Raw genomic sequence first — 60,948 nt, forward strand, 5'->3', positions numbered from 1 at the left:
TTGTTACCACTGGGTGCTTTTCACTGCTCGAGGTCACAATGTGTGTGTTTCATACAAACCATCACACTTTACTGAAATCAGTTTCAACACTGGGTGGCTGTACTAACAGTTCCAAACAATGCTTCTGGCATTTTACCAGCAGTACAGCCACATCTGTAGGTGCCAATCAGTACGCACTTGCTCCTTGGAAATTCTACCCAATGGAGTGAAACTTTTCAAGGATTTGTTCTTCAGCCTCTGCTGAGAAAAGGAAGGATTGATTGTTTAGGGTGTGTAATGTTGCACAATGGTGCGCAGTACATGCTGAGTTGGGTAGTTGCCAATTCTCCTGCCAGGCTAGATTACAGGTCTGTTCCTAAACTAGATTTATTCCCATTTCACAAATAGGTCCTTGCTTTAATTTTCTTTTTAAAAAGGACACTGCCCATTTCCGTGTCAAAGAATCATAGAATCTCTACACTGCAGAAGGAGGTCATTTGACACATTGGGCACCGACTCTCCGGCAGGTCATCTTACCCAGGCCCTATCCCCGTAACCCCATGTATTTACCCCATTAATCCTCCTAACCTACACATCTTGGGACACTAAGGGGCAATGTTAGCATGGCCAATCCACCTAGGGCGGGATTTTCCGGCCGTGCTTGCCCCAAGACCAAAAAATCCCACCCGAGGTCAGCGGACCTTTGCATGGTCCGTGTCCCGCCCACTACAATTCCCATGACAGGCGGGACAGGAAAATTCCACCCCTAATCTTTAGACTGTGGGAGGAAACTGGAGCACCCGGAGGAAACCAACTCAGACACGGGGAGAACATGCAAACTCCACACAGACAGTGACCCAAGGCCAGAATTGAATTCAGGTCCCAGCCGCTGTGAATCAGCAGTGCTAACCACTGTGCCACCGTGCCTCCCTGTCATCTGCAGACTTTCAAATTATGTCCAATCCTAGGTTATTAAAGAGCAGTGATCTTAATACCAGCCCATGGGGAACACCTGAATTGAGAATGGTGGTACAGAGTGGTTATGTTACGGGACTCATAATCCAGAAGCTAGACTAATAATCCACTGACATGAGTTCAAATCCCGTCATAACATCTGGGAAATTTAAAGAATAAATCTGGAATTTAAAAAGCTATTCTCACCACTATCCTAGGGAAGGAAATCTGCCATCTTTACCTGGTTTGGCCTGCATGTGACTCCAGTCCCACAGCAATATTGATCCTTAACATTTATTATTCATGCAAGAGCTTCACTAGCTAGGTCAGCATTAATACCCATCCCTAATTACCCTTGAGAAAGTAGTGATGAACTACCTTCTTGAACTCCTGCAGTCCCTGTGATGTAGGTACACCCACAGTGTTGTTCGGGAGGGAGTTCCAGGATTTTGACCCAGCAACAGTGAAGTGCCAGGCAATACCATCTCCAACAAGAGAGAACCTAACCATCATCATTTTCAGTGGCATTACAATCACTGAATCCCCCACTATCATAATCCTGGGGATTACCATTGACCGTAAACTAAACTGGACCAGCCATATAAATACTGGGGCTACCAGAGTAGGTCAAAGGCTTAGAATCGTAGAAACCCTACAGTACAGAAAGAGGCCATTCGGCCCATCGAGTCTGCACCGACCACAATCCCACCCAGGCCCTACTCCCATATCCCTACATATTTTACCCGCTAATCCCTCTAATCTACACATCCCAGGACACAAAGGGGCAATTTTTTTAGTATGGCCAATCAACCTAACCCGCACATCTTTGGATTGTGGGAGGAAACCGGAGCACCCGGAGGAAACCCACGCAGACATGGGGAGAATGTGCAAACTCCACACAGACAGTGACCCAAGCCGGGAATCGAACCCAGGTCCCTGGAGCTGTGAAGCAGCAGTGCTAACCACTGTGCTACCGTGCCGCCTGAAGCTGGGAATCCTGCAGCGAGTAACTCGCCTTCTGACTCCCCTAAAACCTGTTCACTATTTACAAAGTGCAAGTCAGGAGTGCGATAGAATACTCCCCAGTTGCCTCGATGAGTGCAGCTCCAACACCACTCAAGAAGCTCAACACCATTCAGGACAAAGCAGCATGCTTGATTGCCATCCCTTCCACAAACGTTCAATCCCTTTTCCACCGATGCACAGTGGCAGCCCTGTGTACAATCTACAAGATGCATTGCAGGAACTCACCAAGACTCCTTAGACAGCACCTTCCAAACCCACGACTACTACCATCTAGAAGGACAAGTGCAGCACTCACCAAGAAACACCACCACATGGATGTTCCCCTCTACCACTCACTATCCTGACTTGGAAATATATTGCTGTTCCTTCACTGTCACTGGGTCAAAATCCTGGAACTCCCTTCCTAACAATAATGGGATGTACCTACAGCACATGGACTGCAGCGGTTAAAGATGGCAGCTCACCACTACACCCTCTGAAGGGCAAATAAGGATGGGCAATAAATGCTGGCCTAGCCAGCAACACCCACCTCCTGTAAATGAATGTTAAAAATTCAAAAATGTTTCAGAGTTACAACATTTCTTCTGTCTTGAGTTCCTTTCATGAATTAAATGAAAAGCATTTTGGAGAAGGTTCAGCATCAAGCATCTCTGCCTCAGAGACAGCAAGATGTACAGAGTAATTTTACCTCTACATTACCCCATCGAGTACTACATCCACCCCTCCCCACCGTCACCACTCTGCCCCAGGCCAGATACAGTCATGTGAGAATCCGTCTACTTTGGTCCAACAATGTGCCTCAACCACATCTTCAAACAGACCGTTGCTGAAGTTGAAAAAAGAAGCAAAGAAAAGATATGGTCAACGTTGGTGACCCCCTACTGACACAACGCCCATTTGTAGAATCATAGAATCCCTACAGTGCAGAAAGAGGCCATTCAGCCCATCAAGTCTGCACCAACCACAATCCCACCCAGGCCCTATTCCCGCAACCTCACATATTCACCTTGTTAATCCTCTGACACACATTTAGCATGGCCAATCAACCTAACCCGCACATCTTTGGAGTGTGGGAGGAAACTGGAGCACCCGGAGGAAACCCACGCAGGAAAAGTGCAGACTCCGCACAGACAGTCGCCTGAGGCTGGAATTGAACCCAGGTCTCTGGCGCTGTGAGGCAGCAGTGCTAACCACTGTGCCGCCAGTGTCTCTTGTATTGCACCCCAAGATAAGTCTCTGGCTTTGGAAGAGGAGTGAAAAGGATGTAGGGGTAGGCGGTTATAAGCGCATGCCCTGAACTCCACACCTTAACCTGTAGGAGCAAAGGAACAGGATTAGGCCATTCAGCATCAAGATCCTGCTCTACCATTTAATTAGATTGTGGAAAAACATGCATCTTAAATTCAATTACCCATCATGGATTAATACCCTTATATAATAAACATCTGTACATCTCAGATTTGACATTTTCAATTGATGCCCAGAATTTCGGGAGCTTTTTGCAAAGAGAGTTCCACGTCACAGTGGCACAGTGGTTAGCACGGCTGTCTCACAGCGCCAGGGACCCATTTCGATTCTGGCCTTGGGTGACTGTCTGCGTGGAGTCTGCACATTTTCCCACTGTCTGCGTGGGTTTCTTCCGAGTTCTCTGGTTTCCTCCCAGAGTCCAAAGATGTGTGGGCTAGGTGGATTGGCCAAGATAAATGTGTGGGGTTACTGTGAGAGGGTGGGGGAGTGCACCTAGGCAGAGCGCTCTTTCAGAGGGTTGGTGCAGACTCTATGGGCCAAATATTCTGCACTGTAGGCATTCTATGGATTTCCACCATCTGGCATGTGAAGAGTTTCTTCCTGACATTTTTCCTGAACGTCCTATCTTTAATTGTAAGGGTGTGATTCCTTTTTCTGGAATAATTTCCCTCTTTCAAATCCTATTAATCCTCTTAGAACACTTGAACTGGCAGAGTGGGTGATGCACATGTCACAACCATGTGAAAGGTATTTCCTTAAAGTGATTGATGAGATAAAAATTGTGTGCATATAGTTCCCTGAGTGGATCGATTTTAAAAAACCAAACAGATAAGCTTTATTCTTCAACAAGATCAAGGTTAATTTACTACAAAACTACTGCTGATAGTTGCTTAGGTAAAAGTGATAAACATATTAACTAAAATACAGATGCAAAGATAAAAAGCAGATAAAGATGAAAGGCTATTAAAAGGTGAGGCGACGGTTTGGTGGTCTAGTCACTGGACTAGTAATCCAGAGAGTCAGGGTAATGCTCTGGGGACCTGAGTTCGAATCCCACCATGGCAGATGGTGAAATTTGAATTTAATAAAAATCTGGAATTAAAAGTCTAATGACTTTTGGCATTCTGTTTCGGCAACCAATTCTCCACCTTCACTCACAAGAAGGTTTACTTCCACCTTGAGGTGGGGGATATGCCTCCATTGTTCCCCACCACTGAGATCAAGGATGCTCCTCTCACACAGGTTAGTGGATCTTGGCAAGCCTGAGGAAATCTAACTTCTCAACCTAGGCCTGACACAGGTTGTGGTTAAAAACCCACCTGGTTTCCTTTGGAGAAAGAAATTTAGCCCACATGTGACTCCTGATCCACATCAACATGACTCTTGACTGCCCTCTGAAATTACCTAGCAAGCCCCTCAGTCCAAGGGCAATTGGGAATAGGCAACAATTGCATGGCCCAACCAGTGACACCCACATCCCATGAATGAATATTTTTTTGAAAAAATCAGTCTCTGTCAGATATTGTTGTGGGCCCTTTCTTTCTCAAGTGTGAGGTTGAGATTCAGTATGGCACCTGCGATGATTTCTGTAGTTGAAGAATTTGGAGGTTGGCCTTTCCAGGTGGACCCAACAAGGAGAGCAAGTCCTGGGAGTGAGTGCAGGCTCCTATTTTCATTTTTATGGTACTGCAAGTCTTGGTAGCCTGATTCAGGACTGCAGTTCAACAACTATTCCCGAAACCTTCTTTGGCTTCCTTGTTGAGAAGCAGTTTCTGTTTCAAGATATCTCTGTCAAGATGATTAAGCTCTGTTTGTGAACAGAATTCCCACTCACCTGAAGAAGGGGCTTTGAGCTCCGAAAGCTTGTGTGGCTTTTGCTACCAAATAAACCTGTTGGACTTTAACCTGGTGTTGTTAAACTTCTTAAGATGATTTTGCGCACAGAATGGTTGTTTTCAACCAGACTTTGTACAGTTCCAAAACTTAAGATGGCAGCTATCCCAAATTATTGAATTATGCTTTGATGTTAAATATTGGGGAGGGGGTTGTGGGAGGAAATTTTTTTATTCATTCGTGGGACACAGGTGTCGCTGGCTGGGCCAGCATTTATTGCCCATCCCTAGTTGCCCTTGGAGGGCAGTTGAGAGTCAACCACATTGCTGTGGCTCTGGAGTCACATGTAGGCCAGACCAGGGAAGGACGGCAGATTGCCTTCCCTAAACGATATTAGTGAACTGGATAGGTTTTTCTGACAATCGACAATGGGTTCATACGCATCAGTAGATTCTTAATTCCATATTTTTAGAAATTTCACCATCTGCTATGACAGGATTCGAACCAGGTCCCGAGAACATTTGATGAGTTTCTGGATTAATGGTGCAGCGATAATACCACTAGGCCATCACCTCTCCTGAGGTTTTGGCGGCAGCGGGGTGGGGGTGGGGGGGGGGGGGGGGGGGGGGTACACACGGGGAAACAGTCCCATCCATTGATGTTTTAGCCGAGGTAATTAATCTTTTAAATGCTTCAGTCATTAACATCAATAGTTCTCATTCTCCCAGGTTTGCAAACCAGAAGAAGCAGGTTACAACTGCTACCCATCCCTCGAGATTGTTGGGCTGGAGTGGGAATTGAACCTGGTACTTTGTAACTCAGAGGCAAGGGAACTACTAGAACAGTTCATGCCCACTTTTGTTCTGAGTTGCCTTATGACATGAGTCGAGCCAGTGTTTCAAGTCTAGATGACCCTTCGTCAGAGCTGGCTCTGCTCTGACGAAGGGTCATCTAGACTCAAAATGTTGGCTCTATTCTCTCCCCACAGATGCTGTCAGACCTGCTGAGATTTTCCAGCGTTTTTCTGGTTTTGTTTCAGATTCCAGTATCCACAGTATTTTGCGTTTATCTTGTGACATGACTTGTTGCCAGATTGGTGTTCGGTTAGTTGGAAAAAATATCAATGTTTTTGCTCTCAACAGGTGATTGCAGGTGGTCACTACGATGTGGATTGTTTCATCGAAGATCCCACAAGGCGACAGATCTACAGAAAGCACAAGGTTCAGCACGACACCATCAGCGAGAAGGCGGAGATCTCTGGAATCTACAGCTTCTGTTTCGGCAACCAATTCTCCACCTTCACTCACAAGAAGGTTTACTTCCACCTTGAGGTGGGGGATATGCCTCCATTGTTCCCCAACACTGAGATCAAGGATGCTCCTCTCACACAGGTTAGTGAATCTTGGCAAGCCTGAGGAAATCTAACTTCTCAACCTAGGCCTGACACAGGTCAATGGGGGCGATGTTACCATCTCGTCAGGCCCCAGTCTGCCGGCTGTGAGGCTGGTTTTAATATTCATACACTTATTTAAATGTTATTTGTGAGCCTGGGACGTGATTGTCCAGGCTCGCTTGCCTTAATGTCCTCGCCGGCGGAGGTTCTCACTGGCGAGGATCACGTATGGGTCTCAGCAATGGGGACCAGACGCGATGGTCTCGCCAGTGGGACCAGAGGCCACTGAGGCACCTGGAGGGGATCGAAGGTGATTGGGGGCGGCTGTGGGAGGTGCACCATAGGCAGTGCTGGCCTGGCACTCCCAGTCTAGTACCCTGGCAATGCCAGCCTGACACTGGGCAGCACTAAGGGGGGGGGGGTGGGGGCCTAAGGGGGGAGAGAGGCAGGGCCTGAAGGGTTGGCAGTGCGTGGGGGCTGCGCACTCTGCATTATGGATCACCGTGGTAATCAATCGGGGAAAGGGGTGGGAACTGAATGGGGGCGGTCACTTGCCAGGGGTACCGCAATTGGGGGTGGTGATCGGTGGGGGAGACTGGGGATGATTGTGTTGGGATGGGGAAGTCAATGTCCAGGGGGATAGGGGAGTGACAATCTCCCAGTGTACTGTGTACTCTTGAAACAGTGCACTGGGAGATCAGGGTGCATGCGCAATAGCGCCCTCTAGCAGTCGGCAGCTGGCTTTCTGACGTGGATAGACTCCCCCTGCTGGCGAGAACCACGCTTTGCCTTTTGTCTTCTAAATGTCATAAGAATTGATTTAATCTCTTGCCGAAAAAACAGTTCTGAAACTCTTTCGTTTTCACGCTCATTCACCACTTAGAATGTTTTTTGGTAAGATCGCCCCCAATGGCTTTGACATGCATTTGCTTTAGTGGTGAGACCTAGCTAATGGCTCAAGACTGCAGTACACCAAGATTGAAAAATGTAAGAGAGCTGATTGGGTGAGGGGAGGCTCAGATTTGAAATGCTGCAGCTCATTGGAGAGTTGTGTGTGTAGGGCTGAGCAATGGAACATCCTTGCCTTCGCCAGAGGAGGTAATCGAATCTTACAGTAATATAAAAGCAAAACCACGGCTGCTGGAAGTCTGAAACAAAAACAGAAAATGCCGGAAAATCTCAGCAGGACTGGCAGCGTTTGTGGAGAAAGGTTCTGAAGAAGTCATATTGTACTCAAAACATTAATTCTGTATCTCGCTTCACAGATGCTGTCAGACTTGCTGAGACTTTCCAGAATTTTCTGTTTTAGAATATTACAGCACAGGAAGAGGCCATTTGGCCCATCACATTGGTGCTGGCTCTTTGACAGGGCTCTCCAATTGGGCTATGCCCCCTGAGTTTTGGCAAAACTGTTTCAGTTCAAATATTTATCCAATTTAGCTTTAGAAACTTCTCCCACTGCCCCCCATTCCATTAATTAACAACCTGCTACATTTTTAACAGCAGATTTCTCCGCATTTTCCAATGACCTCTTTTCCAGGTAAATCACACGGGGCAGTTTGACCATCCACCCGTTTGACTGGTTTCAGTTGAGCTGCTGAGAGATTAAATTCCATCAGATACTGGATGTGAGCGTAACAATTATAGCAAGCACCCCAAGTTCTACAAAGAGTATCTCAGAGAGTAAGAGTAACATAGGATCAGGAGTAGGCCATTCAGCCTCTCGCGCCTGCTCTGCCATCCAATAAGATCATGGCTGATCTGTGGCCTAACTTCCTGTATCTTTCCTAGGCCCATACTCCTTGATACCCCTGCTCAATAAAAAAATGTCTATCTCAGACTTAAACCTAACAATTGAATCAGCATCCACTGCCATTTGAGGAAGAGATTTCCAAATCTTCCCCCATTCTGTGTGTAGAAGCGTTTTCTAAATCTTTCCTGAATGGCTTGGTCCTAATTTTTAGATGATAGTCCCTGGTTCTGGAGCCTTCAACTAGTGAAAACAGTTTATCCTTATCCACCCTGTCCTTCCCTGTGAATATTTTGTAGACTTCTATCAGATAACCTTCATCCTTCTCAATTTGAGAGATTAAAGGCCTAATCTGTCTAATCTCTTCTCATAACTCAACCCCTGAAGTCCAGGAATCATTCTTATAAACCTGTATTGAACTTCCTCCAGGACCAAAACATCCTTCATAAGGTGTGGTGTCCATACAGTGGTTAGCACTGCTGCCTCACAGCACCAGGGATCCGGGTTCAATTCCAGCCTCAGGTGACTGTCTTTGTGGAGTTTGCACATTGCGTGTGCTCGTTTGCACATTCCGGGTGCTCTGGTTTCCTCCCACACTCCAAAGATGTGTGGGTTAGGTTGATTGGCCATATAAATTGCCCCTTAGTGTCAGGGGATTAGAACTGCAAATATGTGGGGTGATGGAGGTGGGACCTGGGTGGGATTGTTGTCAGTCCAGGCTTGATGGGCCAAATGGCCTCCTTCTGCACTGTAGATTCTATGATTCTATACCTGCCCACAGTATTTTAAGGGGGCCTAACTATGGTTTTGTACAACTGCAGCATAATATCTGCATCCCTATACTCCAGCCCTTTAGATATGAAGGCCAGCATTGCGTTGGCCTTCTTGACTACTTTCTGCACCTGTTTGTTGCTTTGTAAGAAGGTATGCACCTGAAGCCCCAAATCCGGTTGGACATCCACTCAATTTAACTTTGTGCCTTCTAATAAATACCCTGATCTGCCGTTTTTTGGTCCGAAATGGATAACCTCACACTTGCTTGTATTAAAATCCATTTCATAGAATCATAGAATCCCTTCAGTGCAGAAGGAGGCCATACAGCCCATGAACCTGCACTGACAACAATCCCACCCAGACCCTATCCCTTTAGCCCCATGTACTTAGTCCACCAATCTCCCTGACACTAAGGGGCCATTTAGCGTGGCCAATCTACCTACCTGCACATCTTTGGACTGTGGAAGGAAACCGGAGTACCCGGAGGAAACCCGCACAGACACAGGGCGAACGTGCAAACTCCACAGTCACCAAAAGGCCGGAAATTGAACCCGGGTCCCTGGCACTGTGAGGCAGTAGTGTTAACCATTGTGCCACCATGCCACCCCTTGCCACAGCTTAGCCCATTCACCCCAATCTATCAATAGCCTATGTTAGTTTTATGCTCTCCTCAACACTATCTACAATGCGGCTCAATTTTCTGCCATCTACAAATTTGGATATTTGACTTGTTATGCCATTATCTAAGTCGTTAATGAATATTGTAAATAATTGAGGGCCCAGGACAGATCCCTGTGGGACACCACTAGTCACATCCACCCAATTATCATTGGAGGCAGTGTAGAGGAGGTTTACAAGGATGATCCTGGGTAAGGAGGGATGGCAACTGAGGAAAGATTAAACAGGGTGGGTCTGTACTCCTTGGAGTTCTGAAGAATGAGAGGTGATATGATTGAAACATATTTGGGAGGATGTTTCCACTCATGGGAGAGTGTAGGACCAGAGGGCATAGTCACAGAATAAAAGGGTATTCATTGAAGACAGATTTGAGGAAGAATTTATTTTCTCGAAGATTTCTGAACCTTTGGATTTCTTTACCCAATGGGGATGAAGTAGAAATGATTGCGAGCTTCATGTTTTTAGATGACCAGGTCACCAACAACCTGTCCTGGTCCCCCCATGCCGATACTATAGTTAAGAAAGCCCACCAATGCCTCTACTTTCTCAGAAAACTAAAGAAATTTGGCATGTCAGCTACGAGTCTCACCAACTTCTACAGATGCACCCTAGAAATTATTCTTTCTGGTTGTATCACAGCTTGGTATGGCTCCTGCTCTGCTCAAGACCGCAAGAAATTATGAAAGGTCGTGAATGTAGCCCAATCCATCATGCAAACCAACCTCCCATCCATTGACTCTGTCTACACTTCCCGCTGCCTCAGAAAAGCAGCCAGCATAATTAAGGACCCCACGTAGCCCGGATATTCTCTCTTCCACCTTCTTTCATCGGGAAAAAGATATAAAAGTCTGAGGTCACGTACCAACCGACTTAAAAACAGCTTCTTTCCTGCTACCATCAGACTTTTGAATGGACCTACCTCACATTAAGTTGGTCTTTCTCTGCACCCTAGCTATGACTGTCACACTACATTCTGCACTCTCTCCTTTCCTTCTCTATGAACGGTATGCTTTGTCTGTATAGTGCGCAAGAAACAATACTTTTCACTGTATGCTAATACATGTGACAATAATAAATCAAATCAAAGCCCAGGAAGGGGTGAAGACCGAGTCCTTGAATATTTTCAAGGGGGAGAGCAATAGGTTTTTAATCAATTGGGAAATTAAAGGTTACGGAGATTAGGCAGGAAGGTGGGCTTAGTGAACGTTTGATTAATCAGAATCTTATTAAATGGTGGAGCAGGCTTGAAGGGCTGAATGGCCTCCTCCTGTTCCTATTTCTTATGGCCTGATAACTCATCATTATTATTTGTGTAAGTGCAGAAGCTGCCTCCATTTTGCGGTCCTTGACGGTTTGAGGCAGTTGGACTGTGTTGTGACCCTTTTTTTGGTTCTCTCTCCAGCTGGAGTCCTCCTGCATTTCCATCTACTACGCACTGAACATTGTGGTCAAGCTGCAGACACAACAACGTGTACAGGCGTCCATCGATCGTCTGCACGCAGAAGACATCAGCACCCACATTATCTACTGGGCGTCAAGCGAGACTCTCATCCTTTTCCTGGTGACTGTTGGCCAGGTCATCATCCTGAAGAGATTCTTCACCGACAAGAGGGCCAATGCGAGCGTGGCTACCACCTAATTTCTAACGTCTGTTGGCCGCTGTAAACTAGCCACTCAATATCGCCTGTGTGTGTGCAGCATTACTGTAGTGTGGTTATTATTCTGACAATCAACCTGCAGTGTGGTCAAAGAGCAGCTAAAAGATGTAAAGTCAGACCCCCACCTCCTCCCCACCCCCCGAATCCCCCGTTAATGAAAAGTTGCAGAGAGACGCCTGTACCTGTGTCTCGCAGTCACCCCTTCTTACTGTGAATTACCATGAATGGGCAGCACAGTGGCACAGTGGGTAGCACTGCTGCCTCACAGCGCCAGGGACCTAGGTTCGATTCCCAGCTCGGGTCACTGTCTGTGCAGACTTTACACGTTCTCTCCATGTCTGCGTGGGTTTCCTCCCACAGTCCGAAAGATGTGCTGGTTGGGTGCATTTGCCAGGCTAGATTCTCCCTCAGTGTACCCGAACAGGCACCGGAGTGTGTGGCGACTGGGGGGATTTTCATAGTAACTTCATGGCAGTGTTAACGTAAGTCTACCTGTGACTAATAAATAAACTTTTAAAGCCTCTCACTTCCTCAAGACAACCCCACAGCTAGTAAGAGAATGAAAGAATTTGCATTGATGTAGCGCCTCTCGTGACCTCAGGATGTCCCCAAAAAATTAATGTGTTGAAATGCTATCACACATGGCAAACTTCCATAAAATGACAAATGAAAGGTTTGACTAGTTAATGGGGTGTCATGTTGGTTTCGGAGGAATCATGATGTAAAGTTTAGGGTCTGAAGTATATTCTGCTTCCCCGCCTTAACCTTCTGAAGTTAGTTAAATGGATGCAGATGGACACAAGTGTAGGTACCCTCCCTCAGCAGAGATGAGGTCTACACACTTCCCCTTCCAAAGAATATTGTTGAATGGAGGAAGTTTGGATTCCACTAAACGGGATCTGCTGATGATATAACAAGTTTGTTGTGGACCAATGGGTTTATCTTCCTCTTTGTCACTAAAAGAATTAATTTTTCTCGGTGCTCCGATAGTAAGGACTGCAGCGTGTCTGTTAAGCTTCTCCCAAAGAAGGTAAAACTTGCATTTATATAGCACCTCAGGATATCCCAAAGCACTTCACAACCAATGAAGTACTTTTGAAATGTTATCACTGCTGGAATGCAGCCAACTTGCGCACAGCAAGCTCCCACAAGCAGCATAGAATCCCTACAGTACAGAAGGAGGCCATTCCGCCCATCAAGTCTGTACCGATCACAATCCGAGGACCTATTCCCATGACCCCACACATTTACCCTGCTAATCCCCCTGACACTAAGGTCAATTTAGCATGCCCGATCACCCTAAACCGCACATCTTTGGACTAATGACTAGATAGTCTGTTTTTAGGAATTGGTTGAAGAATAAATGTTGGCCAGGACACCAGAAAGAAACACCTGCTTTTCTTTGAATGATATCGTAGAATCCTTTACATCCACCCGAGGGACAGCAGACCGTACCCTCGGTTGGACACATCACCCAAAAGAGGGCACCTCAGCCAGTACAGCACTCCCTCAGTAATAGATCTCTGGAAAATGTGGAATCATACCACAATGCGAGTCAACCCATTCAGCAAAAATATTAGGTAGCGCTTTCTGGAGAGCGAGGCAGTTGGAGGGAGATGGCCACAAAGAGTTAATGATTACACTCCAAGCTGATGTGGTTGGAGCTTAATAATGGCTTCAACCCTCCGAGGCTCGGCTCCAACTGCTCCAAGGTCTAAGAGATCACGAGCCACCGGCTAATGACACTTTTGACCACAATGATTTAGCTGTAATGTCCTCGCTAGAAATCAAAACCCCTTCTTGTTAATTGTTTACATTTTCAATTCAATCCAAACAGGGTGATATGTTCTTTGGGTTATGATACTCACAAGGACACATGGGACTTTTGCATGGACACACAACAGCAAGGCTAGTACAGAAATCAGGACATTCTGTTCCAGTGCTGCGTACTAAACTGGATTGTGTTTAGGCAGTGAGGCAATGATTACTGTGGAGTCAGTGGTGGGTTTCTTGAAGCACTGATCCAAGACGCTGAAATCCATCCTAGAAATGGGACCCTCGTGAATCTCCATCAGAGCCACCTTGTCAATTCTATTGATATGAAAGTCTCCACTCAGCAATCTTTACACTATCTGTTAAATATTACCTGTGACACGATAGCTACAGATAAGAGTTAACTCTCCCAGTACTCAGTGCTGAGATAGAAGGTCACTGAGAGGCAGGAACCAGCCAACTGGCTACTTGAAGTTGCAGCAAAGCAGTCGGTGTTAAGTTTTCCCACAGACTTTTCTGTGCTCACTCCCTCCTGCAGTGTGGTTGGTGGCCCACTGCCCCCCTTCCCCCCCCCCCCCCCCCCCCCCACAAGTTGGTACAGTTATGGACTCACCATGAGGGCATTACTTTGCAATCAGAATCTCTCAACGATGAAGAGGATTTCCTCTAAGTGCTCCGGCTTCCTCCCACAGTCCAAAGATAGGTAGATTGGCCACGGTAAATTGCCCCTCAGTGTCCCAAGATGTGTAGGTTAGATGGATTGGCCAGGGTAAATTGCCCCTTAGTGTCCAAAGATGTGTAGGTTAGGAGGATTGGCCATTAAAAATTGCCCCTTAGTGTCCAAAAATGTGTAGGTTAGGGAGATTAGCGAGGTAAATAGGTGGAGTTGTGGGGATAGGAGCTGGGTAAGATGCTCTGTTGGAAAGTCGGTGCAAACTGAATGGGCCAAATGGCCTCCTTCTGCAGGGTAGCGATTCGATGATTCTAAGACATCAGAGAGCTGACGGCAGCTATATCACTATGAACACTGCACAACCTCTGCTCTTAGAAGCATCAACCAGTCGGTGAAACAAAAGCTCCTCCAGCATTTATCCTCCCACCAGCAACTTCAGTGGCAAAGAAGGCAAATGCAGTGCCCAGTGTATTGGAACCAGGGATTGTCGCTCCCGGCTTCATACAGCACCCACCCCTCCCTCTCGCAATCTCAGCTGAGAGAGCAGCAGCAAACCTACATTAACCACCCCCCCCTCCCCACTGCCTCCTGTTGGGAAGTAACTGAGTTTACAGGCATTAGGCGAGGATGGGGTTAGGGTCCACAAAGGTTCTGTACTTGGTCAAACTCTTTGCCAGTGCTAATTGGACAATAAATGATTGTGGGACCAGATTGGGGCCCAGCCCTATCCCCGTAAATCCACCTATTTATCCCACTAATCCCCCTAACCTACACATCTTGGGACCCTGAGGGGCAATTTACCATGGCCAATCCACCTAACCTACATTGGACAATAAGAGATTGTAGTACCAGATTGGGGCCTGGGTGGGGGAGGAAAGGTGTCCATGACCCATCAGGTGTCAGCACCTTCAGAAGTTTGTATAGGGGGCTAATCAGAGGTATCAGTTCTCCATATCAAGGAGACTCGGAGCTCTTTCCAATTGCAAGTGACGCACAATTTATTGAAGGGCTGTGCAGATCAGAAGGTTGCGCGATCACTATTGTCATTTTGATTCTGTCAATCACTGTACTTTTTTTTTCTCATGACCTCACCACACTGAATAAAAGTTAAATTTAGTGATTGATTGATTCTGGCTGAAGTTTAATTTCCATGTTGAATCTGGAGTGCTCCAGGGCTGACTCACAGGGCCACCTAGCTTTAAAAAAATAAATGGGGAAAGAGACAGAGCTTCTCTGTCAGAAAATGAGTTTAAATGTAGCACAAGCCTCCCTGGTGGTATCATTGGGTGAGCGGCTCAGGTCTGAAGTCCAACGCTGGTCTAGACCTTTGATCCCAGCTGTCCGCTGGGTTCGCTGAGGGAAGAACTAGCATATTCTGACTAAATTGTGATGTGCCCTCCACCCCACCACCCCCCCCCCCCCCCCCGCGCCAAGTTAAAAAATCTTGTCAACAGCATCTTATAGAAAGAATTTGCATTTATATAGAATCTTGTCATTAACAACCAAGCAACATTTTTCTTTGGAATGCAGTCACTATTTTATGCAGGCGAACACAGTGGCCAAGCAAGCAGCAATGGAGATAATCGTCCTTCTATTTTGATGGTGTTGGTTAAGTGGGGGGCAGGGATCTCTCCCACACTCAGGACGGGCCAAGGGGGCAGAGGGATGTGTCGCCCGGGCAGAGGGATGAGTCGCGCAGCCACAACTCCCCTGGGCGATGTGAGGAGGAAAAGTGGGAGCTTCATCCCCGCTTGTTAGCGTTCCACTCACTCCTCGGGAAAGAAGATGCACAATTTGCTTAAAAAAAAATTGCGGGATAAAAGACATTCCAGAAATGATGGGGAACCAAGAGTCTTAGATTGAGGAACTTGGAAAAATCTGTATACATAAAAAAAAAGTTATTAATGAGACAGATTGGCTGGGACCTGACAATGGAATCCTAAAGGGAGCTGCAAAGACTGTGGATGGATTGGCTTTCATTTTCCAGAATTCCTTAGACTCTAGAACTATTCCCCAAGGATTGGGGCATAGCAAATGTAACTCCCCCCCCCACTTAAGAAAGGAGGAAGAAAGCTGTGAACTCGAGGCTGGTTATTAACATTAGCAGTTGGCAAAGGCTTGTGAATCTTTGGCATTCTCTACCCAGAAAAACTGCCAATGCTCAATCATGCAGTATATTCCAGACAAAGGTTGATTTGATTTTTTTTTGCTACGAAGATAATTAAGGGATATGGTGAGGGAGGTATTGCGGAAAGGTGGAGTTGAGGTAGAAGGTCAGCCACGATCTTGTTGGAGATCACCTGATGAATGAGCAGAGCTCCAAAAGCTCGTAATTACAAATAAACCTGTTGGACTTTAACCTGGTGTTGTGAGACATCTTACGATCTTGTTGAGTGGCGGAGGTGGCTCGAGATGGCCAGATGACCAACTCCTGCTCCTCTTACCTTATAGCATCCCGATTCACTAATGTCCTTTAGGGAAGGAAATCTGCCGTCCTTACCCGGTCTGGCCTACATGTGATTCTAGAACCACAGCAGCGTGGTTGACTCTCAACTGCCCTCTGAAATGGCCTAGCAAACCATTCAGTTCAAGGGCAACCAGGGATGGGCAATAAATGCTGGCCCAGCCAGCGATGTCCATGTCCCATGAATGAATAAAATAAAACTGGCTAAAAGTCAAGAGTTGGGGATCAGTGGAGTACAGCTATTACGCAAACTTTGTTTAATCTGGACTGCAGCCACAATACAGTACAGACATGCAATAACACCCTGAAACACTTCATCAAAGCCACAGGTTTTTTTGGAAAGGAAGACAAAAGGTGAACAATGACCACTTCACCTCCTGGAAGTCTCCAATACCCTAACTCCCATCACAGTCTCTGATTCCACTTTGAACACGGGAGCTTCTGTCTTTGTTACTCGCCCTGGTAGGATTAATCCAAAACACTCTACTGTCTTTTTAAGACAGAGATGAGGAGAAATTTCTTCACCCAGAGAGTGGTGAGCCTGTGGAACTCACTACCACAGAAAATAGTTGAGGCCAAAACATTGAATGTTTTCAAGAAGCAGTTATAGTACTTGAGGCAAAGGCGATCAAAGGATATGGGGGAAGGCGGGATCAGGCTATTGAGTTGGATGATCAGCCATGATCATAATGAATAGCAGAGCAGGCTCAAAGGCTGAATGGCCTACTCCTGCTCCTATTTTCTATGTCTATGTCTTTTTTAAAAAGATTTCTTTTCTGATCAATTTTAGATTTGCTTTGCACTGATTTCAAATTGACATTGATTTCAATTTCTGCCCCGTCTGTACTGCTTCAATATGAACCTGGTCTCGGCTCCAAAGCTGCCCTTTCGCAGCTTCTTCCCCACCTGGTGAGAGACAAAGATTAAGCAGGTAACTTCATGAGCCTGCCCAAACTAGGGCAACGGTCCCCACTCGTCCAGACTGCTATAATTACCCTTTGAAGATACCAAGGGGGCACAGGTGCAATCCTTGTGCCTTCCAGCAGATGGAGCATTGCATTCAGTTAACAACAGGCACATGAACAGGCGGGGTATAGAGGGATACAGGCGGTTGGTTGGTCTAGATAGGACAATGTGATCGGCGCAGGCTTGGTGGACCGAAGGGCCTGTTCCTGTGCTGTACTGTTCTTTGCTCTTTGACTAACTTTCAGCCTGGATGCTTCCTCCAGTGGGACAGGTAGAGTTTAGGATGTAGAATAGAATAGTAGAATACTCATGTGAGTTTACATATCAGGATTGGCAGACTGCGTCCCTTTTCCTTTGAAAAATAGAAGGCCGAGGGGGGTCACCTAATAGAGGATTTTAAATTCTGAAAGGTTTTGAGAGAGTGGATACAGAGAGAATGTTTCCTCTTGTGGAGAAGGGCTTAACTAGAGATCATTGGTATAAGATAGACCCCCAAGAATTCCAATAGGGGATTCAGAAGAAACCTCTTCAGACAGGGAGCTGAGAGTGTGGAACCCACTGCACAAGGAGTGAGGGAATAGAGGTAGGTAGATTTAGACTAGGATGAGAGGAGGCTCGAATGGAACATAAACACCAGTCTGGACTGGTAGGAAAGAATTACCCGTTTCTGTGCTGTATATCTCATGTAGAATGGCCAGAGATTTTGACAGAATTAGTAAACGCATTGCTTCACACTGTGCATAGAGAGAATCCAGCATAGGAGAGTGCAAAGTGCTTCAAGTGGAAGAGGTTGAATTTAAATGGAGTTAATCTTGGTATGGGAGTTCCTGTCACTGACAGAAGGTGCCTGGTTAGGTGTGTTGGTTGCCAGTACTGACATTCTCCTCCCATATCCTGAGAAGCACAAAATACACACACACACACATATACACACGCACACACACATATACACACGCACACACACATATGCACACACACATATACACACGCACACACACATACTCTCTCACAAACGCACACCTACACACACTCTCACTTTCTCACACACATATATACACACTCTCACAAACGCACACACTTTCTTACATACATATACACAAACACACTCACACAAGCACACACATTCTCACATGCACTCACACAAGCATGCACACTCTCACACAAGTACACACACACACATATATACACAAAGACACACATACATAAACACACAAATATACACAGACACACAGATACACACACAAATACATATATACAAACACAAACATATATACAAACACAAACATATATACAAACACACACAAAGGTCTTTAAGAAAGGATCTAATAAGAGTTTTTGCAATCTATTCCGGATTAGTTAACACGGGTCAGACCAAAGGATGGCAGGTGCCCCCACCCTCCTCTGTCCCCATGATCCATGTTTAGCTAGCAGAAATCACCTAGGACAATAGCAGATTCACCACAATTGTCCCAAATGCCTGAGCTAAGGACAGATGTGGTGGGGGGGTGGATAAATAAGCAGGCAAAGTTCCTGCTGTTGATTGCCACCCAGGAGAAGACGTAGGATTGTAGAGGGGAGGCAAGGATAGCATCGACTGTGACACCCTCACAATCTTGGGTCACATGTCACAAATGGCCACGTGAATTTGAAGACCAGTGGAACTGAAATTCAGTAAAGAGCCAAGAGAAAACTGAGGCTGGGGAGAAAAATAAAATGATGCAGTGCAGTTTTGTGATACTCATAACAGCAGATATCACTCCTTGTTCATGTGACATATGAAAATCAGAGTTCCTCTTCCTAATCTGGCAATGCTGTTTTATTCACTAATGTCGATTCTCAAATCGATTCACTATCTCCACTTTGCGTCCCTGTTTGAGATGAAGTTCCCACGTTTTGTCCACGAGTTTAAAAAGTTCCATAGCCGCCTTTGCGTCTTCAACCGAGGAGTGTCCTCTGTAGCTGTCCTGTGAAAGAAAGGAAAAAGTGAAGCTGTCACTGGAGGCCAAAGAATGGAAAAATGTCACGTTAGTGCTGTCAAAGTTACCCTTGGCTGAGACAAGGGTTCAGACGCGTTGTCGAGGAAGTTCTACTCTGAGCCGGACTCAATGGCTGGAATTTTCCAGAAACCCCCTCCCCTCAGCAGAAGCTGTTCACCACTGGCCACCCCAAAGTCAAAGGCAATTTGCTTGGCTCGCCTGTCAGGGAACCTACAGCAGCGATCAACTTTGGCGGGACTGGAAGATCCCGCAGGTGGGAAGAGCTGGAAAATCCCACCCAATCTAGATCTGGCTTGGCTGAGATTGATAGAGTCATAGAATCATAGAGGTTTACAGCATGGAAACAGGCCCTTTGGCCCAACTTGTCCATACCGCCCTTTTTTTTTTAAACCACTAAGCTCCTCCCAATTGCCCACATTTGGCCCATATCCCTCTATACCTATCTTACCCACGTAACTGTCTAAATGCTTTCTAAAAGACAAAATCGTACAGATCTCTATTACTATCTCGAGCAGCTTGTTCCAGACACTCACCACCCTCTGTGTGAAAAAATTGCTCCTCTGGACACTTTTGTATCTCTCCCCTCTCACCTTAAACCTATGCCCTCTAGTTTTAGACTCCCCTACCTTTGGGAAAAGATGTTGATTATCTAACTGATTTATGCCCTCGTTATTTTATGGACCTCTATAGGCTCACCCCTAAGATGAGATGACGTAATACAGAGAGAGAGCCTTACTCTGTGTCTAATCTCCACTGGGGAGGTGGTAGTGTAGCGTAATGTCATTGGACGAGCAATCCCAAGGCTCAAGCTAATGCTCTGGGAGGATTGGTTAAAATCTGGAATTGAAAACTAGTCTCAGTAATGGTGACCACAAAACGTATCATCAATTGTTGTTAAAAACCCATTTGGTTCATTAATATCCTTGAGGGAAGGAAATCTGCCATCCTTACCTGGTCTGGCCTACATGCGACTCCAGGCCCACAGCAATGTGGTTGACCTTAACTGCCCTCTGAAATGGCCGAGCAAACCACTCAGTTCAAGGGCAATCAGGGATGGGTAATAAATGCTGGCCCAGCCAACAACACTTACATCGCATGAATGACTTTACAAAAGTGAAGATTAATGCTGTATATACTCTGATCAAAGTACTGTGACACAGTGGTTAGCACTGGTTAGGGTTCAAGGATATGACTGAGTTCTCACCCAAATACAACACGGTGGCACAGTGGTTAGCATTACTGCCTCACAGCGCCAGGGACCAGGGTTCGATTCCTGGCTTGGGTCACTGTCCATGCGGAGTCTACACGTTCACCAGGTTGATACCAGAGATGAGGGGTGTTGATTATGAGCAGATTGGGTTTGTATTCGTTGGAATTTAGAAGGCTGAGGGGGGATCTTATAGAGACCTATAAGATAATGAAGGGGCTGGATAGGGTAGAGATGGAGAGATTCTTTCCACTTAGAAAGGAAACTAGAACTAGAGGGCACAGCCTCAAAATAAAGGGGGGTCAGTTTAGGACAGAGTTGAGGAGGAACTTCTTCTCTCAGAGGGTGGTGAATCTCTGGAATTCACTGCCCACTGAAGTGGTGGAGGCTACCTCGTTGAATATGTTTAAATCACGGATAGATGGATTCCTGATCGGTAAGGGAATTAGGGGTTATAGGGATCAGGCGGGTAAGTGGAACTGATCCACTTCAGATCAGCCATGATCTTATTGAATGGCGGGGCAGGCTCGAGGGGCTAGATGGCCTACTCCTGCTCCTATTTGTTATGTTCTCTCCGTGTCTGTGTGGGTTTCCTCCGGGTGAATCACAGTCGGAAAGACGTGCTGGTTAGGTGCATTGGCCGTGCTAAATTCTCCCTCAGTGTACCCGAACAGGCGCCGGAGTGTGGAGACTAGGGGATTTTCACAGTAACTTCATTGCAGTGTTAATGTAAGCCTACTTGTGACACTAATAAATAAACTTCATACTGCAGTTCAGTAAAGTGTTTACAATAACTAAACTTCCTATAACAAAGGTTTACGATCTGTTCAGATGTGTTGTTACACATCTGAGGCGTTTTTACGGTAAGGGTTCCATACATCAACAATGACAGATTAAGGTAGCTTTTCTTGTAAGCAAATAAAGACTGAAACGGCCTCTAAAAGGAGCAAACCACTCAGTTCAAGGGCAACTAGGAATGAGCAACAAATGCTGGGTTTGCCAGCGACGCCCACATTTCATAAAATAATAATATTTTTAAAAACTGTACCTGACCTGGAAGTACTTTATGCTGATGCTGGGTATCCTTTGTGCGAATATGGTCCTTTCTTGAATGCTAATCTGCCTTACCTTAATGAGGAAAATTCTCTCACCATTAAGAGTTGAAACCGTAGGAAAAAGAGTGTAAAGCCATTAAAAGACGATGTACTTTACACCCTGGAACTCCCACCCTAACAGCACTGTGGATGTACCCACACCACATGGTTCAAGAAGGCAGCTCACCACCACCTTCTCAAGGGCAATTAGGGATGGGCAATGAACGTTGGCCTAGGCAGCGACACCCACAACCCATGAAATTAATAAAAGCTCTGGTTAAGGTTCCACCAGAAAGGAGAACCTGCCACTTTCTTTCAGATGCTGACTGACCCATTATGCATCATCGCAATTTTTTGTTGCTACTTCAAAATATCTAGCCTTCCTTTATCTTTTTTTTAAAACGCTTCTTCAATCTAAAAACTAAAGAATCTATGTCACCACTCCATCTTCAGAGAGCAATTCCTGCATAAATGTGCTCAGAGTGATTGGCCACTCCTAACTCACATACAACCCATTCAAACAGCAGGGCATGTTGCATTTCCATATACACACATATCGGTATACGTATGTGAGAGGAAAGAGTGAACAGTGCAAGAAAGGGCGAGACAAAGAAGAGAGAAAGAAAGCAAGGATGAGGGCAGAGAGTTGAGAAAGAGACCAGGAGCAAACAAGAGGAGAGAAAGGGAGATCATGAGAGAAAAAGGGGAGAGAGGAAAAAGGGAGTGAGAAAGGAGAGAATAAGAGAAGCAGAGAAAGAGAGAGACGGGACGGCACAGTAGCACAGTGCTTAGCACTGCTGCCTCACAGCTCCAGGGACCTGGGTTCGATTCCTGGCTTGAGTCACTGTGTGTGTGGAGTTTGCAAGTTCTCCCCATGTCTGCGTGGGTTTCCTCCGGGTGCTCCGGTTTCCCCCCCACAGTCCAAAGATATGTGGGTTAGGTTGATTGGCCATGCTCAATTGGCCCTTAGTGTCCCTGGATGCGTAAGTTAGAGGGATTAGTGTGGTAAATATGTGGGGTTACGGGGATAGGGCCTAGATGGGATTGTTGTCAGTGCAGACTCAATGGGTCGAATGGCCTCCTTCTGCACCCACAACTTTCTATGGGTTTTTATGATTCTATGAATGAGAGAGGAGAGAGAGCAAAAGAGGGAAAGGATGTGTATCAAGCTTGTGGCAGAATGCAAGGTGTAGAATTTACATCTGGGACAAAGCTTAAAGCATTGCCTCGGGAAAAGGAATAAGACAAATGGACTCTCTTATTAATGAAGGACCCAAGGGAATGACGGAGGCTTCCTCTTACAAAACACAAGCAAGATTAGAATAAGGAATGAATCAAAAGTTAGTGATTTGTTGACACCAGGTTTGGGTGGAAGGGGTAGACTGAGGGAGACTAGAGTTTTATGGTTCTAGGAATGAGTGAAATTGAGAGAGAGCACAGTGCAGTGTTTGAAGTGAACAGTACTGGAGGAAGGCTGTTCAGTGTATCCGAATGCCTATCACACACAGCCCATTTACCTGTATCCTTTTCCCCAATAAAGTCTGGCAGAGGATTTTCAACGAGGCCCGCCTGTCAGTCTTCAGTTTTGCCATTGTGATCAGTAACCGGCATGACGATGTGTCCCGTATGGCATAATCGGAGATGTCGGTTTTCAGGACCCGGAAGTCGGATCTCGGGTCGTGGCCCACGATAATCTTCCCTTGTATAATCTTCAAAATCTGAATGGAATTGGTGAACAATTCATTAGACAAATGTGCATTTAAATAGCACCGGGTCATCTCAAAGCTCTTCCTAATCAATTAAATAATGTCTGCATTATGATCTATTTCTATGATTTCTATGATCCCTGTTGTTATGTGGGCAGTTGTGATAGGGACAAGATCCATAGGCAACTTGCATACGGCAAGAACCCACAAATGTAAATGACTGATTAATTCTTTTGCTCGGCTTTGAGCAGGGATGCTTGCCTGAATATCAGGAGATTTTCAATTATGATGAAGGGTATTCAACCTGAAATGTTAACCCTGTTAATTAATTAACATTAGGTGCCGCCAGACCTGCTGAGCGGCTTATAGCAACATTGAAACTGGAGGAGCCCATTCAGCCCCTTCAAGCCGATTATCATGGCTGATCGATATCTGAACTCCATTTATATGCCTTGATTCTGTAACCCTTGCTACGCCTCGCCTAACAAAGATCTATCAATCTCAGTTTAGAAATTGTCCAGTGACAGCATCAGCTGCTTTCTATGGGTGGGGTTGGGGGGTTTGTAGAAGCGGGGTGGGAAAAAAAAAAAATCGACATTTGTACAAACACGGTGGGTGAAGCACTGTTCCCTTGAAATCACTCTAGAATCGGCTGGCTCTAAGGTTAGGTCCTCATCTTCTGTTTGTTCTGGATATCTCTACCAGAGGAAATAGGTTTGCTGGAATCATATCCAAAGATGTGTAGGTTAGGCGGATTGGCCATGCTAAATTTTATTTATTAGTGTCACAAGTAGGCTTGCATTAACACTCCAAAGAAGTTACTGTGAAAATCCCCCAGTCGCCACACTCTGCCGCCTGTTCGGGTACACTGAGGGAGAATTTAGATTTGAGATTTTCAGAATTTAGGTTTTTAGAATTGAGATTTTCCAGCATTTTCTCTTTTGGTTTCAGATTCCAGCATCCGCAGTAATTTGCTTTAATCTTTTGGAGGGAGAATTTAGCATGGCCAATGCACCTAACCAGCACGTCTCTCAGACTGTGGGAGGAAACCGGAGCACCCGGAGAAAACCCATGCAGACACGGGGAGAACGTCACAGACAGTCACCCGAGCCAGAAATCGAATCCGGGTCCCTGGCGCTGTGAAGTAGCAGTGCTAACCACTGTGCCACCTTGTCACCCATTGGTGTCCCAAGATGTGTAGATTAAGGGAATTAATGGAGTAAATGTGTGGAATTATGGGGATAGGGCCTGGGTTGGGATGCTCTGTTAGAGAGTCTGTGCAGACTCGATGGGCTGAATGGTTTCCTTCTGCACTGTAGGGATTCTATGATACTTTCAACTTCTTTAATCATCTCAATTATCTAAAATAGTTTTCCAACGTTACCTGTGTTTTTTTATGATGGGTGATTTTGTGTTCCTCTTTAAATGTTATGCAGAATCTTTTACAGCCATCTGAGTAGGTCGATTGTTGGTGGGGCGATGGGTGTGCTTGGGAGGAGCTCAGCTTATCATCTCAACTTGTGTGCATCAAGTCGTTGGCTTGTCATAGAAATCCAGCAGTCCATTCAGTCCGACTTATCCATGCTTGTTTTTACCCTCTGTCTGCTCTCTATCAACCCCATCAGACTATTCTTTGCTCCCTCATGGTATTTTTCTGGCTTCATCTTCAAAGGTATCTACACTTTCACCTCAACCACTCCCTGTGGAAGCAAGTTGTACGCTCTCACCATTCTCTGAGTAAAGTTTTCCCTGAATTCCCTACTGGATTTATTGGTGTTCTAAAGTTTATTTATTAGTTTCACAAGTAGGCTTACATTAACACTGCATTGAAGTTATTGTGAAAATCCCCTAGTCGCCACACTCCGGTGCCAGTTCGGGTACACTGAGGGAGAATTTAGCATGGCCAATGCATCTAACCAGCACTTCTTTCAGATTGTGGGAGGAAACCTGAGCACCCGGAGGAAACCACACAGACATGGGGAGAACATGCAGACTCGGCACAGATAGTGACCCAAGCCGGGAATCGAACCTGGGTCCCTGGCGCTGTGAGGCAGCAATGCTAACCACTCTGCCACCGTGCTGCCCTATGACGCCTAGTTCTGATCTCACTCACATTTTCCCGACATTTACCCTTTCAAACCCTTCCATAATCTTAAGACATCATTCAGCTCACCCCTCAGTCTTCTCTTTTCTAGAGAAATGATCCTCGCCTCTTTAGTCTTTCCTGAAGGCCAGCATGGTCTCTCATTTCATTCTGCTAACTCTGTTTTTGCATTATCTCTGGTGCCTCACAGTGGCACAGTGGTTAGCACTTCTGCCTCACAGCACCAGGGACCTGGGTTCGATACCCAGCCTGGGTCACTGTCAGTGCGGAGTCTGCACGTTCTCTCTGTGTCTGCGTGGGTTTCCTCCGGGTGCTCCGGTTTCCTCCCACAGTCCGAAAGATGTGCAGGTTAGGTGGATTGGCCATGCTAAATTGCCCATTAGTGTCAGGGGGATTAGCTGGGGTAACAGGGCCTGGGTGGGATTGTAGTTGGTGCAGACTCGATGGGCCGAATGGCCTCTTCTACACTGTTTCTATGCAATGTTTTTGTAAAACAGAGACCATACTCCAAGTGTGGTCTAACCAACAAGTGCTCTCTCTGTACATCTCCAGCTGCATCATCAGGTTTGGCAAATTTTATTCTTGTGCCACACACTTTTCCATCAAAAAATTACATTGAAATTACTCCAACTTTGAGTTTTCCTGTTAGTTTGCAAGCTGCCTGTAGACACCAAGTTGCAGCACCTCATCCGTGTCCTAATCCCATTTTCCTATTCATATCAAACGTATGGAACTCCTCATCACCCTCCATCTCCTATTTTCTAACAAGCTACAGACTTTCAAAACCAAATCTTGTGGTCACCCAACAAATCCTTTCTAATTTCACTTCCTGCTCTATTTAACTTTGGTGATGAGCCATACTCTGAATTGAAACGCCATCTTTTTCCAAATATTAAATACCCAGCAAACTATAAACCCCATTTTCCATCCCCCTTCTTGCTTTTCCACTAACTTTCTCCCTTTCTCTCCTGACGGTGCCAAGTCATAGAGTCGTGCAGAACAGTAGGAGGCCATTCAGCCCATTAGGTCTGTGCCTTTTGGGTGTAAAATTTAACTATAGTTGGTCATGCCATTATCACATCCCAATGGCTATTGATCATGGGTAAGCCTAGTCAATACATCTTGACAGGTACGCAGAGTGTGGGAGGATGGGGTTGTCATGGCCAAGCCCAAACTTGACCACCACACACAGAGACACCTTCGCATGTCCAGTAAAGCGATCAGAAGTATAAATCCTCATGATTATTTCCCGTTCTCAGGTCTGGCTGTTCAACCAGTCTTGGGGACGTGTGCTATTCATTGCATTTTGTGACTGTTCCTTGGGTAAAATTAGTGAGGTGAAAAATGTGAGCAGCAGATGCATGGGAACAACACCACCTACAAGTTCCCCTCCAGGAAGCTTTTGCACATTCTCCCCGTGTCTGTGTGGGCTTCCTCTGGTTTCCTCCCACAGTCCAAAGATGTGCGGGATAGGTTGATTGGCCAGGCTAAATTGACTCTAGTGTGACAAGTGGTGTTCCTCAGGGATCAGTGCTGGGACCTATGCTGTTTGTAATATATATATATATATATAAATGATTTGGAGGAAAATGTAACTGGATTAATTAGTAAGTTTGCAGATCACACAAAGGTTGGTGGATTTGCAGATAGCGATGAGGACCATCAGAGGATACAGCAGGATATAGATCAGTTGGAGACTTGGGCGGAGAGATGGCAGATGGAGTTTAATCCGGACAAATGTGAGGTAATGCATTTTGGAAGGTCTAATACAGATAAGGAATATACAGTAAATGGCAGAACCCTTAAGAGTATTGATAGGCAAAGGGATCTGGGTGTACAGGTTCACAGGTCACTGAAAGTGGCAATGCAGGTGGAAAAGGTAGTCAAGAAGGCATACGGCACGCTTGCCTTCATCGGCCGGGGTATTGAGTTAAAAAATTGGGAAGTCATGTTGCAGCTTTATAGACCCTTAGTTAGGCCGCACTTGGAATCTAGTGTTCAATTCTGGTCGCCACACTACCAGAAGGATGTGGAGGCTTTGGAGAGGGTACAGAAAAGATTTACCAGGATGTTGCCTGGTATGGAGGGCATTAGCTATGAGGAGAGGTTGGAGAAACTTGGTTTGTTCTCACTGGAGCGACGGAGGTTGAGGGGAGACCTGATAGAAGTCTACAAGATTATGAGAGATATGGACAGAATGGATAGTCAGAAGCTTTTTCCCAGGGTAGAAGAGTCAATTACTAGGGGGGCACAGGTTTAAGGTGCGAGGGGCAAGGTTTAAAAGAGAAGTATGAGGCAGATTTTTTACACAGGGTGGTGGGTGCCTGGAAATCGTTGCCAGGGAAGGCAGGGAAGCGGATATGGTAGTGACTTTTAAGGGGCGCCTTGACAAGTACATGAATGAGATGGGAATAGAGGGATATGGTCCCCGGAAGGGTAGGGGGTTTTAGTTAAGTCGGGCAGCATGGTCGGTGCAGGCTTGGAGTGCCAAAGGGCCTGTTCCTGTGCTGTAATTTTCTTTGTTCTTTGTTCTTGTCAGGGGGATTAGCAGGGTAAATAGATGGGGCTAGGGGATTAGGGCCTGGGTGGGATTGTGGTCAGTACAGACTCGATGTGCCGAATGGCTTCTTTCTGTACTGCAGGGATTCTATGATTCTAGGACACGGACCATCTTTATTTGGAAATATATTGTCCGTCCCTTCACTGTCGCTGGATCAAACTCCTGATATTCCCTCCCTGACAGCACTGTGGGTGTACCTACACCTCAGGGACTGCAGCAGGATCAAGAAGGCGGCTCACCACCACCTTCTCAAGGGACAGTTAGAAATGGGCAACAAATGCAGGCCTAGCCAGTGATGTCTGCATGTCGTAAATTGCTGTGCCCCATTAAGAATTAAATTAAGAAATTTAATTCAATGAAATAGTTGTCAAAGAACTTTGACGAGAAGGCTAGACCTGGAAATAAAGAATTCACTCAAATGAACTGTTCATCTCCTTTGCTCAAGTCATAGATCATTGACTTTGTCTACACTTCCCGCTGCCTCGTCAAAGCAGCCAGCATAATCAAGGACCCCACGCACCCCGGACATTCTCTCTTCCACCTTCTTCCGTCGGGAAAAAGATACAAAAGTCTGAGGTCAGGTAACAACCAAATCAAGAACAGCTTCTTCCCTACTGCTGTCAGACTTTTGAATGGACCTACCTCGCATTAAGTTGATCTTTCTCTACACTCTAGCTATGACTGTAACAATACTGCACTCTCTCATTTCCTTCTCTCTGAACGGCATGCTTTGTCTGTATAGCGTGCAAGGAACAATACTTTTCACTGTATACTAATACATGTGACAATAATAAATCAAATCAAAATTCCTAGAGTGCTGCAGAAGAAGGCCATTCGGCCCATCGAGTCTGCACTGACCAGAATCCCACCCAAGCCCTCTCCCCAGAACGTCATGCATTTACCCTTCTAATCTCCTGACACTAAGGGGCAATTGACAATGGCCAATCCATCTAACAAAGAAAAGAACAAAAGAAAATTACAGCACAGGAATAGGCCCTTCGTCCTTCCAAGCCTGCACCGACCATACTGCCCGACTGAACTAAAACCCCCTACCCTTCCAGGTACCGTATCCCTCTATTCCCATCCTATTAATGTATTTGTCCAGAAACCCTTAAAACTCACTATTGTATCTGCTTCCACTACCTCCCCCGGCAGCGAGTTCCAGGCACCCACCACTCTCTGTGGAAAAAACTTGCCTCGTACATCTCCTTTAAACCTTGCCCCTCACACCTTAAACCTATGCCTCTGAGTAATTGACTCTTCCACCCTGGGAAAAAGCTTCTGACTATCCACTCTGTCCATGCCCCTCATAATCTTGTAGACTTCTATCAGGTCACCCCTCAACCTCCGTTGTTCCAGTGAGAACAAACCAAGTTTCTCCAACCTCTCCTCATAGCTAATGCCCTCCATACCAGGCAACATCCTGGTAAATCTTTTCTGTACCCTCTCCAAAGCCTCCACATCCTTCTGGTAGTGTGGCGACCAGAATTGAACATTTATTCCAAGTGCGGCCTAACTAAGGTTCTATAAAGCTGCAACATGACTTGCCAATTTTTAAACTCAGTGCCCCGGCCGATGAAGGCAAGCATGCCGTATGCCTTCTTGACTACCTTCTCCACCTGCATTGCCACTTTCAGTGACCTGTGTACCTGTACACCCATATCCCTTTGCCTATCAATACTCTTAAGGGTTCTGCCATTTACTGTATATTTCCTATCTGTATTATACCTTCCAAAATGCATTACCTCACATTTGTCTGGATTAAACTCCATCTGCTATCTCTCCGCCCAAGTCTCCAACTGATCTATATCCTGCTGTATCCTCTGATGGTCCTCACGCTATCCGCAAATCCACCAACCTTTGTGTCTTCCGCAAACTTACGAATCAATCCAGTTACATTTTCCTCCAAATCATTTATATATATTACAAACAGCATAGGTCCCAGCACTGATCCCTGAGGAACACCACTTGTCACACTAGAGTCAATTTAGCCTGGCCAATCAACCTAACCTGCTACTTTCAGTGACCTGTGAACCTGTACACCCAGATCCCTCTGCTTATCAATACTCTTAAGGGTTCTGCCATTTACTGTATATTTCCTATCTGTATTAGATCTTCCAAAATGCTTTACCTCACATTTGTCCGGATTAAACTCCATCTGCCATCTCTCCGCCCAAGCCTCCAACCAACCTATATCCTACTGTATTCTCTGATGGTCCTCATCGCTATCTGCAAATCCACCAACCTTTGTGTTGTCTGCAAACGTACTAATCAAACCAGTTACATTTTCCTCCAAATCATTTATATATATATTACAAATAGCAAAGGTCCCAGCACTGATCCCTGAGGAACGCCAAGGCATTCCAAGGCGACCTTCACGACACACGACAACGCAGAATCGCTGAGCTGAAACTAATAGCCAAGTCCACATGAGGACGGCCTCAATCGGGATCTTGGGTTCATGTCACAGTATCTGTAACCCCCACAACTTGCCTGGGCTTGCAAAATCTCACTAACTATCCTGGCTGGAGACAATACACCCCTCTTTAACCTGTGCTCAACCCTCTCTCCACTCACATTGTCTGTATCTTTAAGACTTGATTACCTGTAAAGACTCACATTCCAACCATGAGCTTGTAAATTGAGTTTCTGTTTATATATGTCCTGTTTGTGAACACAACTCCTCACTCACCTGAAGAAGGAGCGACACTCTGAAAGCTTGTGCTAGCAAATAAACCTGTTGGACTTTAACCTGGTGTTGTGAGACTTCTTACAACGCCACTTGTCACAGTCCTCCATTCAGAAACGCACCCTTCCACTGCTACCCTCTGTCCTCTATGACTGAGCCAGTTTTGTATCTACCTTGCCAGCCCACCTCTGATCCCATGCGACTTCACCTTCTGCACCAGTCTGCCATGAGGGCCTTGTCAAAGGCCTTACTGAAGTCCATGTAGACAACATCCACTGCCCTACCCTCATCAATCATCTTCGTCACTTCCTCAAAAAACTCGATCAAGTTAGTGAGACGTAACCTCCCCTTCACAAAACCACGTTGCCTCTCACTAATACATCCACTTATTTCCAAGTGGGAGTAAAACTTGTCTCGAAGAATCCTCTCCAATAATTTCCTTACCACTGACACAAAGCTCACTGGCCTGTGATTATCTGGATTATTCTTGCTATCCTTCTTAAACAAAAGGAACAACATTGGCTATTCTCCAATCCTTTGGGATCTACCCTGTAAGAAGTCTCACAACACCAGGTTAAAGTCCAACAGGTTTATTTGGTAGCAAAAGCCACTAGCTTTCGGAGCGCTGCTCCTTCGTCAGGTAAGTGGGAGTTCTGTTCACAAACAGGGCATATAAAGACACAAACTCAATTTACAAAGTAATGGTTGGAATGCGAGTCTTTACAGGTAATCAAGTCTTAAAGGTACAGACAACGTGAGTGGAGAGAGCGTTAAGCACAGGTTAAAGAGGTTGTCTCCAGCCTGGACAGTTAGTGAGATTTTGCAAGCCCAGGCAAGTCATGGGGGTTACAGATAGTGTGACATGAACCCAAGATCCCGGTTGAGGCCGTCCTCATGTGTGCGGAACTTGGCTATCAGTCTCTGCTCAGCGACTCTGCGTTCTCGTGTGTCGTGAAGGCCGGCTTGGAAAACGCTTACCCGAAGATCAGAGGCCGAATGCCCGTGATCTCCCCTGTAGCCAGTGAGGATACCAAAGATTTCTCTCAAGGCCCCAACCTGCACACCTTTGGACTGTGGGAGGAAACCAGAGCACCCGGAAGAAAGACACAGGGAGAATGTGCCAAACTCCACACAACAGTCGCAGTCCCAAAGTCTTTGACTTTACTCAATCATCCCAGATGAGTGAGCAAACGTTTACACACAGCAATGTCTACAGGTTCAAAAACTACCCCCTGGGACACAAAGACTATTCCCCCCCCCCCCCCTCCCCCCACGAACTGTAATCTGCATTTCTTTGTTTGAGACATCTTTTACATAAATCTGATTCCCCCACCGCCCCTCAACAACCAGGTTACATCTGGGTGCCACCTTGCTGGATATATTGGGGAGTTACCCCCATCCCCCCGCCCCCCCCCCCCCCAGTAACGGAGTTAAGCCACAAGTTTCCGGGTCCACGATGTTTTTTGCATCGTTGTCAGTTTCATTACAGCCTGCTGGCAGTTTATTTCCCAAAATCTATTCCCCTCCCGGAAAGAGAAAAGGATATACAAATACGTAGCACCCGATGCTTTCCAAGCGAATAATGTCTGGTCATTGCTACAGGGAAAGTGAAACTGAAACTTAACCTCACTCCGCTTGGCTTTCATTTGTTAAAAGATGTAATTTTTTTCCTCTCTCTCGGCTTTCATAGGAATGTCTCCTACTGCCCTCCAGATGGTTACGGCGTTTTTCTTACATTCCCATTACATTTAATCCTTCACCCCCCGCCCCTCACTTGCCCATGCCAGACAACATTTGCCCTCATCTGTCCAAATTTCTGGCCTATCCTGGACCCCTTGGCTTGCCTGGAAGCTTCCCCCACCCCTCAAATTTTGAGTTATCAGAAAACTCCCCCCCCTTCCAAACCCCCCCATTCTCATGAACCAATTCCCTTCTCCAAACTCGGAAGCATCTGAAACCTAAACACTGTGCCATCTGGGCTACGATTCCCTTTATTTCCTCCTCTATAATTTCAGTAAACTTTGCTCTTTTAGTTTTGCTGATGTCAGTAAACTTTTTTTTTGGTACTCGAGTCTTCACTGGGGGAAGGGGGAAGCGGGGCGGGGGGTTCTCGGTTTGTTCTTTCCTTTCGGATGATTTCCCTTTAAGGACAGGAGTTGTAATGCACTCCAGGGGAAGTCTGACAGGGTCTGGACGAGTGCATGGTTTAAATAAAATGAAAAGATTGTGGCTTACCTCTTCCCTGGCGACAAGATAAGGCAAAGCAGTGTCCATGTCTAATGGGCGAATTCCGCTCACAGGGGTCCTGAAATCAGTTATCCTCCCATCTGGTTTGATAAATTTGTCATAGATCACTGACCCACTGTAGTCGACAATGCTGCAGCGTGCCAGCCCACTCTCAAAGCCATTGGGGCCAAGTCCCACCATCTCACAATCAATGGCAATGTACTTGGAACAGTCTACCATCTTTCAGTCCGGGTTTGTGTGTGGCGAGTTTTCCTGGCCACCCCTCGCAAACTGTGGCCAACTCAAAATGAAACAGCGAAACGTTGCTTCCTCCTTTATACACTTCCTCATCCAGCTCGTTGAGTTCAATGGCGCCACCTTTGTACAGAGTACCTTGCCTGCATTCACAAGAGAGAGAACGGAAAAAAAATAACAAACAGAAACGCAACTTCAACAGAGTGGCTTTAAACCTCGTGTCGCCCACTTCCTGCTTTGTGTCAGGACAATTACACAGCAACAAGAGTTGCACCCACACCCCCAGAGCGCCCATCGTTACACTTATTTTTTTAGAATTCCTACAGTGCAGAAGGAGGCCGTTCGGCCCATCGAATCTGCACTGACCACAATCCCACTCAGGCCCTATTCCTACAACCTCATGCATTTACCCTGCTAGACCCCTGATATTAGGGTCAATTTAGCATAGCCAATCAAACTAACCCGCACATCTTTGGACTGTGGGAGGAAACTGGAGCACCCGGAGGAAACCCACGCAAATACGGGGAGAACGTGCAAACTCCACACAGGCAGTGACTCGGGAATTGAACCTAGGGCCCTGGCACTGTGAGGCAGCAGTGCTAACCACTGTGCCACCCACTTTTGTTTCTACACTGTTGTGATGGTTCTGCATTCTACAATCATGCACACAGAATTCAAACATGTATTCTTGTTTTTATTTAATTGCAGAGGCCAAGGGCGGAATCTCCCCCCCATCCCCCCTCCCAGAAAGCCAAATTAACTTGACAAACACTCGCCTCTAACATCGGGTTCCTGCTCTTTTGAGCCACTGGATTTAAGCAGCAGTGGTTTCCCCCAGCCTCCCCGACCCCCAGGGTTCATTAGCTCCGTCCCTCTGAAATACTGACACACGGGCACACACATTCTTAAGACCATTCTGTGGATGCCAGCTACGTCTGGGCATCATTTATCTCAGTATATTGGAGTTCTGACAAAGGGCTTTGTCCTAGAAAAGGACCCTACCTTCCTACTTGGTGGCACGGTGGCACAGTGGTTAGCACTGCTGCCTCACAGCACCAGGGACCCGGGTTCGATTCCTGGCTTGGGTCACTGTGCGGAGTCTGCATGTGCTCCCCGTCTCTGCGTGGGTTTCCTCCCACAGTCCGACAGATGAGCCGGTTAGGTACATTGGCTATGCTAAATTCTCCCTCAGTGTACCCGAGCAGGTGCCAGAGTGTGGCGATAGGGGATTTTCACAGTAACTTCATTGCAGTGTTAAAGTAAGCCTACTTGTGACTAATAAATACATTTTAAATAAACTTTACTTCTAAGTGCCAGCCAACCTGCTCTGTCTATGCAGCAATTTTTTTTTAAAAATTCAGTTGTTTTGTTCCCTTAAAAAAAGGGGCAATTTCAAACCACTTTCTTGTTACACATGCAGCCTGCTTGCTTTTTTCTGATTGCGCACCTTTGATCTGCTCCCTTGACATGGTTCCGCTACTTGGGTGTTGAGTTTAAAAATTGGCAAGTCATGTTGCAGCTTTATAGAACCATAGTTAGGCCACACTGGGAATATAGTGTTCAATTCTGGTCACCACACTACCAGAAGGATGTGGAAGCTTTGGAGAGGGTACAGAAAAGATTTACCAGGATGTTGCCTGGTATGGAGGGCATTAGCTATGAGGAGAGGTTGGAGAAACTTGATTTGTTCTCACTGGAACGACAGAGGTTGAGGGGGTGACCTGATAGCAGTCTACAAGATTATGAGGGGCATGGACAGAGTGGATAGTCAGAAGCTTTTTCCCAGGGTGGAAGAGTCAATTACTCGGGGGCACAGGTTTAAGGTACGAGGGGCAAGGTTTAAAGATGTATGAGGCATGGTTTTTTTTTTAAACACAGAGGGTGGTGGGTGCCTGGAACTCGCTGCCGGGGGGAGGTAGTGGAAGCAGATACGCTAGTGAGTTCTAAGGGGCGTCTGGACAAATACATGAATAGGATGGGAATAGAGGGATATGGCCCCCGGAAGGGTAGGGGGTTTTAGTTCAGACAGGCAGCATGGTTGGCACAGGCTTGGAAGGCTGAAGGGCCTGTTCCTGTGCTGTAATGTTCTTTGTTCTTTGAATCACACAGCCTGGGGGCTAAAGTCACAATGTGTGCTGTTACCAGTTCACTGATTAGCACCACATTAAGTCAAAATTCCCCCTTGCGTGCAATTTTTACCAGTTGACACACACAATGTCGTAATCTAGGCACTAAATATAGCAAAGAATTTCACTCATTGGGATGGGTCCAACATTCTATGACTGGTCTGCGTAGAGCTCTGATTAAGGGAGTCTGGGATGAGGAAGAACCACCTCAAAATTAGAACTGAACCATCCTGAGGTGATGTCAGGAAGCACTGGTTCACACAGAGTGGTGGAAATCTGGAACTCTACCCCCCCAAAAAGCTGTTGTGGCTGAGGGTCTCAAAACTGAGACGGATAATTTTTTGATAGGCAAGGGTCTTAAGGGTTACAAAACTGAGGGGGTAGTTGGAGTTATGATACAGATCAACCATGATCTAATTGGATGACAGAATGGGTTTGAGGGGTTGAATGGCATCCTCCTGTCTCTTTGTTCCTTGCTTCCTATGTTCCTATGAGTTCTCATCTCAGCTGGGTCGATGGTCAGGAACATCATCGGGTTTTCTATCACCAGTCCATTGCTGGGGTCGAGACAGGTAGGGTTAATTGACTATCCCCCCTCCATCCCTCTGTTGGCTTTGAATCTGTACAAAATTCCATCTTCCTTCAATGAGCACTTTGCCGTAACCCAGCCAAGCGGGTGCTGCTCTCAATCCATTTCACCCTTACCCATTATACATAGGCATCACGCAATCTCAAATGGTTCCTAGTAGCAAACGCCTGATCCTTAGATTGGAATTCGGAGCAGAATTAAGTGCCTTATTGTGCTGGACCTCCTTGCCTGTAACAGTTGAGTTAAAAGTACATATAACTGATTTATCCACATTCTCCAATCTTTCTACGCCTTCAAGAACTATTAAGTTATTGGACAAAAAGTTCAGTAACGCATCAAATGTGCCTCTTTTGAATGTGATGTTTCACCAAGCGTTTGTCTGGTCTCTCAGGTGGATGTAACAGAGTTAATGGTGCCATTTGGCAGAGTAGCAGGGGAGTTATCCCATGTCTTGGTCAATACTTAATCTTTTAGAGATATTGATTTTAAAATGTGACCGTTATCACATTGCTGTTTATGAATGGACAGTGGCTAGCACTGCTGCCTCAGCGCCAGAGACCTCGGTTCAATTCCAGTCTTGGGTGACTGTGTGGAATTTTACATTCTCCTTGTGTCTATGTGGGTTTCCTCCAGGTGCTGCGGTTTCCTCCCACAGTCCAAAGATATGCAGGCTTGGTGGATTAGCTATGCTAAATTGCTCCTTGTTGTGCAAAGATTAGGTTAGGGGTTTAGCTATGGTAAATGCATGGGGTTACAGGGAGAGGGTGGGGGCTGAGGGCCTGGATAAAATGCTCTTTCAGAGTTAGTGCAGACTCAATGGGCCTCTTTCTGCGCTGTAAGTATTCTATGGTCCTATTCTAATTAGATGTTGCAATTCTCACATTACATGTGACTAAACCTCAAAAGTATTTATTTGATTGTCCTATAGAAATGTGAGTATTTATTGTTCCTTCTATGTTATGTGACACAAATTGCCTCACCAAGCTACCTGATCACATTGTCCATTCTTGCCACAACCCACCCCCATTGATATACACCATATCTTGCCACTTGTCCAAGAAATCACTGCACTCCTGTTCTCTCAAAGCAGAGGCTGTGATTTAATGGGTCAGAGCTGTGGAAAGACAGGACAACTTTAACATACTGGTTGGACAGTTAAGCCTTTGCCACATCTGCAACAGATGCACAAGTCCAATTGTAATCAACAGCATTGACTGAACTGTCTTCTTCCCACCTACTACATGTACAGCCACAGGAATAGAAGACAACACATGTAGTTGGAGAAACCATTTTGAAATTGTACCTTTAAAATAAATTTTCTCAAATCCAGGAAATTTAGTATTTTAGAGAAAGCTATTTCTTTAAAAAGGATCTCCACTACTTCAGATAAGTTGAACTAATTATTGGCACTGAATAAAATTATGATCCAACCATCACATAGCCAAGTGATTCTTTTGTATTTTAAAAATTGAATCTGATTATTTGAACAAACAAATTTAATGGAACAATGAACTATGTGAAGAAGGAATGATTTTTCCTCACTTGTTATTTGACATATCACCCATATTTACAACCCCAGCCTCCTGGCTCTAAACTATTTTATGAACATATCCCAGCCTGTGGTAGATTTGATTCTCTATTCCGCAGCTATTCTTTTTGGATGGCTTACATTTTTATTTATGACTTAATTATGATTCAGTAGAGAAGTAGAACACAGTGGTTAGCACTGCTGCCTCAGAGCGCCAGGGACCTGGGTTCGATTCCCGGCTTGGGTCACTGTCTGTGTGGAGTCTGCACAGTCTCCCTGTGTCTGCGTGGGTTTCCTCCGGGTGCTCTGGTTTCCTCCCACAGTCCAAAGATGTGCGGGTTAGGTGGATTGGCTATGCTAAATTGCCCTTTAGTGTTAGGGGACTAGCTAGGGGAAATGCGTGGAGTTATGGGGATAGGGCCTGAGTGGGATTGTGGTCGGTGCAGACTCGATGGGCCAAATGGCCTCCTTCTGCACTGTAGGGATTCTATGACTCGGGGAATTTCACAGTAACTTCATTGCAGTGCTAATGTAAGCCTACTTGTGACTAATAAATAAACTTTAAAAAAAAGTGGGCCAGTTGTTGACTACTGGGAGTGTAGACACAGGGCTGGAAGAAATACATGAGAGAGGAAGGGGTGAGCTTTACAGTGAAATTAGCAATCTTGCCATGGACTTGGCTAACGAGGATGCAGATTGTTCAGAGAGCATTCTCGACAATTTGTCTTTTAACAAATGGTCAAATCAGGGAGCCCAACAATCGATGGGGAAATCCAACCACAAGGTGTCAAAAGCATGGATTATAATTTTAGTGGTCAAGGAAAAGAGATAGAGGCGGAGATAGATCAGAGGATGGGGAGGATGTGGCAGTGGACGTGGAGAGTGGAGCAAAGGCAAAGGATCTTCATCTGTGGGCTTAGCAAATATGCACTGGGTACAACTTATCTTCCTTTCCTATCTGTACAAATTGTCCTCAATAGATTAAAAAGGACAAGGCCAATGACTTACTTTTATTTACTGGACGATAATCAACTGTTGACATGACTGCAAGATGCCAAGTCTAACTATTCAACGGTAGCGATCAGTGCTGGCTGCTGAATAGGCTGTGCAAAGCTGGGACTGCCACGTACCTCGCCATATCAGTCAATATCCAACGTGATCTGGCATCCTCCAGCAGGAAAATAAACACCCGAATTCTTGTTTAACATTAATCGCAACCATTTGCCACAACCAGTAGCCTCCACAATCGCTCTTTCAGTGTTATCCTATAAACTGCTCAATTTAACAAATTCTAACTTCATAATTTGTTAAACTATGATTTGAATATTCAACCACTGGGTTGTTTGCCCACTAAGGGCCACGATTCCCTCAGAAATTTCCTGAAAACGATCAGAAATGGGGGGTGGGAAGAAGGCTGCGCAGTTCGAAGGATGACGCAGTTGAGGTGAATAATTCAACAAAGGAGTTCAGGGAGGGAGATGAAGAGAAATTTTAAGTCCTTTGGTAGGAGAATCTAGAACAAGGCAGCATAATCTTAAAAAATGCATGTAGGCCATTTTGGACTGAAAGCAGGAACCATTCTTTTACACAAAGGATAGAATGAATCTAGAACACTTCCCAGGTGGTGTCAGCAGTCAAGTGACTTTCAAGACTCCGATTATTAGACAAAAGCATCAAGGGATATGGAGATAAGCTACTGAGCTTCAGATGCAGATCAGCCATGACTGAGTGAATGACAAATCAGGTTCAAGAGGTTAAGTGGCCTACTCCTATGTTCTTAAACTAGATTTTCACCTCTGGGGTCTATGATCAAGTCCAACCTAAACTCATTTGGCTGAATGTATCCAACTCTTTTGAGTTAACCAATTAAACTAAGTTAGACAAATAGAGGGACAAAGTAAAAGGAAAACTGCCCTAAACAGAAACAAATCTCAATTTTAACTCAAAACATCAAACCAAAATGTGATTAAGAGGGTCAATAAGGCTGCCCAGTCCCTGCGGTGCCCAACAGGCATCGTAGGCCTTGATGGTACCATGGACACCGCATGCTCCCTCTACAGCGACACCTAGCCGCAAATGTAGCCAATGGTAGAGGGGCAGAGGCTGAGTGCATCTATTGTGAATGAATTGGGAGAAATATTATTCTAATTACGAATGAGCAAGACGTGCAGCATTAAAGAAAAATCACTTCATAACCGGCACATGTAACCAGTGAAGAAAGACTCTTGTGACATTGGGTGGATTTGACTCCATGTACCAGAGGTGAAAACACAGTGACTATCACATCATACCAACCAGCCCCCTCCCAAATTTATGAAGGCAAATTGGCAATCAGAGACACCACCAAGTGTTAGATGCTACACAACAGGCACTTTACTGCTAGGCAGCACGATGGCACAGTGGTTAGCACTGCTGCCTCACAGCACCAGGGACCTGGGTTCGATTCCCAGCTTGGGTTACTGTCTGTGTGGAGTTTGCACGTTCTCCCCTGTGTCTGCATGGGTTTTCTCCGGGTGCTCCGGTTTCCTCCCACAGTTCAAAGTAGTGTGGGTTAGGTGTATTGGTCATAATAAATTGCCCCTTAATGTCAGGGGGACTAGCTAGGGTAGATGCATGGGGTTAGACCATAAGACATAGGAGCGGAAGTAAGGCCATTCGGCCCATCGAGTCCACTCCACCATTCAATCATGGTTGATTTCAACTCCATTTACCCGCTCTCTCCCCATAGCCCTTAATTCCTCGAGAAATCAAGAATTTATCAATTTCTGTCTTGAAGACGCTTAACGTCTCGGCCTCCACAGCCCTCTGTGGCAATGAATTCCACAGACCTACCACTCTCTGGCTGAAGAAATTTCTCCTCATCTCTGTTCTAAAGTGACTCCCTTTTATTCTAAGGCTGTGCCCCCGCGTCCTAGTCTCCCCTGCTAATGGAAACAACTTCCCTACGTCCATCCTATCTAAGCCGTTCATTATCTTGTAAGTTTCTATTAGATCTCCCCTCAACCTCCTAAACTCCAATGAATACAATCCCACGATCCTCAGACGTTCATCGTATGTCAGGCCTACCATTCCCAGGATCATCCGTGTGAATCTCCGCTGGACCCGCTCCAGTGCCAGTATGTCCTTCCTGAGGTGTGGGGCCCAAAATTGCTCACAGTACTCCAAATGGGGCCTAACCAGTGCTTGTGGGGGGTTGTGGGGGTAGGGTCTGGATGGTATTGTGGTTGGTGCAAACTCGATGGGCCGAATGGCTTCCTTTTGCACTGTAGGATTCTATGATTTACTGAAGGACTTTGTTGGGCAGTGATTTTATATTTACTCTGGGAGTGCCTGCTTCTGATCACCAGCATCTAAGATAGAAAACGGATCACGTTCTATCTTTATCTCCACAAGCAAAATGACGAGATCCAAATCCCAATTCCAGTACTGAAGACGACACATTTTTTCAGGTGCATCTCTAGAGACAGAGGTATAGGAATATATGCGTGTTGGGGGAGGGAGCTGTTGCTTTTGGGATCCCAAAAATCGTCTCCACTTTCCAAAAGATTCCCAACTTCTACCAGAGGTGGCTGTTTTGATTTGCCATGAGATCAAATGCACCAAATCCATTGACCCTAGGGCAAATTGGGGGGGGGGCGGCTGAAGAGAAATCAGGTCACTTCAGCCAGTACCATCCAGCCTGACTGCATCTCAAATACAGGTCTCACAGCTCAATCCAACACCGAACACTTTGCCACTGCTCATGTTCCACTTAATCACCAACAGTTGAGTGGCAAGCAATTTTGGACAAGATCTGCAAATCCAACCCCCTCCCTCCCCCCTGTAGCAGAAAAGAAAATTGTCTGTAAGTCAGTCAACAGCAGCAGGGCACACCAATCTCAATTCAGATGTAGACAAACTGTTTGCCTACATAAGTCATCGCACCTCAAATTCATTCAATGTGAAATACACTGAGTTATGGATGCGATTCTATATAGGAATTGGCCATTTTACTGCAGAGTTTACGTTGCGCTACGTGCAGTCTCAAAGCAAGTTCTAATATCCCCATTTTAACCATGCCATGTGTTGTCATGTCTGATGTACGTTGGCAGTGGACATCAATAGGATGTGGGTTTCGGACTGCCTTCGAGTGGCAGCTTGCTATACCCGAGTGTTTGTTGTGTCCAATTTTCTAACGGACAACTCCAAGAACTGGATAGTGTTACAAAGACTACACGTAGTTGAAACCAACATACCTGACAGGTTAAGAGAGACGACGACCAAATGTTTGAAAATAATTTATTGTCCAACGAACCGCACAGCAAATTCATCCAAAAGATACCAAATCTTTCAGCTTTTCCATCAGACTGCTTGAATGTGACAGGCAGGCACAGGATGAAAGTAGTGAACAGCAAGATTAGGATTTACATCAGGAACTCTTTTGTCACAGAGTGAATGGTCAACATTCGGAATGAACAGTTGGGGGGAGTAATATCACATGAAAAAAAAACTCCATAAAATGCAATGATGGCAACTGTGTGGTCCTTTCTGGATGCACAAGCTATGATGGGCCAAATGGTCGTCCTTATCTACTTCCAATTGTATTTGAAAAGCAATTATAAACACTTCATGCACAGAACTAATTCCCTTGCTGTCCTGAAGGCAACAACTCAATCCAGTGTAGGTTGCTGGAGCCCTGCTTTCCCACGCAAGTGCCTTCCTTCACAAATGAGGCAACTTGTCATCAAGCTAATCAATATTGGGAAGCCTCAGTTCTCACCGCAAACTGAGTATCTCCACACTTTTGTCTGATTGAAAGGGCGAGGGGGAGGTGTCAAGGGAATATCGAAGAGGAGTGGGAAAACTAGCTGATGATTTTTACACATTTTCTAATCCAAGGGTGCTGAGATCAAGGGTAATGTGATAGTGGTGTGTGTCCCCCCTCCGCCCTGCTTAAACCAGCCAATTTGGGAACTTCCTGATCTTTCTGGCTCCAACTGAACCATGGAGATTTGAGAATGCGGCAAAGAAACAGCAACACAACCAACAGAAGAAAACACCAGAAAACAGGTGCCTTGAGGTGCATCAAACTCTCAGAACAACAAATTTAAAAAAACATGCAAACCGCAACAGAAGAGTACTAGAAATTCTTGTCAATCCAATAACTGGCTGAACAGTGGTCGTTCCACTTGCCTGAGGAACCTGTTCTGAAATTAATAATTACACTTCATTCCAAACCAGTTTTGTAAATCTTCAACCAACTTTTAACACAGAAAAACAAAGTAGACTGCACTGCAATTAAACTGAACGTCGAAAAACAACTTTGCATTTCTGTAGTGGATTTTGCCAACTCAGGACATCATTTTTTTGAAGTGTAATGTAGAAAACGTGCAGCAAGTTTCTGCAAAACAAGATCCCACAAAGAGCAATGTGATACTGACCGGTTCTTCTGTTTGTTTTAGTTGCTGGTTAAGGAATAAATCCTGGCCAGGACACCAAGGTAATGTACCCACCTGCTTTTTTTTTTTTAAGAACAGTGTTCATTTGATCTCAAGTCTCTGAATCAGAAGAGTATGGGGCTTAGTTCCTGCATCAGAGATACAGGTACTCCTCAATGCTTGAGCCACAGCTGACACCCAAGAAAGCTTTCCATTAAGGCAACACATCTCTCAGCAATGCTTTGAAACTCTTTGCATACAATGAATTATTTGACATTCAATGGCCGTGTTGTAGGCACGTACGGCAACCATTTTGTGCATAGCCAACAGCCTCAAGACAAATGGCCAATTAACTAAACCGCTTTTCTTCTTCCCAGTGTTTTTGACTCTCTTCCACCCCCCCCCCCCCCCCCCCCCCCCCGCCCCCCCACACACACCAAACCCCAGAGACACGTTGACCAGGATACTGGGTGAACTTCCCCTGCTCTTCTACAAGTATAGCAATGGCATCGAACCTTCGTCTGAAGCAGGTGGGGCAGTCAGGCCTCAGCACATACAAACGTTTCCTCGGTAAAGAGCATAACAATAAGTGGGATTGCATAAGAAAGAAAACAGACAGGGGTGACACACAAGAGGAATCTTCATTCCTGTGGGACCAGACTAGAAGCAAGAGTCTGTGCCTTCAGAAAAGAAGGGAAGAGTATTGGGACTGGGAAGACAGAGTTTGATTTTTGCCAAATGGAAACCAGATGTGCTGAGGCTTATTTGGGACCCACATCCGAACTCAACAAACCACTTAAGCAGCGAGAGAGCAGGCTTCATACAGCTGTATTTCTTGCTCAGCCCCCAGTGAAAGAAAGGGGTCTCCACTCACAATTCACCCCCTCCTCCCCCCTCATTCCAACACGCAGCATGTAATCACAGCAAGCTCACACTATGCAGGTAATGATTCACACCATTCAACAAGGTTTCCAGACAACAAGCCGTTTTTTTTCTTGCAAAGTAGAGTTGTGGTGCAATTATTTCTCCTTCTTATGATCTCGTAGCTCTTTGGTACAATGCACATACAAAGCGAAGCTAAAACATGGAAGGCACAAGCATGTGAACCAGTTATAAAGGCAGTGAGACATAAAGTTAGTTAAACACAGGGCAAAAGTCTAAAAAGGAAACTGGGATTCAAGAATCCAGTGGCGAGCCAACAAGAGCCCAGTAGCCTCTTGGGGCTGAAATTCCTAATCGTTAATCCACAAGATTATGGCTTTAAAACTATAATCAAAAATTAAATCCAGATGACAGCCTCTCTCTCCAGCTGCTCCCAAAACGAGAACAAACAAAGCATTTCCACAACTATTCCTGCGCATCAGCTGAACATTTACTGAGGTGAACTGGAGCTGTACACTTACTGCCATCTCCATCATGCTTTGTTAGTCTGAATTATACTGCTTAGACAGCCTCGAAGCAGACATTTTGTATAGAACTCCTCCCTCATGTGACATCATCAATGGGGAATGACACCCACAAATCACTGCTCTACAGATGATGTCACAGGGGAAAGAAACAATCATTCTGCCTCCTGCAATCCTTCCCAACGTCGGCCTCATGGAGAATAACCACCCCGCGCCATTCAGCTTTGCGCCAAGTTCCTTTGATCTCTGGCAGAATCCAGTTTGGATGTTGAAATTAGCCTCAGAGGTAAGAAGAGTAAAGCAGGGTTCCTGGTGCGTGCGAGAGCGCAACCAGAGGGGAGTTTGCATCAGTTGGACTGTACCCCAGCAAGAGTTGGCATATTGAGTCAGCATATTTGGAGGAAGGAGAAATTGATCAAATGAACGTTTATAAAGTAGGAAAGTGAGGAGTGGCAGAACAGCAATCTGTCGGTGCTCCAAACACACTGGGTGGGATTTCCCAGCCACGCTTGCCCCGAAACCGGAAAATCCCACCAGAGGTCAACAGACCTTCCCATGGTCCGCCTTTTGCCTGCTCCGATTCCCGTGGTGGGTGGAACGGGAAAATTCGCCTCATTATGTACGAATATAATGGGGAAACGAGCAAGGTTTGAACTCATGGTAATGGACAAATCATCTGCACATTTAAATATCAAGACACATGGAACAGAATTAGCACCAAGCACTAGCAGGTTAGGTGTGGCAATGGGTGGATACTGACTGCAGCTCTCCCTCGATTGTGCCCCAACTATTTGCCTCAGTCCTTACCACAGGACAGTACTCACGACTGAACATTCCTCTATTTCCTACAACAGCTATCCTGCTATCACAGAGTACAGTTTTATATTTTTGGCCCTTGCCCCAGGACTCAGATGAAAGAACAGAATAGGACCTAGTGCAACACCCACACTCCTTACATATGTTCAGACTCTCTGTGGTGAACATCCACTCTTTGGCACAGTACCAAGCCACATGGCACAGAAAGATCCCGGATCTATGCTGATCTATTAGCGGTACTCAGACAGTGATTTTCAGCCACTCCATGCTTCCTCTCAGACCGATTCCACTGGTAAAAGTCAGTGAGGGATTAAGTATTTGTTTTGCTGGGTCAGGATATGGAAAGGGCAAGACCTGAGAATCATAGAATCCCTACAGTGCACTAAGAGGCCATTTGGCCCATCAAGTCTGCACCAATCACAGTCCCTATCGCCATAACCCCACTTATTTACCCTGCTAACCCCTGACACTAAGGGGCAATTTAACACGGCCAATTAACCTAACCCACACATCTTTGGACTGTGGGAGGAAACCGGAGCACCCGGAGGAAACCCACGCAGTCACGGGGAGAACGTGCAAACTCCACACAGACAGTGACCCAAGCTAGGAATCGCTGCAGGTCCCGGGTGAGACCTTGCAATAGCTGGTTACATATAGTTATATTTCAGGAATCATGTTGGTAGTTTATTTTATTATTGTCACAAGTAGGCTTACGTTAACACTGCAATGAAGTTACTGTGAAAATCCCCGAGGTCGCCACACTCTGATGCCTGTTCGGGTACGCGGAGGGGGAATTTAGCATGGCCAATGCATCTAACCAGCATGTCTTTCGGACTGTGGGAGGAAACTGGAGCACCCGGAGGAAACCCACGCAGACACGGGGAGAATGTGCAAACCCCACACAGACAGTCACCCAAGCTGGGCATTGAACCCGGGTCCCTGGCGCTGTGAGACAGCAGTGATAACTACTGTGCCAAGAATTAAACCAGGAGAATGTACCACACCTCTGGAGATTAGACGGCTCCAGTAATGTTCATCTTTGCTGCTGACTGCTGAAGAATATTTTCTTTGATCATTTACTGTCCTCGTGTAAATCAGCTGGCCAATACTGGTCGTCCATGTAGTGATCAACATCAGAGTGCGTTTCAGTGGCCACGCATTCATGTTCTACCTTCGGCAGCTGCTCGCACAGATTCTGTTCCCACTGAACTTCCACCAGTTGATACAACTCCATGGCGGCGTGGGCATCCTCAACAGAACAGTGCCCGTCTCTGCCAACCTGTTAGAACAAGAGGAAATCAATCAATAGCCAATCAACAGAGAAAATAGAAGCAGGAGATGGTTCCGGGGACCCGGGTTTGAATCCCGCCACGGCAGTCGGTGGAATTTGAATTCAATAAAAAATACCTGGAATTAAGAATCTACTGATGACAATGAAACCATTGCTGATTGTCGGAAAAACCCGTCTGGTTCACTCATGTCCCTTTAGGGAAAGAAATCTGCCATCCTTACCTGGTCTGGCCTACATGTGACTCCAGACCCACAGCGATGTGGTTGACTCTCAACTGCCCTCCAAGAGCAACTAGGGATGGGCAATAAATGCTGTCCAGCCAGCAACACTCATGTCCCATGAATTAATTTTTAAAAAGGTCATTCGGTCCTGCGAACCTGCTCCACCATTCATTTTGATCATCAAATTCAATATCCTGATCTCGCCTCCCCCACCCCCCCATATCACTTTAGCCCCAAGAGGAGGAAAATATTTCCCTAACCCCACTCCCAATCCTAACCAAATTATTCCCCCTCTGCCCCGAAGGTCAGACTGACAGGACACAGCTGCCAATAAAACTCACCCACAATCACCTTGTCCAAGGGCCCATGTTGCATACACGACTGGAACGATGGAGGTTGAGGGGCGACCTGATAGAAAGTCTACAAGATTATGAGGGGCACGGACAGAGTGGATAGTTGGAAGCTTTTTCCCCCCCAAGGTGGAAGAGTCAATTACTAGGGAGCATTAGTTTAAGGTGCGAGGGGCAAGGTTTAAAGGAGATGGTTTTTTTTGACAGAGGGTGGTGGATGCCTGGAACTCGTTGCCGGGGGGAGGTAGTGGAAGCAGATACGATAGTGACTTTTAAGGGGCGTCTGGACAAATACATGAATAGGATGGGAATAGAGGGATAGGGATCCCGGAAGGGTTGGGGGTTTTAGTTCAGTCGGGCAGCATGGTCGGTGCAGGCTTGGAGGGCCGAAGGGCTTGTTCCTGTGTTGTAATTTTCTTTGAGGCTGGACAGTAAGTGGTGGCAGGCACGTCAACTGTGATGGGCACCACAGCCAAATCTTATCTCACTTTCACCAGACACCCACATCTGTACAGATACCAGCAGCAGTCACCATCAGGATGGGAACCTGGCCAGATCCTTCCCCCTAATCAATGACATCAGCACCATTTCAACTACTGCTCTGGCAGACTAGAGTCAAGCCTGGTGCCTTATGGACTGCATACATTGATGGCAAACCACTGTGTTTATCTCTGGTGGTACCAATGGCTGGCACGAGACCCACACGATACAGAGTGGCCCACCTTCAATCTATCAGCCTTTATCTTCTAACTGCTTCTCGTAACTGTCATAATTATAGAGTTGCAACAGAGGATGCATTACACACAAAACTAGTTCCTTCTTGTCCAAAGCAATTAGCTTTTAGTCTAATAGGGAACTGAAACTTAGCTGACGTGGAACCGCCTGGTTACTGCAGGAACAGAAGCAGATTTGTTTCCTGGAGTCAGCTATTGGCAACAGTAAGAAGTCTCACAACACCAGGTAATAGTCAAACAGGTTTATTTGGAATCACAAGCTTTCAGAGCGCTGCTCCTTCATCAGGTGTTGACTCACCTGAGGAAGGAACAGCACTCCGAAAGCTTTTTGAAAATTTTCGGATTGGAGGCAGGTTGCTAGCGGAGTGCCACAGGGATCAGTGCTTGGTCCTCTGCTCTTTGTGATTTTTATTAATGACTTAGAGGAGGGGGCTGAAGGGTGGATCAGTAAATTTGCTGATGACACCAAGATTGGTGGAGTAGTGGATGAGGTGGAGGGTTGTTGTAGGCTGCAAAGAGACATAGATAGGATGCAAAGCTGGGCTGAAAAATGGCAAATGGAGTTTAACCCTGATAAATGTGAGGTGATTCATTTTGGTAGGACTAATTTAAATGTGGATTACAGGGTCATAGGTAGGGTTCTGAAGACTGTGGAGGAACAGAGAGATCTTGGGGTCTATATCCACAGATCTCTAAAGGTTGCCACTCAAGTGGATAGAGCTGTGAAGAAGGCCTATAGTGTGTTAGCTTTTATTAACAGGGGGTTGGAGTTTAAGAGCCGTGGGGTTATGCTGCAACTGTACAGGACCTTGGTGAGACCACATTTGGAATATTGTGTGCAGTTCTGGTCACCTCACTATAAGAAGGATGTGGAAGCGCTGGAAAGAGTGCAGAGGAGATTTACCAGGATGCTGCCTGGTTTGGAGGGTAGGTCTTATGAGGAAAGGTTGAGGGAGCTAGGGCTGTTCTCTCTGGAGCGGAGGAGGCTGAGGGGAGACTTAATAGAGGTTTATAAAATGATGAAGGGGATAGATAGAGTGAACGTTCAAAGACTATTTCCTCGGTTGGATGGAGCTATTACAAGGGGGCATAACTATAGGGTTCATGGTGGGAGATATAGGAAGGATATCAGAGGTAGGTTCTTTACGCAGAGAGTGGTTGGGGTGTGGAATGGACTGCCTGCAGTGATAGCGGAGTCAGACACTTTATGAACATTTAAGTGGTTATTGGATAGGCACATGGAGCACACCAGGATGATAGGGAGTGGGATAGCTTGATCTTGGTTTCAGATAAAGCTCAGCACAACATCGTGGGCCGAAGGGCCTGTTCTGTGCTGTACTGTTCTATGTTCGATGTAAACCTGTTCGACTATAATCTGGTGTTGCGAGACTTCTTACTGTGCCCACCCCAGTCCAACACCAGCATCTCCACCTCTTGGCCAACAGAGTGCTGGACTGTCAACCAGAACCAACTAACCTGCCTAAAAGAGGAGGCAATCCTGACCTTGTAGCTGAACTGATCAGCTGCAGAAAAAGACTAAAAATGCACATACGTTACACAGAGTGGCTTCAGGCATGGCGGCATAGTGGTTAGCATTGCTGCCTCACAGCGCCAGGACCCGGGCTTGGCTTACTGTCTGTGCGGAGTCTGCACGTTCTCCTGTGTCTGCGGGGTTCCCTTCGGGTGCTCCGGTTTCCTCCCACAGTCCGAAAGATGTGCTGGTTAGGTACATTGGCCATGCTAAATTCTCCCTCAGTGTCCCCAAACAGGCGCCGGAGTGTGGCGACAGGGGGATTTTCACAGTAACTTCATTGGTGTTACGGTATGCCTACTTGTGACACCAATAAATAAACTTCTGATGCTGCCACTGGTGAGTCCACCTTAGGTACGTTGGTACACTCATTTGGTTTGAGCCTGGAATGTGTAGGTTCATATCCCATTCCAGGACTTGAGCACAAAATCTCTGCTGACAGGGTTTGGAGTAGAGCTCCAGTGCAGGATGAGCAGATTGAGACTGGGTCTGGTAGGAGTAGTGGGATGGACTACCCCTCAACAGTAAACAACTTGCTGTGATGTGGACATAAGAGTTTAAAAACATGATCCAAATCCAAATTAAGTCTCACATGGGCGGCACGGTAGCGCAGTGGTTAGCACTGCTGCTTCACAGCTCCAGGGACCTGGGTTCGATTCCCGGCATGGGTCACTGTCTGTGTGGAGTTTGCACATTCTCCTCGTGTCTGCATGGGTTTCCTCCGGGTGCTCCGGTTTCCTCCCACACTCCAAAGATGTGCGGGTTAGGTTGATTGGCTATGCTAAAATTGCCCCTTGGTGTCCTGAGATGCGTAGGTTAGAGGGATTAGTGGGTAAAATATATATGTAGGGGTATGGAGGTAGGACCTGGGTGGGATTGTGGTCGGTGCAGACTCGATGGGCCGAATGGCCTCTTTCTGTACTGTAGGGTTTCTATGATCTATGATGACATGGAACATGCCTCTTTCGTACCACTGTAATCAATGGACTTATTTTTTATATTCATTCGTGGGACATGGGTGTCGCTGGCCGGCCAACGTTTATTGCCCATCCCTTATTGCCCTTGAGAAGGTGCTGGTGAACTGCCTTCTTGAATCGCTGCAGTCCATGTTCTGTGGGCTGACTCACAATCCCGTTAGGAAGGAAATTCCAGGATTTTGACCCAGTGACTGCGAAGGAACGGTGATCTATTTCCAAGTCAGAATGGTGAGTGGCTTGGAGGGGAACTTGCAGGTGGCAGTGTTCTCATTTATCTGCTGCCCATGTCCTTCTAGATGGAAGTGGTCATGGCTTTGGAAGGTGCTTTCTAAGGATCATTGGTGAATTGCTGTAGTGCATCTTGTAGATAGTACACATTGCTGCTACTGAGCGTCGGTGGTGGAGGGATTGAATGTTTGTAGAGGTGGTGCCAATCAAGTAGGCTGCTTTGTCCTGGATGGTGTCAAGCTTCTTGAGTGAGTTGTTGTTGGAACTCCACCCATCCAGGCAAGTGGGGAGTATTCCATCACATTCCTGACTTGTGCCTTGTAGATGGTGGACAGGCTTTGGGGAGTCAGGTGGTGAGTTACTCACCGCAGTATTCCTAGCCTCTGACCTGCTCTTGTCGCCACTGTGTTTATGTGGTGAGTCCAGTTGAGTTTCTGGTCAATGGTAACACCAAGGATGTTGACAGTGGGATTCAGTGACGGTAACACCATTGAATGTCAAAGGGCGGTGGTCAGAGTGTCTCTTATTGGTGATGGTCATTGCCTGGCATTTGTGTGGCACAAATGTTACTTGTCATTTGTCAGGATATTTGCCTGGATATTATCCAGATCTTGGTGCATTTGAACATGGACTGCTTCAGTATCTGAGTCGTCGCGAAGTGTGCTGAACATTGTGCATTGTGTACATTGTGTGAACATTTTTCCAAGCTAGCTAGGGGAACGCAGTCAAGTAGAAAACCAAGGTTTATCCCTAGCCCAATGTGCTGTGCTCCAACTTTACCGCACCTCCACTCCAACGTAATACAACTCAACTCCCAGAGCAAAAGGATCAGTCGATTCACATACTAACCTGGATTTTTCTACGCAGAAGCTGCTTCGTCAGATTCTTCAGAGACACAGACACTTTGACAGGAAAACCAGCGTTTTTCTTCAACATTGGGAACTTACTTGTGTCCCTTGTCAGACATGTCGGATGAAAATACTTCAGTGCTTTGAAGTCATTGGACAATGCATGGCCTATCACAATCTTATCCTTCAGGATCTTCATGATCTAAGTTGAAGCAGAAATTTAAAAATGTTAATGATCTTTCCGATTTACACCCCCCACCCCCCGCACTCCCAAATCAATTTTTCCAACTTGGATATAAATTGGCCGTTCCTCCGTTATCAGGGGAGGCGGTGGTGTAGCGGTATTGTCATTGGACGACTTGAAGTCGATGGTGAAACTTGAATTAAGAGTCAATGAAGCCATTGTCGTAAAAACCCATCTGGTTCACTAATGCCATCCTCACCTGGCCTGTTCTACATGTGAATCCAGATCCATCCGCAGCGATTTGGCTGACTCTTAAATGCCCTCTGAAATAGCAAGCCACTCAGTTCAAGGGCAATAAATGCTGGCCCAGCCAGCTTCACCCACATCCCACAGATGATGTTTTCTTAAAATCCTGAAATTCCCTCCCCAACAGCATTTCGCCACATAGACTACGGGTCATCATCTTAAGAGAAATGGAATAAATAGATATTGCGAGCGATATCAAGAATTACTTTATTATTTCCATTTGGGCATATCTGTGTGGTGTCTTTACACCCCAAAACAAAGCTTATGTTTCAATTTCAAAGTTCTGTAGAAGGGTCATTTAGATCCGAAATGTTAACTCTGTTCCTCTCCACTGACGCTGACAGACCTGCTGAGTTTATCCAACATTTTCTGCTTTTATTTCTGATTTCAATGGTTGAATTACTGACCAGAATGAAAGGCTATGTTTTGTTTCTTGAATATAAATAAATACGGCAACAGCGTCTCCACTGCAACCCCAACTGACCTGACCACAACCATAGCCCACAAACCTACGCCACCATCTGAACCAGGACCCAGCATCAACCATTTCCTCATTCTTTACTGGAGCTGTACTCCAATCCCCGGCACAAAAAGTCACAATAAATGCCTCAAATGTCAAACTCCTCCTGCAAACAGTGACAGCGTCTTATCAATACCATGATAATTTATCGTAGTTTAACGAGGTGCCAGGAGCAGCACGAAGCCAGGGGCGGCACAGTGGTTAGCACTGCTGCTTCACAGTGACAGGGACCCAGGTTCCATTACAGCCTTGGGTGACTGTGTGGAGTTTGTACATTCTCCCCGTGTCTGCGTGGGTTTCCTCCAGGTGCTCCAGTTTCCTCCCACAGTCCAAACATGTGCATGGATAGGCCATGCTAAATTGCCCCTTAGTGTCCCAAGATGTGCAGAAACTCAGATTATAAGAATAACCTTCAAACTGAGCAAGCATCACCAATTACCATGGGATCCCTAGAGAGCAGAAGCAGGCCATTCGCTACATCAAGCCTGCTCTGCCACTCAATCTGATTATAGGTGAAAGGTGTCCCCTTTTGACCACACTAGCCCCCGCATTCAAAGGATCATCATGCTGCCGCCATGAAACACATCCACTCATCACCCCAGTACAGTGGGGAGAACCTCCACTCCTCCTCTGTGAAATAGCATCATTGAATCTATTACACCCACCCGGGAAGGTGAGCAAGATCATGGTTTTGTGTCTCATCTGAAAGATGGCACCTCTGACAGTGCGGCATTCTCTCAGTGCTGCACTGGGAGCGTCAGCCTGGATGCAGTGCATGTTGAACCCATAACATGTTTTTTTATTCATTCGTGCGACATGGGTGTCGCTGGCTGGCCAACATTTATTGCCCATCCCTAGTTGCCCTTATTCAGAGGACAGCTGGGAGTCAACCACATCGGTATGGCTTTGGAGTCACATGTAGGCCAGGTAAGAACATCAGATTTCCTTCCCTAAAGGACAATGGTGAACCAGAGGGGAATTTCACAGTAACTTCATTGCAATGTTAATGACTAATATTTGTATGACTTTATTAGTCATACATGTAATGTATGACTGATGGGTTTTTCCGACAATCGGCAATGGTTTCATGGTCATCAGTAGATTCTTAATTCCAGATATTTTTTATTGAATTCAAATTCCACCATCTGCCGTGGTGGGGATCGAACCCAGGTCCCCAGAACATTAGCTGGGTTTCTGGATTAATAGTCTAGCGACAATACCACTAGGCCATCACCTCCCCTGGCTTAAGAGACAAGAATGCTATAAATTGCACCCTCAAGATTTTTAATACATTGTTACGTGCTCAGTGAACCCACCTCCCTCTGTGCATCATCAAATCCAGTTGCGTTCGTCATGTCCTGCGCCCGGATGCCACTCCACCTGGTCCGGTAGTCGGTGATGGGATTCTCCGGCTTCACATACTTGTCATAGACGACAACGCCCTGATAGTTGACGATGCTGCACCTGGCCAGCTCGGAATGACAGCCGCGGGGGCCCGTGCCCACCATCTCACAGTCAATCGCCACGTACTTGACAGGCTTGGGGCAGAAGTGTGCCGGGCGTGCCAGGCAAGGGGCTGTGACTGGCAACAGTCCAGCAGGGTCCTTCCCGGTCAGTGGGGCTGCCCTTTGTACAGAGCGAGCCCTGGTGTTCGGATCTGTGGACTTTGGAAGCAAGTTAAAGTGGCTGCTTTCAGTTTCAGGCCGGGAAGCACCAGACAAGGCGGAGTGATTTACATTCACGTCGGAAGCACTCGGCTGCTCAGCATCTCCACTATGAATCGTGTTGTTTAGTTTACTGGCACTCGGGCAGCATGTCTGGTTCAAAGATCTTTCCTTCTTTCTGAACCGCCCCCACTTCAGGATCCCCATTCTTTCCAAAAAGACCTTCCTTTGCAAAACGCGTGTGTGCCGCCGACTCAGCTTCTTCTTACGTTTCGCACTCCGCCCGTCGGGGCTCGGAGTCACACCAGATGTGCAGCGGAGGAACTGGGTCAAGCTGCTGCACCCTTGCAGCAGCCGCCTGGAAGGCGGGTCCTCGGAGACGGGGGGAGCCACTCTCTTGCAGGTCACACTTGGCATTCTTTAACCAGAGTCCAAACACAACAGGTCCTAGAATCTGCAAACACAACAGAAAGTCTTTTAATCATGGGGAGCTAGGATCACAGCAATAATTTAACAAGTTCGAAAGTTAAAGTTTATTTATTAGCGTCACAAGTAGGCTTACATTTTAACACTGCAATGAAGTTACGGCAAAAATGCCACACTCCAACACCTGTTGGGGTACACCGAGGGAGAATCTAGCATGGCCAATGCACCTACCCTGCACATCTTTGGAGTGTGGGGGGAAACTGGAGCACCCGGAGGAAACCCATGCAGACGCGGGGAGAACATGCAGACGCCACACAGACAGTGACCCAAGCTGGAAATCGAATCCAGGTCCCTGGCGCTGTGAGGCAGCAGTGCTGTGCCACTGTGCCGCCCCAAATAGACCAATGAATTTGTGGAATTCCCTGCCCAGTGAAGCAGTTGAGTCTACCTCATTGAATGTTTTTAAGGCAAGGACAGCTACATTTTTGAACAGTAAAGGAATTAAGGGTTATGGTGAGCGGGCGGGTAAGTGGAACTGAGTCCACGAAAAGATCAGCCATGATCTTATTGAATGGCGGAGCAGGCTCGAGGGACCAGATAGCTTCTCGTTCTTATGTTCTTACTAAGGACCCCTCTTCCCTATCCCTGTAACTTAAACTAATTCAATATAAGAGACACAGCTTAAGAAGAAACATTGTCTTAAAATTGAAACAATGTGCGTAATTAGCTGAAAGCTTATTTCATTATTGACAAGTTACAGACTAATTGGCTGTTTTCCAACAATTGATTAAGGTGGGCTTCCATTGTCTTCGCGGTATAAAAAAAGGGGTAATGAGAAGCCATTTCAGTAGAGAGAGAGAGGTTTACAGAGGGGTGTTAGTTTTATATGCTATCTAGGTTTTCGGAGCAGTCACTTCACATCCCGGTCTGAGATAGGTGGTGAGAAGTCTGTTCAATGGTCCAAATTGGGGCGGCATGTTGGCACAGTGGTTAACACTGCTGCCTCACAGCGACAGGGACCCGGGTTCAATTCCCGGCTTGGCTCACTGTCTGTGTGGACTCTGCACGTTCTCCCCGTGTCTGCATGGGTTTCCTCCAGGTGCTCTGATTTCTTCCCACAGTCCAAAAGACGAGTTGGTTAAGGTGGATTGGCCATGATAAATTCTCCCTCAGTGCACCCAAACAGGGGCCAGTGTGGGACGACTGGGGAATTTGCACAGTAACTTCATTACAGTGTTAATGTGAACCTACTTGTGACAAACCAAAGAAGAACGTACAGGGTAAATGGTAGAATTCTGAAGAGTGCAGTTGAACAGAGGGATCTGGGAATACAGGTACAGAATTCCCTAAAAGTGGCGTCACAGGTGGATAGGGTCATAAAGAGTGCCTTTGGTACATTGGCCTTTATAAATCGGAGTGTCGAGTATAAAGGTTGGAGTGTTATGGTAAGGTTATATAAGGCAGTGGTGAGGCCGAATTTGGAGTATTGTGTACAGTTTTGGTCACCTAGTTACAGGAAGGATGGAAATAAGATTGAAAGAGTGCAGAGAAGGTTCACAAGGATGTTGCCGGGACTTGAGAAGCTGAGTTACAGAGAGAGATTGAATAGATTGGGACTTTATTCCCTGGAGCGTAGAAGATTGAGGGGAGATTTGATAGTGGTGTATAAGATTTTGATGGGTATAGATAGAGTGAATGCAAGCAGGCTTTTTCCGCTGAGGCTAGGGGAGAAAAAAACCAGAGGGCATGGGTTAAGGGTGAAAGGAGAAAAGTTTAAAGGGAATATTAGGGGGGGCTTCTTCACGCAGAGAGTGGTGGGAGTGTGGAATGAGCTGCCGGATAAAGTGGTAAATGCGGGGTCACTTTTAACATTTAAGAAAAACTTGGACGGGTTCATGGATGAGAGGGGTGTGGAGGGATATGGTCCAAGTGCAGGTCAGTGGGACTAGGCATAAAATGGTTCGGCACAGACAAGAAGGGCCAAAAGGCCTGTTTCTGAGCTGTAATTTTCTATGGTTCTACTGATAAATAAAAGTTGAGCTCTCTTCTCTTGCTGTTAATCGACACTTTGCTTTTATCTTTCTGACTTTTAGTTTACTAATCTATGAAAAAGGTTTCTGAATTCACCCGCCAAAGTGTTCCTTCTCGTCATGTGGTATGATTTACAATTGGGGGAGTTATTGAAAACAAGTAAACCCCATCAATCTTAGTTCGAATAAAGTTCCCACAGCACTAATGAACTGAATATTTTTCACTACGATGCTGATCTGGGGTTCAGTAACAATGTCGGTTTTGGGTAAGCTGGTTGCATTTGCACCAGTTAAAAGATTAGGAATACATGCCCCATTTCAGCATTCGAGCACAGTTTGTGCAGTCACACTAGTGCAGTACTGAGGGTGTGCTACCACTGTGTCATTAAACCAGAGCTCCACCTGCCTGTTCAGATGAAAAGATACTATGGAACTATTTGCACAGCAGAGAAGAATACATGCTGACGATTATTCCTTAGTCACCACTACCAAAAAAGATATTACTTAGTCATTTCTCCTCATGATTATTGTGCAATCTTACTCTGTGGACTAACTACCCTGTTGCACAAGATGAATAAAATAAATCATTATTTGCATTTATGTAGCACCTTATAAAGCCTCATGGTATTCGAAGCCTAAAACCATATTCTGAGACACTGTTGTAAGGTAGGAAATGCAATACATAACTTGCATACAGCCAATTCCACAAACAGCAATGAGATATTGGCCAGTCAATCTGATGACGTGTTGGTGAGGAGACCCAGGTAGAACATCACGTCTCGCGCTTGAATTGATCTTTCAAAATCACGTCAAAAAGACATAGCACCAACAGTGCGGCACTCCCTCGGTACTGACCCTTCAACAGTGCAGCAATTCCACAAAACCAACCCTCTTGACAGTGCGGTGTACCCTCAGCGCTGACCCTCCGACAGTGCGGCGCCCCTTCAGCGCTGACCCTCCGACAGTGCGGTGCCCCCTCAGCGCTGACCCTCCGACAGTGCGACACTCCCTCAGCGCTGACCCTCCAACAGTGCGGCACTCCCTCAGCGCTGACCCTCCAACAGTGCGGCACTCCCTCAGCGCTGACCCTCCGACAGTGCGGCACTCCCTCAGCGCTGACCCTCCGACAGTGCGGCACCCCCTCAGCACTAAGTATGACATGTTGCATTTCGTAAAGTCAAACCAGGGTAGGACTTATACAGTGAATGGTAGGGCCCTGGGGAATGTTGAGGAGTACAAGCACATAGTTCATTGAAAGTGGCATCACAGGTAGACAGGGTGGTGAAGAAGGCGTTTACCACACTGGCCTTCATCAGTCAAGGCATTGAGTATAGGTGTGGGGACATTATGTTACAGTTGGTGAGGCCGCACTTGGAGTATTGTGTACAGTTTTGGTTACCCTGTTATAGGAAAGACATTGATAAATTGGAAAGAGTGCAGAGATTTACAAGGATGTTGCCAGGACTAGTGGGCCTGGATTATAAGGAGCAGCTAACCAGGCCACGGTTTAATTCCTTGGAAGGTAGGAGAATAAGGGGTGACCTTATTGAGGTGCATAAAATGAGGGACATAGCTAGAATGAACACACACAGTGTGACTTGATTTATTATTGTCACATATGATATGGTGAAAAGTACTGTTTCTTGCATGCTATACAGACAAAGCATACCATTCATAGAGAAAGAAAGGAGAGTGCAGAATGTAGTGTTACATAGCTAGGGTGTAGAGAAAGATCAACTTAGTGTGAGGTAGATCCATTCAAAGGTCTGACAGCCGCAGGGAAGAAGCTGTTCTCGAGTCGGTTGGTACATGACCTCAGACTTTTGTATCTTTTTCCCGACAGAAGAAGGTGGAGGAGAGAATGTCCGGGGTGCATGGGGTCCTTAATTATGCTGAGGCAGCGGAAAGTGTAGACAGAGTCAATGGATGGGAGGCTGGTTTGCGTGATGGACTGGGCTTTGTTTACGGCCCTTTGTAATTTATTGCGGGTTTGGGCAGAGCAGGAGCCATACCAAGCTGTGATACAACCAGAAAGGATGCTTTCTGTGGAGCATCTGTAAAAGTTGGTGAGAGTCATAGTGGGCATACCAAATTTCCTGAGCCTTCTGAGAAAGTAGAGGCGTTGGTGGGCTTTCTTAACTATAGTGTCGGCATGGAAGCGCTCGACCATAGTCTTTCCCCAGGGAAGGGGAATTGAAAACTAGATGGCATAGGTTTAAGGTGAGAGGAGAAAGATTTATAGAACATAGAACAGTACAGCACAGTACAGGCCCTTCGGCCCTCGATGTTGTGCCGAGCTTTGTCCAAAACCCAGATCAAGCTATCCCACTCCCTATCATTCGAGTGTGCTCCATGTGCCTATCCAATAACCGCTTGAAAGTTCCTAAAGTGTCTGACTCCACTATCACAGCAGGCAGTCCATTCCACACCCCAACCACTCTCCGAGTAGAGAACCGACCTCGGACATCCCTCCTATATCTCCCACCATGAACCTTATAGTTATGCCCCCTAGTAATAGCTATATCGACCCGAGGAAATAGTCTCTGAAGATCCCCTCTATCTATCCCCCTCATCATCTTATAAACCTCTATTAAGTCGCCTCTCAATCTCTTCCGCTGTAAAGAAAAAAGCCCTAGCTTCCTCAACCTTTCCTCATAAGACCTACCCTCCAAACCAGGCAGCATCTTGGTAAATCTCCTTGGCACTCTCTCCAAAGCTTCCACATGCTTCTTATAGTGAGGTGACCAGAACTGCACACAATATTCCAAATGTGGTCTCACCAAGGTCCTGTACAGTTGCAGCATAACCCCATGGCTCTTAAACTCAAACCCCCTGTTAATAAACGCTAACACACTGTAGGCCTTCTTCACGGCTCTATCCACTTGAGTGGCAACTTTCAGAGATCTGTGGATATGAACCCCAAGATCTCTCTGTTCCTCCACATTCCTCAGAACCCTACCATTGACCCTGTAATCCGCATTCAAATTTGTCCTACCAAAATCAATCACCTCGCACTTATCAGGGTTAAACTCCATCTGCCATTTTTCGGCCCAGCTCTGCATCCTATCAATGTCTCTTTGCAACCTACAACAGCCCTCCACCTCATCCACTACTCCACCAATCTTGGTGTCATCAGCAAATTTACTGACCCACCCTTCAGCCTCCTCCTCCAAGTCATTGATAAAAATCACAAAAAGCAGAGGACCCAGCACTGATCCTTGTGGTACACCGCTGGTAACTGGTCTCCAGTCTGAAAATTTTCCATCCACCACCACTCTCTGTCTTCTATGAGATAGCCAGTTACTTATCCAATCGGCCAAATTTCCCTCTATCCCACACCTCCTTACTTTCTTCATGAGCCGACCATGGGGGACCTTATCAAACGCCTTACTAAAATCCATGTATATGACATCAACTGCTCTACCTTCATCTACACACTTAGTTACCTCCTCAAAGAATTCAATTAAATTTGAGGGGCAGGACTTACCCTTCATGAATCCGTGACTATCCCGGATTAAGCTGCATCTTTCCAAATGGTCATAAATCCTATTCCTCAGTTTTCATTAACTTACCGACCACCGAAGTAAGACTAACCGGCCTATAATTACCAGGGTCATTCCTATTTCCTTTCTTGAACAGAGGAACAACATTCGCCACTCTCCAGTCCTCTGGCACTATCCCCGTGGACAGTGAGGACCCAAAGATCAAAGTCAAAGACTCTGCAATCTCATCCCTTGCCTCCCAAAGAATCCTAGGATATATCTCATCTGGCCCAGGGGACTTATTGACCCTCAGGTTTTTAGAAGGGGCCCGAGGGGGCAACTTCTTCACGCAGAGGGTGGTGCAAATATGGAATGAGCTGCCAGAAAAAGTGGTTGAGGCAGGTACAATAGCAACTTAAAAAAATATTTGGACAAGTACATGAATGGGAAAGGATTAGCAGGATATGGGCCAAACGCAGGCAATTCAGACTAGCTGGGCGGGCACGATGGTCAGCACGGACCGGTTGGGCCGCAGGGCCTTTTCCTGTGCTATATTCCTCTCTGACTCCCTACCGACCATGCGGCGCCGACCCTGCGACAGGGCGGCACCAGCTCAGCACTGACCCTCCGACAGTGCGGCGCTCCCTCGGCACTCACCCTCCGACAGTGCGGCGCTCCCTCGGCACTCACCCTCCGACAGTGCGGCGCTCCCTCGGCACTCACCCTCCGACAGTGCGGCGCTCCCTCGGCACTCACCCTCCGACAGTGCGGCGCTCCCTCGGCACTGACCCTCCGACAGTGCGGCGCTCCCTCGGCACTGACCCTCCGACAGTGCGGCGCTCCCTCGGCACTGACCCTCCGACAGTGCGGCGCTCCCTCGGCACTGACCCTCCGACAGTGCGGCACCCACGCTCACCGGCGGCCCAGTCCTCCCGCTCGCCGCGTGGCTCTCCGCCTCCTACCCATTGGTCCGCTCGCCGCGGCTGGCCCGCCCCCATTGGAGGACACGCTTCACCGGTTCGTGCTCTGATTGGCCCCTCTCGTTCCGCCGTCAGCCCATTGGCTGCGCCTGTTCTGACGTCACAACGGCTCGGTGCGTCACCGCCGCGTCCCTCAGGAGGGCTCCTCAGCCCCGCCAGCGCCATTCGCAGCGCCGCCTGCGGCCGGAGGTCAGAAGAGCAACTATGAGGGTGGGAGGTCTCTCTATAAACCTGTACAGAAGGAGCAATTCACAGTTTACAATAAACTGGTGCAAAATCTTTACCAC

The 60,948-nt window shown here is 46.4% G+C and overlaps 3 protein-coding genes across 7 annotated transcripts in view; 1 reads left to right on the plus strand and 2 right to left on the minus strand.

Annotated features, from left to right (window-relative positions):
• The window catches only part of LOC144511038 (transmembrane emp24 domain-containing protein 3-like), a 14,492-nt gene extending 2,977 nt beyond the window's left edge, over nt 1-11,515 (plus strand). Inside the window, exons 2-3 of the mRNA XM_078241008.1 lie at nt 6,183-6,431; nt 11,038-11,515. Coding sequence (XP_078097134.1) covers nt 6,183-6,431; nt 11,038-11,274 — 486 coding nt within the window. The 3' untranslated portion in view covers nt 11,275-11,515. The remainder of the gene's footprint in view (nt 1-6,182; nt 6,432-11,037) is intronic.
• A 7,455-nt stretch (nt 11,516-18,970) lies between these two features.
• LOC144511196 (interferon-stimulated gene 20 kDa protein-like) lies at nt 18,971-33,646 on the minus strand. The gene is made up of 3 exons (XM_078241281.1): nt 32,762-33,646; nt 22,985-23,185; nt 18,971-19,133 (listed from the first exon to the last, which is right to left on the minus strand). The coding sequence occupies exons 1-3, from the start codon at nt 32,990-32,992 to the stop codon at nt 18,993-18,995; spliced, it is 573 nt and encodes a 190-aa protein (XP_078097407.1). The 5' UTR covers nt 32,993-33,646; the 3' UTR covers nt 18,971-18,992.
• A 7,874-nt stretch (nt 33,647-41,520) lies between these two features.
• On the minus strand, nt 41,521-60,631 carry LOC144511195 (apoptosis-enhancing nuclease-like). 5 transcript variants are annotated; one of them, XM_078241275.1, is made up of 4 exons: nt 60,504-60,631; nt 53,396-54,197; nt 51,071-51,271; nt 41,521-46,168 (listed from the first exon to the last, which is right to left on the minus strand). In XM_078241275.1, the coding sequence occupies exons 2-4, from the start codon at nt 54,158-54,160 to the stop codon at nt 45,962-45,964; spliced, it is 1,173 nt and encodes a 390-aa protein (XP_078097401.1). In that variant the 5' UTR covers nt 54,161-54,197; nt 60,504-60,631; the 3' UTR covers nt 41,521-45,961. The 5 variants fall into 5 exon arrangements, with proteins under 5 accessions (XP_078097401.1, XP_078097405.1, XP_078097406.1 ...); XM_078241279.1 differs by having other exon boundaries at nt 60,592-60,610; XM_078241280.1 differs by having other exon boundaries at nt 60,537-60,556.
• Between the last annotated feature and the right edge of the window lie 317 nt (nt 60,632-60,948).

This window comes from Mustelus asterias, chromosome 24, assembly GCF_964213995.1.
Source record: "Mustelus asterias chromosome 24, sMusAst1.hap1.1, whole genome shotgun sequence".
In the NCBI taxonomy this organism is placed as follows: Eukaryota; Metazoa; Chordata; class Chondrichthyes; order Carcharhiniformes; family Triakidae; genus Mustelus; species Mustelus asterias.

Coding starts and splice junctions, on each gene's coding strand:
- LOC144511196 (XM_078241281.1), bottom strand. CDS start 32,992: ATGGTAGACTGTTCCAAGTACATTGCCATTGATTGTGAGATGGTGGGA. Junction 23,186..32,761: donor ATCTTGTCGCCAGGGAAGAG/GTAAGCCACAAT, acceptor AATTCCATTCAG/ATTTTGAAGATTATACAAGG. Junction 19,134..22,984: donor TATTGGGGAAAAGGATACAG/GTAAATGGGCTG, acceptor TTTCTTTCACAG/GACAGCTACAGAGGACACTC.
- LOC144511195 (XM_078241275.1), bottom strand. CDS start 54,160: ATGCCAAGTGTGACCTGCAAGAGAGTGGCTCCCCCCGTCTCCGAGGAC. Junction 51,272..53,395: donor TTGATGATGCACAGAGGGAG/GTGGGTTCACTG, acceptor GCTTCAACTTAG/ATCATGAAGATCCTGAAGGA. Junction 46,169..51,070: donor TTCTGCGTAGAAAAATCCAG/GTTAGTATGTGA, acceptor TTGTTCTAACAG/GTTGGCAGAGACGGGCACTG.